The sequence below is a fragment of the Castanea sativa genome, chromosome 7, assembly GCF_040712315.1.
Source record: "Castanea sativa cultivar Marrone di Chiusa Pesio chromosome 7, ASM4071231v1".
NCBI classification, from domain to species: domain Eukaryota; kingdom Viridiplantae; phylum Streptophyta; class Magnoliopsida; order Fagales; family Fagaceae; genus Castanea; species Castanea sativa.
In genome coordinates this window covers 24,856,534-24,928,622 of record NC_134019.1, presented here as the reverse complement: position 1 = coordinate 24,928,622, position 72,089 = coordinate 24,856,534, and the positions used below count along the sequence as shown (strand labels likewise).

General features: G+C 35.1%; 2 protein-coding genes and 1 long non-coding RNA gene across 3 annotated transcripts; 1 reads left to right on the top strand and 2 right to left on the bottom strand.

Moving 5' to 3' along the window:
- Nucleotides 1–5,962: 5,962 nt before the first annotated feature.
- Nucleotides 5,963–8,557, top strand: LOC142642383 (uncharacterized). Its single transcript, XR_012845652.1, has 3 exons — nucleotides 5,963–6,529; nucleotides 6,644–6,675; nucleotides 8,122–8,557. It is a non-coding gene; the product is annotated as an uncharacterized LOC142642383 (long non-coding RNA).
- Nucleotides 8,558–11,549: 2,992 nt separating this feature from the next.
- LOC142643712 (phytosulfokines 3-like) lies at nucleotides 11,550–12,211 on the bottom strand. Its single transcript, XM_075818420.1, has 2 exons — nucleotides 12,034–12,211; nucleotides 11,550–11,929 (listed from the first exon to the last, which is right to left on the bottom strand). The coding sequence occupies exons 1-2, from the start codon at nucleotides 12,154–12,156 to the stop codon at nucleotides 11,804–11,806; spliced, it is 249 nt and encodes an 82-aa protein (XP_075674535.1). The 5' UTR covers nucleotides 12,157–12,211; the 3' UTR covers nucleotides 11,550–11,803.
- Nucleotides 12,212–28,467: 16,256 nt separating this feature from the next.
- On the bottom strand, nucleotides 28,468–66,571 carry LOC142642963 (pre-mRNA-processing protein 40A-like). The gene is made up of 29 exons (XM_075817438.1): nucleotides 66,485–66,571; nucleotides 63,278–63,346; nucleotides 62,791–62,859; nucleotides 62,350–62,688; nucleotides 62,066–62,263; nucleotides 61,850–61,926; nucleotides 55,989–56,058; nucleotides 51,741–51,793; nucleotides 51,580–51,637; nucleotides 51,127–51,482; nucleotides 50,965–51,037; nucleotides 50,770–50,892; nucleotides 50,610–50,678; nucleotides 50,462–50,539; nucleotides 50,153–50,239; nucleotides 50,020–50,054; nucleotides 49,774–49,879; nucleotides 43,514–43,594; nucleotides 43,273–43,365; nucleotides 43,150–43,203; nucleotides 42,926–43,042; nucleotides 42,681–42,779; nucleotides 40,357–40,404; nucleotides 40,189–40,281; nucleotides 33,289–33,396; nucleotides 33,124–33,188; nucleotides 30,759–30,861; nucleotides 29,017–29,313; nucleotides 28,468–28,898 (listed from the first exon to the last, which is right to left on the bottom strand). The coding sequence occupies exons 2-29, from the start codon at nucleotides 63,308–63,310 to the stop codon at nucleotides 28,752–28,754; spliced, it is 3,129 nt and encodes a 1,042-aa protein (XP_075673553.1). The 5' UTR covers nucleotides 63,311–63,346; nucleotides 66,485–66,571; the 3' UTR covers nucleotides 28,468–28,751.
- Nucleotides 66,572–72,089: the final 5,518 nt, after the last annotated feature.

The following is a 72,089-nucleotide window of genomic DNA, read 5'->3' as shown; positions in this document are numbered from 1 at the left end:
TTGGCCACATATCCAGCCCTCCCTTTGGCAAAGTCCCTTACGGAGGCATCCGAGGGAAGGGAGGCACTATTTAGCACCAACTCTAGATTCTAGTTAGGAACCCTTAGCTGGAATTCGGTGGTAACCTTGGAGCTTGTACCTTCGGGGGCACTCTTCTTTTGGTGGAGCCGAGCAATTTTGGCCCCTTTAGCATGCATAGGGGGAGGCTGATTTGGGATTCTCCCTCCTCCATAGGATCCTTGCATTGCTTCTTGTCCCTTTTTCTCCTTTTCTCGGGGGGTTCAGAGGGGAGGGGGGGGAGACCGTAGAGGGAAGAGAGGCTCGGAAGGGGCCACCCCCACATGAGACTCTATAAGTGCAAGGAGGTTGGAAGATCTTTTCTAGACCACCATACCTTCTAGCACGTCCACAACCTCCTGGTTGATGCTAACTTGTATAGTTGGCCAAGCCTTCGAGCTGGTTCCTGGGCTTACGATTGGGTCTAGCCAGTCAAAGACTCCAAAATCTTCCTTAAAGTCTACAACAAAAGTTTCATTTGCAACCTCTTCTGGCTCCTCCTCGGAAGGTATAGGCTCCTCCTCGACCTCGATGAGTTGGGCAACTTGTTGAGCGGTGAGGTCAACAAGAAGTGTTTCTGCAAGGGGAAGACATTTGATGAATCCCTCAACTACAATGTCTATCCTGGCAAGACAAGGATCCTTGGCCTTAATCACATTCTTTGGGGACTGGAAGCAAGTGGATGTGGGGGTATATCCAAGGATGATGTGTGTAGCATGAAGTTGCCGATTGATGTGCAGGAATATCTCAAACTTGAGGATCCTATTGAGGTCGGGGCGTTCACTAAGTTAAAGTTCTTCACAGTGAACTCCTTGTTTGTTTAAAAAAAGAAGAAGAAAGAGAGGGAAAAGTACGTCAAAAAAAAAAGGCATACAAGAAGAAGCAACTGAGCAATAAACCGTAAAAAAAAATGATGTTGTAATCCTAGGCCCCAAATTACCCCCCTTGGTGTTCCATCTCTGACAGGGCAATGATATCCATCACGCCTGTCCCTTGAGATGATCAAAAAGTCCTCGTCCAAGCCCTTGTTTATCTTAGGAAGACAAGAGATCAACCTAACCTCGGGAACCCTAGTCCTAAGGTAAAACCCCATATTCTTGCAATCTTGACAGCTATACACCCAGTTGATATCATGATGGTTTAAGGTGACCCTTATCTTCTCATTCAGCCGAGCTACACTGCTTACTACTCGGAAAAGGTTTAGGGAATTCTAGGTGGGGCAAATCCTTAAAAAATTAAGGAAGTCCTTCATAACCCCATCCATAGGGATCCTTACCCCCTTTCTATAAAGGCTATCATGGGGATAACAGCATCCCCATTCTACCTTTTTGTGTACCACTCCCCTAGTTCATAATTTTCTTTAGTTACTCCTGCGAGGATGTTATACCTAGCCTTGAAAGCCTCTCTCCCCTCAAGCATGTCTACTAAGCTAGCAAATCTACCCATCTTGAAGAATTAAAAAGAAAAAAAGAAAAAAAAAAAAAAAAAAGAGCTCTACGTTAAGCAAAGACTTGAAGCACTTACAAGTTTAGGAAGTTGGGCTCCTCGAGTAGCCTCTCTGAAAGTAAGGTAAAGTTTTTGGAAAGTGGAGAAAAGAAAATGATATCCACCTTCCTTTATATAGGGGTGAAGAAGGAGCAATAATTTTCCCACTTATTAACTTTGGAAAACACCAGCTATTGGATCTATATCACACTGTAAAACGTGGGGGACATGTAGCCGCCCACAGCATTAACTGCAGCGTTGAGGATACCAAAGCGTCAGGAACATGTCTAGGATAGTTGAAAAGACACTCCTATGTGGGAATGTACCCGGAGTGTGTCAACCTTCTTGTCTCCTATCAAAACCCCACTCCCTCCAATGGCAAAGGGAGTGGAGTTTCAAGGGGGCTATTATGGGAGTGGGAAGCCTAAAAAAGGAAGATTATCAAATAGGCTCAACCCAAGGAGCAATTGGGCCTAACTATTCATCAACATATGCCCATTATAATAAGAATAATCCAGATAGTGAAACCAGGGAAGGTGGCATGCCCGAGGAGCCCAAGGAGCATACGCCCCTCGAGACACTTTAGACAAATCAACAAGGCAATAAGACTGAAGTCTGAGGAATGAAGTAGAGACGTGTAAACAGTGAGAGAAAGAAACTTCTAGATAAAGTACCCATCACCTCCACATTCAATGCACTATACCAACTCAGCTTGCCACATTAATGGCTGAATGACTCTTGAACAGTGCTCCCACAGCCTGCATCCTATACTACCACCACTAGCAAAGCAGCGATGGGACAAGTATCCAAGGAAGGATCAACGACAATATAAGTAGAAGACTAGGATGCAATCCCAGTAGCAATATATAGTATGGAAGATCCTCCTCGAATTGGGATCAGAAAAAGAAAGGGAGAAGAAAAGAGAAAGGAACTAAGAATTGTATAACCGAGTTGCATATAGTCCAAAGAACCATTGCTCTTCGGCCACCCTGAGGAAGAACTTGAATAAGAAACTTTTTTTTTTCTTTCTCTTATTTTTCACTTACATTGTTGTGTTAGCCTCTTTTTTTTTCTTCTTTCTTTAAGTCAACAAGTAAAGCTGTTGAGACTTAAAGGGTTGGCCTTGATAACCCACCTCTACAAATTAATTGCATTAGGCTTGCTTTTCAACCCATTCCTCTTTTATTTGGGCTTGATTGCTGGTTACGACCCCTAAAGGTGTACTAAGAATTGAGAAAGGAACTAAGAATTGTATAACCGAGTTGCATATAGTCCAAAGAACCATTGCTCTTTGGTCACCCTAAGAAAGAACTTGAATAAGAATTTTTTTTTTTTCTTTCTCTTTATTTTCACTTACATTGCTGTCTTACCCTTTTTTTTCTTTCTTTCTTTAAGTCACCAAGTAAAACTATTGAGACTTGAAGGGTTGGCCTTGATAACCCACCTCCACAAATTAATTGCATTAGGCTTGCTTTTCAACCCATTCCTCTTTTGATTGGGCTTGATCGCTGGTTACGACCTCTAAAGGTGCAATTCTATGCTTGACATGTAAAGTAAATTGGTGCAATGAGTTATTTTAATGGGTTTATCTCTCTCTCTCTCTCTCTCTGTGTATATATATATATATATATATATATATATATATATATATATCATTAGAATATCTTATGCTACTCTGTTTCTAGAACTCAAAGTTTCGCAATTGTGTGATAATATTTTTAATATGGAAGGTAGATGAATGGAATATATTGGAAGTAAAGCAACAAGGATAAGGCTCCAAGAGAAGGCAACTTATAATTTCTGTGGCAATGTTTGGCCGCATGATTATTTTAAAATTAGCCGTAGGTAAAATTCCAATAAAAAAATCAAGAATTCGACTTAATCCCCATATTTTCAAACTGAGTCAGCTGGTTATTATTATTTTTTCTTTTCTTTTCAAATGAGTAAACAATTGCAGACTATTGCGTACGGCATGGTAATCACTAAATGTCAAACACACCGTGCAGAAATTCTGCAGCTCTTATTCATAACCAAATGAACTGCTTTGTCAATATATATCACATAGTCAGCCAAAAATAACTAATATCCATAATGGTCCATTATCATGGTGTCATAATCATGGATATAGGCTAACTAATAACTTTCTGCCGATTGTAGTATATCCAAATGCCGCCCGCCTAAGTAAGAATATTCTAGCCTCTAGCTCCTAATTTTTTTTTTTTAGAGGAATCTTAAATGCACCAATGCAATGCCTCTCGTTTTTGGTCAAAAGCCAAGTGCCCCAAATATATGGTCCATATAGATAGGCCATTGATTGCTGTTTCTAGTCAGAATGATTTATGGATGCTATTATTGACCATGTCGACGTGGGGCACTATTAGGTCACACCCAAAATATATCTAGTCATAGAAAATTTATGAAATGGACGGGGATGGATACCTTATATAAGGCTAAATATTTGTAAACAAAAGGCTGGGGCGTAGGGCTTAGTGGCGAAGAACTGAATAGTGTAATTGTAAACCCTATAGCTAGATTTCTTAAAATCACTCTCGTCTTAATAGGATAAAATTTGACTCAAAATATGTTTAGAGCTGTGTTTTTCAATCTATTATGTACATAACAAATTATAAAATTATCCATGTGTATTATTCTAACAAGACACATGACTTATTGAAAAAATTGTGTGACTAAGACTGCATATAAATGGCCTAATCAATTGTCATATAGGCTAGAGCAAATTAGCCCCAAACATTTTACTGCCAAACTTTTTACGTACTAATAGTAGCCGCGCACTCAGATTGTCTTTCACCTAGAAAATTCAACCTTGATGGCTGGACAATTAATTGCTCAAGGAAAAAATCTTAACTGCACGATGATGGTTGATAGGTACTAATATACCAATGGTAAGGGTACTCAAGGGCTGGTTTGAGTTTGTGGTCAACCTACCGCTTGATCCAGTGAGAAACTAGGGGCGGCTCGATGTATAAGTTAGGGTGGTCATAGGTGATAGTACCACCCTGGTGTGAAAATAAATTGTATATCTATACACTTGCAAGAAAAATATTATACTAAACCAACCTATTTTAATCACCCTAATATAAATGTTGATTGCCCTAACTTTGTAATCACAAGAATTTAAGTTTAAAAAAATAAAAGTAATGCTACATTCACAACATTTTTATAATAATTTCACAATAAATCCTATGTGATAAGCTATTACTAATTCTAATTTGGGCCCTATATTTGATATCACTATAACCACCAATAACAAATTATCGCATAAGACATTTTATGAAAATATTGTAAACATAGCATAACTCCAAAAATTATTTTTGCCCCTCAAACATAATCCTTAACCCCTTAAAAAATGGTATAATTAACAAAAATAAAAATTAGCTCAAATAACAACAAAAACAATATTAGACCAAACAATAAGTGAACAAATTATTCAACAAAAATCCTAATTCAAAAACAATAAAATAAAAATAAAAATCTATGATCATTCAAATTTTTAACTCGTTCAATCCATTACATAAAAATAAACTCTAATTTCATTTTTCCTTAAAAATGTACTAAGAGAAATACTATAGTCATGAGTTCTCCTTGGTGATGCTAGCAATTATGCTCTATTTGGCTTTGCAATTGCAATAATTTTCCCTTTTTAGCGACTCGACTCACAGTTGTAGCAAATATCATATATTTCTTTTTCTCATTCTCTCCCTCTCTTCCCCCCCCCCCCCCTCAATTTTTTTCTTCTCTATTATTATCTCAAATCTCTCTCACTTCATTACTCCCGTCTCAAGATTCTCAATTCTCACTTTATCTCTGATTAGTTCCTTTTTTTTCTCTTTACTAATAAAATGAAATTATAATACTTTATGCATGTGCGTGTGTGTGTGTGCGTGTGCATGTGCGTGTGTGTTTTTGGTACTATTGATATATTCAAGTTATCTCTTTATTAAATTTTGTACAATTTAAACTTCTTAGTGATCAACCTATAAAAATTTGTAGACCCACGCCACTGTCAAAAACTCTCCCACCCAAGTTGAATTGATGGCTCAAGTGAAACCATGGTCAAGCCTTGGGAGGTCATTGATTATATTAGATATACATATGAATTTACTCTAAAAACCCAAAAAAAAAATTATAAATTCTAGATTTATACAAATCTAATTTCAATCTCACCAAAAGCAAATACAAGCAACTTTCCCCTAGATTTGCTTCACCAATTATTAGAATTGCTCATTAGGACCAATTGTTTGTTGTTCTGAAACCGTTCCGTGCTTCCAGCACACACTACAACAAACTTGAGTTTTTTCAACATTTTTTTATCTACCATTACTAAAAAATGTTAATAAAACTCCTAAGTTTCTACAGCTGTACTCAACTGTTGATCAAAATAAGGAAATTAACCTACTTATTTCCACATTGGCACAACTGTTGAAACAAGTGTAAAAAAAAATTAAATAAAAGTTTTATCCATTGGCTTGATGAATGTAGAAGATAAACTACATCTTTTATCTATGGTAAGAACAAATCAAAGTTTTATAGATAGCTCTCACAGTTCCACATTTTCTCTCTAGTAGCTCAAATCTCTCTCACACAAAACTTAGAAATTTCAAAGCCAATTTCATAGCTCTCAATCATGGAAATTTCGAAGCTCTAGGTCATGGCAATTGCATAGCTATTGGTCTCTCAACGCGGTGGCTCTGTCTCATCGTCACTCACAAAATCGAAGTCGAAGTATTCTGTCAACTCCTCTACTCTTCGCCTACCTCATCTGATCTCCCCCAATTTTCTAGGGTTCCAAGCTCAATTGCCACTGCGACACAAAGATCATTATGCCTGATTCATCTCGATTCTTCAATGGAGGCAAATTCAGTGCGTTTTCATGTTTTGATTATAAATTGAAATGTTTGGTTCCTGGGAAAATTTTAGGGTGAATATTTAAATTCTCCCTCACTTCCTCTCTCCCCAAACCACCAAGGTTCCCTCTCTCTCTCTCTCTCTCTCTCTCTCTCTCTCTCTCTCTCTCTTCCTGTGTATATGCCTATATATAGGTTTTTGTTTCTTTCTTAAATGGCGTTGTGTTTTGTTTTAGAGTCTACTACAAAGGATGGTCAAGCTAATAATGTAAGTTTCTTCTAATTTTTGTTCTTTGTTCCATAACTAATCCTAACTTTCAATTATTTTTATTATTATTAATTGGAATTCTATAGCGTTCACTTATTTTCTGCTGAATTAGTGATCATAGTAGTTTTTTTTGTTGTTAATTTATAGTGATTGGTTGATATTGGGGTGTGCTTTATTGCTTGTTTTTGTTCCCATCAAATGTGCTTTAATAATGAATTTTGTTAATTTTTATGAAATTTTTCTTGAGATTGAATATGTAGAAGGATATTCTTACCATTTAATTATCAGCATATGTGCAATATATGGTACTGAGCATTGAGAATGAAACTGACTTGCATTTTTTTTTTTTATTGACTTGCCTTTTATTTATTTATTAGATACTCTGTTTTTTGTTGGCTGAATCACGAATTCATGTTTCCAATGGCAATGATGGTTGTAGAATGTAAACTTGTATCTTGAGTTGGATGATGGTTCAAACTGTGAGAGATTTATGATAAGTTTTTGTTTAGAAAACACGGGTGTGATACTTCCCTTGAAAGCTAAATCCTTTTTAGGCACTTTATTGATCCTTGGAAGCTTCATTGCTTATGCAAGAATCCGAAAACCCATTATTAGTGTATCTTTTGAATTTGATAGGAAGGTTTTATTTGACTTGGACTTGCTAGAATGCTAAAGTGACATGGGCAGTTTACTACACCAGTAATTTGTAATTAACTAGAATGCTCAAAGTGTGTATGCTGTTAAGGAGCTGAAAAATAAAAATGAAAAATTTAAAATAATTCAGTCCCATGATATAAAGAAAATCTGAAATAATAGATTCCAAAATAATTTTGGTTATGCTCCCTGCATTAACTATGGAGACCTTCTAGTCTGTCACATATAGTTCCTATGTCAGAAGACTCAGATAGCGTAATTTGGTTAGAAGACTCATGTTAAGGAAGTGAGCATGCAAATATCTAGTGTTCTTTTACTTCCTTACTAGAGAGTTTATTTTTTAATTTTTTTATTTTTAAAGGGCTGAGAATTATTTACTAAGAGTGCCGAGGTTTTTCTTGTACTTTATTAGTGAATTATCAATGGGATTGCACAAATTAAGCTAGCTAAATTTGGATCTGTTGACATGGACTTTGTTTTGGGAGTGGGAGGATATGATCTTGAAAGGTTGTTGTCTAATTTGTTTTTGCCAGTAATCTTGCAATGTCAAAGTCTTCCTCTTGAATTTTATTTCTTCTTTGTAGTATTTATTTGCAATTGAACCTACCCCTGTTTTATTGGACTTATGGTTTAGTTGAGCTGAGAATATTTATGTGCTTAACCTTCCCTTTTGTGTTTGTGCACGTGCACAAGTTTTGCTTGGCACTACGAAATTCGTAATGCACATTAATATTTCAATCTGTATGATTTGAACTCATCTTTGATGATATGTCAAATGCCTTCATTTTGCAGATTTGTCTCTGAAGCTCTCCTAGATCCTTATATTTCCTTAGAGAGATGTATGTGTTCCTCACCTGATCCTTATATTTCCTTTTCCCTGGCGTTTGAAGCGAAAAGAAAATAATGCTTAAGTACAATATTCCATGAAATACAAAGAGGATGTTGTTGATGCAAGTAGAACCTTGAGAAGTTATGAAGTTGGTGATGATCTTGATGAATGTAGCAAATTATGCAGCAAACAAGAACTCTCCAAATACCTTTTAGTGTACAAGGATTACCTATTGTAAATTCTTTTTAAGTGTACTATTCAAAACAGGTTTTGTGTAGCAAGCAGTGATTCATGTTTCAAATTTAAAAATGTAAAGGGGAATAGACAGAGTAGTTGAGTTATGTAGATTTGTACAATTTGTTTCATTGTGTTAAAAGAGTAGTTGATTGGCTGTTGTAATTCAATTTGGAATTGAACAATTGCATTTACATTTATGTTTTGAATCAGGTTATTAAATTTTGATCAATATGAAAAAGCGCATTCAAAATTTTTTTTATTAAAGAAAAGAATTATTTCAATGTTTACAAACCGTTGAAATTTATCTCAAGGTACTTTTTACCAACGGTTGAGTGCATGCGGAAAAAAGTAACAAGAATACTTTTATAATAATATTTCGACATTTATTAATCGTTGATAAAAGTGTAACATTTTTTTCGACGGTTGCATAGGCTAAAAAAAAAAATTCGACATAGTTTTTAATGGCGGTTCTCGACAGTTACTTTAACCGTTGAAAATAGTATTTTCAACAGTTTTTAGTACTTTTTTCAATGGTTTCAACCATTGAAAATAACCAAATTTCTTGTAGTGACACCAACAAGGTTTTTTCTGCATGCAACTAGGTGGTAACTGCTTAGTAACCACCATATACTATGTTACTTCCACCTATATTTGCACATGCACTGCCTATGGTCAAGCCCATATAATGCAACCATGGCTCACCACTACACATGTTGCCCCAGAGCTAGTCCACATTTACAAAGTCAATGCTGTTGGGAATAATACGCAAAGTAATAAAGGGAAGAATAAGGATAACACAAAAGACAAACATAAATCAATAACTGGGAGACACAAAATTGTTATCCTTAGACAATATTTGCCCACACACTCTTGTTACTAAAGGGTTATAGCAAATTTGTCCCCAAGATACAACCAAATTATTAGGTTCTACAGATAGCAATTTTATAGAATAACCACAAGATTTCTTGTGTTTCTCTCTAACTTACTAATTTGTAGAGTTATTTTTCAAGTAAACATAAGCCTCTATTTATACCCATAAGGTTATATTTCATCAAAAAGCACATATGGAGGGTTAAAATGTTTCATAAAACCATTCACAAGGCTTGAAACCTCTTCAAACTTTCTGAATAGTCACTAGAGAATTCTGCAGAAAATTCAGTTTTTCACAATTTCGATCGGTTGAGAGTTCCTTTCAATCGATCAAATGCTCTTTTCGATCAATCGAACAGTAATCGAATAGCGATCAAATCATCCAGAGACTTCAAGATTATTTTCTCCATCATTTCAATCGATCAAGCAAAAGTTTCAATTGATTGAAACTACTGAATTTCGAATTTTCACTTAGTAAATTTTAGAACTTGAATTTTCACTTTATTGACTTTATGAAATAACACTCTCCAAACTCAAACATCATTATTACAACCTATCTATGTATATAACTATATATACAACAAATGTCATGCTGCTAACATAGCCTATTTGTGTAGTTATACACGACCAAAAGAGGCAGAACAACCTGCTGCAGCCCAAAACCTTACTAAGCCTATGGCTTTGCCTCCCTTGTGCCCATAATTTGAGTGTCTAGCATGAATACATGCACATCATATCGTCTGTGAGATTGAACCAATTCTAGTTTTTAAGCACGAGAATCATCAAATTTGACAAGATGTGGTCATAAAAATCTAGGACTAAAGATATTGCCAAAACAGTAGTTTTCTAAAGAATGTGTTTCTTATTCGTTTGGTAAGGTACTCCTGCAGGTTTAGCAACAATATAGTATTGTTTATAGCGCAGAGCTCAAGACACGTGGTTAATAGTTGTTGATGACACCATCAAACAGCAGGGTAATGGTGATTGCTGTGCCTGTAACAGTGCTTGCATTTATCATATAATGATGGGAGACAAATAATTAGACCGTTGTGCAGAGCTCAAGTAGATTGAATGACAATGCTGACAACAATGTCTAGGCCAGACCTCCTGTTTTTATGGCTAAGGCGGCATTTCTTTGTTTAAAGAAAAACTTCTTTTAAAAAATAAATCTGTCTTTGTTTGGAAGTGACCTCAACGAGGACAATGAAATTCCGGAGGGAAAACTTAATAAAAAGAACAGGTTAGAGAAAGAAAACAAGAATAGTTAGGATAAGTCAATCTTGATTCGATCTTGACTATTATATGACATAGAGAAAGTATTATATGAAGATGCCTATACTTGCTAGTGTCATGGATTAATCTTTCATTGTACGTGTCTTTATTGCTGACAACAAGGTAATTACCATTTCAACTAATATTATCAAGGAATGGTAAACAACTTCATAATTGATCAAAGGAGTTTGGTTTCACAATCTTTCACGAAACAATGTCAAATGGGTTATTGCAATATATAAAATTCTTGACCTTTTGATCATTGTTTTCTAGGACAATGACGTGCCAGGTTTTCTTGTCTAATTAAGATTACATTTATTATTTTCTAATTATATCGAAAGCTTGGTGATGTACTCCTTGACCTTGTAAACGGTAGATAAGTTGGTCAGACTATATGGTTCCAAGAAAAAGTCGACCTTTGTTACGTACAAATGAAGGTGAAAGTCTAGTTATAATAACAATATTGCAGCAGGAACCTTGTGAACAAGGGCGTTTGAAACCCTTTCAGATTTAGATGAAGGTACACCATGGCTTTTTTGTTTACACATGAAAGAGTCCTGTAGAACTAAGAATTTTGTAGGAGGGAATCGTACCAAATTATAGTTCCACGACAAAAGAGAATCAACGCGTCCAATTTCATAATATTCTTTTATATTAAAGTAAGAAATAATTTTACGACATAATCATATTAGGCAATGATTTTGATGGTAAAATATATAGCTCCCCCTCTCACACTACTTATGCTTATTGTTTCAATGGTCACCTAAATCTATATTTTTGGCTTAAATATTGAATTTTTTTTTTGGGGGGGTAAAATTAACAATTTAATAGATGTTGCTTAAATGTCAAAGAAACCACTGATTAATGATTAATCAAGTAAAAATTTTAATCTGATTTGAAAAATAAATTTCAACATTCAAATTATATAATATATATAAAAAAAATTGGTATGCTATTTTCACCTTTTTTTTTCTTCATCAAATAAGATGGAGGGCTAAAAAAGAAGAAGAAAGAAACTGAAAGAGAAATCTTCATAAGAAAGTATCTCTACCAAATTTACACAGGAATATAAATATCTCTATACCAATACAGACAAACTCTTTCCCTACAAGAAGGAGAAACAAAACAATGGGTGATCGATATAGAAAAATACTTAACTAGGCTCTTGAAACAAAACCTATGGCAGCTATTACTACATAGTATATAAAATTACAGGCACATACACATAACCCAGAAATTATCAGAATTAATACAGTAAGACAAATTTCATGGCTTGTGCTTCTGAGTGTAGATGTAATCAAGGTGAGCCGCAAGTGTTCTTCTCTCTAAGCACTCTTCTTTCCCAACTCCTTCACAAAGGTCTTCCACCATAACCTTCTCTAATTCAGCATCCTTCAAAACAAAACAAAAAATTAAGCAAAACCCATAAAAGATTTATCAAAAAACTACTATTTAAAGTTGGTTTTGATATTAATAATATTAGGAAATTTATGTACCACATGTTGAGTATTGATTGGAGTGGCATCGGAAAATGTGGGCTCAGGGCGGGCAGTGGCGTAGGTTAGCGTGAAGAAGAGGAGGAGAGCAACCATGCAAATGGTGCTGAGCTTTGACCACATTTTGATACTCTGTAGAAGACTAGAACTGTCAAAGGAGCATCAGACACGGAGAGAAGGGACTGTGTGGCATGAATTTATAGAGATTTTAGTTGTTGGGAATGAGGGGCAAAGAAGGAATAACGCAATAATAATAATAATAATAATAATAATAATAAACAAAAGGAAAGTGAGATGAGAACTTGTTGAAAATTATGAGAAATTCTAGAAGTATGATAAGAGCAGTAAGCCAAAACTACCCTTTTATTTTCTTCATGGTCTTTTAAAATTAACTTCATTTTCTCCTCTCTTTTTTTTTTTTTTTATAAAAAAAACTCTATTTATCGTAGAGAGAGGAAGGAATTTATCCAAATTGCACCTACCATCCAAAACGCACCTACTAAGCACAAAAAAAAAAAAAAAAAAAAGAAGGTGGGGGGGGGGGGGGGTAGTTTTAGGCTTTAGGAATTCAACTTTTTGGAGCAATAACTTGGTGCAAAAATATTGTTACATACTTGTTATTGCAAATTTTGTCTACACTTACTTTTGAATTTGTGTTTTTATTTCATATTGTGAAATCATATTTTAAAAACATGATTTCACAATTTACAGTTTTTAACATGTGACAATATATATACAATGAATATGTAATAAGGAGTATGTGACTATCATTACTTAAAGTGTGGTGCTAATTTTGGATGACCTTTCCATCACACACTGCATATAGACATAACGCAAACACAATCATTACAGTAGAAACATGCTTGGAATGTATTTTACACATTTAATTTCAAAATTTTCTCTATTTGTATTTCATTAATTTAAAGATAAATATGGTGCCATATAATTTAAACTTAGAATAATTTTTTATTTGATATAATAAAATTTTAGTTGATGTGGCGCCACTTGCACTATATAAATCATAAGCAAGTAATTACATAAATTTTTACTTTGAAATTGACAATTTCCATTCAAAACAAATGAAGAGAATCTTTTTCCATTTTTTTTATAGGGAATCTGTAAGATTAAATTTATTCAATCATTTTGTTGGCTTTATTCTGTGCCAATTTGCTTGTAATTCAGCATTTAGAAACTCTGTAATTAGGTGGGAATCATGTAAGGGTAGTGTGCAAAAGAGTGTGAAGAAAAGCTCAAGAATGTGAAGAAAAGCTCAAGAATGTGCATTCAAGCAGGGGCTCGCGATTGGATCTTGCGACTGGCGAGTCGTCAAAAAAGGCACACGTGTGAAGCATGCAGGGGGAGCTGAAGGGTCACGCCAGCTGTCGCACTACAGGACAAAACCTCTAGCTAGCCAGGCAATTAGCTCGCAACTCAAACTCGCGACTCGTTCTAGTCAAGAGCTCGAGTCGCCATAATGCCCTGTTTGGCTGAAATCGACTTTTCACATTTCATACACACCCTACTATAAATACCCTTATTCTCACGTATTGTAGATGGCTTCTAGAGAGAATTTTGAGAGAGAAACCCTAGAGAAAAACAAGATTGACTCATCCACAATCTTCATCCTTTGATTCTCCAAAATTCCTCTACTCTCACCCTCTCCATTATTACATCCTTGAGAGGTACATTAGCCGAATCCCTATCTCACCATACTCATATCTGTGAGGAGGCATTTTGATACTTGGGAAGTAGTTAAAAAGGGACCAATTCATTTTGGTTGATGCAATGGGCCTATTGCGGGATCTAGTAAGCTAGAGAAGACAAAGGTTTAGCGTAACCTCGTTAGAGCAAGAAGCTTGCAGGGTTTAGGTACACTGAGTAAATTAGGCTTGGAGGGTCCCAACTTCATTCTCTAGTGGATTATTGACCGCTTGGAGAGCGGCGAAGAGGTTTTACGCCGAGGACTTCGGTTTTCTCTTCGATAACACATCGTTGTGTTGTCTTTGTATTTGCATCTCTCTTCCCTTAATCTTTACCTTTTAACTGCTGTTGTGGTTGTGATTAATTCCGATTTAGATTGTTTTACCAATTCTGATTTAGCTTATTTTCATATTCCGCACATACATTGTTTGATAATAAGCTTGTTTTGGTAATTTGTATATTGGAGGTCTAAACGTTCATAAGTTTTTTACACACTTTTTGAACATTCAGAATCTTTTTCCATTTATTACTACATCGTTTAAGAGTTGGCATTGTCAATATTATAATAGTTCCTCTCTCTCTCTCTCTCTCTCTCTCTCTCTCTCTCTCTCTCTCTCTCTCTCTCTCTCTCTCTCTCTCTCTCTCTCTCTCTCTCTCTCTCTCTCTCTCTCTCTCTCTCTCTCTCTCTCTCTCTCTCTCTCTCTCGAGCTGATCTTAAGGAGAGAGTAAGAAGAGATTCAAATTAGTAACCTCCACTTTATGAGACGTGATTTCCAACCAATTGATAGCCTCAATTCTTACTAGTGTAATTGAGTTAGCAAGATGATACATATATATTCAAACATATCATATTGGAAGTTTTTCTTTTATTTTTTTATAATACATTTGATGATGAATATAAATATGATGTTGATGGCCAAGAAATTTAACAAGATGGAAAGGAGACAAATTTCTGTGACTCGAAAATATTTAAAGAGGTGTGAAAGAATATATCAATGGGAAACCAAATAACTCTTTAAGCCTAAAAAGAGAATTTATGATACTTAAAAGATTTTTAAAAACTCAAATTAGACCACCGGAGGTTTTCACATTGTTAGTCAGCAAGAATAAATGAGCTTTTACGTTGTAATCTCTAATCTAATTGGAGCCATCCTCTGCCCTTGTGTTTTTTGACTTTTTTCTTTGATTTCTAGAACAAAAGTGACCCTCTAAAATTGATTACTTTAATCGCATCTTTACATCGACCTCAACGATTAAATACTACATATTCCATGCATTCGGATCAAAATTCAAAATGGTTTTTGCTAACCAATTGTCTACGGAGGTTAAGTTGCATTTAATATTTAATTAAATAATTTTGTTAATAAGTGCCTTTAAGGCATTTATTAATTAATCGTTTTAGAAACATTTTGATATTACTTTTATTGAAAATATAAAAAAATTTCAAAAGAAATCAATTACTTTTTATATTTTTCTTATAAAATTTATAAATTTTTTCCTAAATTGATGTCTTTAGAACACCTATTAAATTTCCCTTTTATTAAATAGTATTTTATGTATTTTTCAAAAAATAAATTCAAACTATACATATACCTCCAACAACCATAATGAATTTATACGTGTAAAAAAAAATGTATTTTTTTTATTTGAAAATGTGCATTATTTAATTAAAAATAAAATGTACATTACAATTAATAATTAGGTATTTATTAATACTTAATTTGAGCGCTTAACCCAATCAAAATTACTTATGGCAGTGAGTCTGTGACACTAAAGTAATTTGACAAAAACAACCACGAGTTGCATCAAATTCAGGGAACAGAGTTGTAAAGCACAATTATGATGATTTTGGTTGTAGTCCATATAGAGTTTTAGTGGAGCTTTTTGCCTAAAAATGTGATATTGAATCATTGGTTCCTTTAATCAATGGAGACTTGCTCATAAATCATAATTCATCGTCATTCTCTTTGAACTTCGAAAGAGTGTCACCTCAAAAAACAGAGAGAAAAGTTTGAACTTTGAAGAAGTGGAGGACCAACAACAATAACATCAGCAGCTTGATGCAATGAAAGGGTATAAAGATTAAAGAGTGGACCGTTCTTTATAAAATTAAATTAATTAACGATTGCTGGTGGGGTTGGTGGCTTAAAAGTTTAAAAGAGAAAAGTAAAAGAATCTAAAGCATGAGATTGAGAATATTAATTTAATTGGTAGTGAAATTAAGAAGCTTCCACTGTTCTACCTCACGGGGTTTTTTTTTTTTAGGACAACTGTGCCCATTTTTTATTTTTTACCATTAAATACTGCAGTTGAGAGTTGAGACTATTTTCATGTCAAATAAGATTTGGTGGCTAGCCTCATATTTTAAAAGCCAAAATATGCATTTGAGTTAATCCCACCTTTTTTTAATGAATTTTTGGCTTTTCTACTAAAATTATTCATTACAAGACACAAATACTAATATTTGTGTTTCACACCTACCATAGAGGATTAGTTTTAAGGAAAAAATTATTTATGAACAAGAATAGTCAAAGCTTAATATTAATACTAACAATATTCTTAGATTAGCTTAAAATTATTTACTTATTTGTTAAAAGTTGATAAAATATCACTGTATTTGTGCCTTTAAAAAATGAGTATTTAAAAAATTGTACATCAAAATAATAAAATTAATCCAAATGTATTTAAATCATTTGTTTTGCTGGTATTGCACAAGTCTTTGTTTTTTTATTTTTTTGGTAACATGTACAGATGTACTGCACAAGAGTCGAGAAATACCGGTTTATGCTTCTTCTTCTTTTTTTCTTTTTTTTCTTTTTTTTAAAGGACGTAAGGTGGGCTCTCTCTCTCTCTCTCTCTCTCATGAATAACGCAATCTAGTAAAATACTTCAGTTTTTTTTTTTTTTTTTTTTGGGGGGTGGGGGGGGGGGCCCAAGATCAGTAAATAAAAACTAACGCTGCTTTTTTTTTTTATCATCTCATTAAGTGCGTTTGCATAATGTTGATTAGACCCCATGTCAAGTTACAAACTTAAAATTTGATTATTCTATATTCGAAATCATGCAATTATAATAATAATAATCATTATATATATATATAGAGGGTTAAAGTCAAAATTTCAAGAAAGTCCAATTATATTCTAAATTGGAGTTCAATTTTGTACCATGTGTCTTATTTAATTTTTAAATTTTTGTGTCAAATGAATTATTTAGTGTAAAAATCGAAAAGTCAAAATTCAATTAGATTTTAAATTGGAGTTCAAATTTGCGTTATATGTCCTATTTAATTTTTTAATTTCTGTGGTAGGTAAATTATTGGATGCAAAAACCAAAGAGACCAAACTCAATTAGATTCTAAACCATATCATATATAAAATGAGAGACCATTACATATTTTAAAAATTCATGGATTAAAAAAATGTGTAAGTTGTAACTCTAGTACTAGGTAAAATTTGAACTCATATATATGTGTAATTGTGATTGTTTCTAAATGTTCTCATACATATTCACGAGGTTATACACTAACTATTATTATTATCATACCTTAGTCACAACTCACAACAATGGAAAGGAGGATTAGAAACTTTGTTCTTTTAAAGAGTAGCAGACAATGTCCCTTAAGTCTTAACTACAATTATCTTGACAAAACATGCAATTATGAAAACGCTTACTTGTGAAACAATATTTTTATCACCTTTTATTGGTCTTGTAGAGCAAATAGAAATAGGAGTATATATGATCTTTTTGGGACAAAAGCCAAGAAGAATCCATTCATCAGGAGTGTTATTTGGGTTTAATCCATAATTATGTTCTTAAGTTCAGCCAGAAACTCTTTTAATTCATTGTTATGCCATCTCTCAATCATCTTAGTCAGACATCAGAACAATAAAAAACGATATGATGGTGCGACACCGCATGTTTCTTGTGCATACCTAAAAGCAAATTTGCCTGCCCTAAATAAGACAGATGCTTATGTTATGCTGGTTTATCAAAGTGAATCATGCCACATATATTGGCCAACATTTCCCATCTACTAAAGTGGAGAAACTGCACCTTTCCTCATCTCAATTCTCAACAATGGTGTGCAAAGAGGGATGGGATGGGATGGGATTGGATTGGACCACAAAGTTATGTTGGGTTTCTCTCCATTTTGGTGGAGGGTACATCAGCACTTGCGTCTCTTCATTAAAAGCTAAAGTTTTAGTGGATATCTTGTGGCTATTGGCCAAAGATTGGAAAAAATATATATATATATATATATATATATATATATATATATATATATATATATATTTCAATTATACCCATAAGAAGTTATCAATATCTTTGACTAATTGAAATTTTTCGTAAATGCTTGGAGGGAGGAGAGAAGAATATGAGAAAAGGATGGATGTACTTGAACATAAATTTGAGCATATCTTCTAGCATGTAAAATTTTAACCCTTTGGAGAGTGGAGATCTTGCCATGCTTAGTTCAAAATAAAACAGGAAAAAAAATTAATATTTTAAACAATCTGTTTGTCAAATTTTAGTAGAAGAAACATACGTGGGCGGGCAAAAATGGGTTTAACAAAGTTAATGGATTTCAAAGGCAATTGGGATCACAATCAGTGTGGTCCTGAGAGATATATGCAGCTTGGACACTCTACCATGGAAATTAAATTAGATGCAAAAATTTTAGTGGATATGATAAGAAGACTTAGGCTACTAACAATGGCGGAGCGAATGAGGTTAATTGCCCCCTTGAAAGCTGGAAAAAGTATTGACCATTTCGGAGCTTGAAATATGTAGTAAGGTAACTGTCTGTCCCCATCTATTATCCTTGATGTATAAAAAAATTAAAAAAAATAAAAATTCTTTTTTTTTTTTTATACAAAATAGAATTTCTATTCTAGCCTAATCTAAGTGTATATATGTGTGAAGCTCCCTCCTGGAGACTTGAGCCTCGGCCCTTGCCCCCTCCCCCCACATCCCACAAGCATTTATACTTATAGAGTGATTACCACACCAAGGGGGAGCGATGGTAAAAATTCATTTTTTAAAGCCGAAAAGAATATCACAAAGATTACTTTATTTCAATAACACATTTGAAGTTCTTCCAAGTTTATCAGAAGTTATAAATTCTTCCAAGAATAACAATGTAATTTGGTACAATAAAAAATCTAAGAAAAGTACAAATTAGTATGACTTACTTATCATATTACAATTCCAAATGCCATAGCTTTCCTTTCTTATTTACTAAAACCATTTTTCCCTCTCTTCCCACTTGCATTTTTCTTTTTATTTTGTTAGTGACCCTACTTGTGAGAACTGTGAGCATGTGAAAAAAAAAAAAAAAAATTGTTCAATAGTTTGAAAAGACCAAAAGAGTTTAAAGCATTGTGATACAATAATAATAATAATAATACCGAAAAAGCTATTGGAATAGAAACAAGAGGGTGATTGAATATGTACATGAAACAATAATGTTGGAGAATCAATTTAATTTTATGTCATGATGATCTATCATGGAAGTTATTTTCTTACTTAGATGTCTAATGGAAATATAAAGTAGCCTATAAAGATCTTCATGTGGTTTTTATTACCTAACGAAAGCATATATGATATGATCCCTAGAGAGGTTATGTTGTGGGTTTTAGAAAAGAAATGAGCTCCTCTAAAGTATATTGTTGATGCTCGTTTTCTGCAAATTTGTACCCAAAACCCCATGAGGAAGAAAGCCCAATAAAAAGTAAGGCCCAAAGGCCCACTAAGAAGATCGAAGAGTAAGAAAGGCCCAAATAAAGAAATGCAAGGGGAAGTGATCTGCATTAGAATACAGATTTGTTGTAGAATACATATCTGCAGTAGAATGCAAATCTGCTGCAGTATGTAGCTCTTCAATAGAATGACTTTGGCAGATTAAGGAAAATTAGGTCCAAGACCCTTTTGACTCAGTAAATATTATTTAACTCATAAAGGCCCAAATCCTTTTGTATAAAAGGATAGGAGTGAAAACTAATATGAAGAAGCACGATGAAAAGAAACAAAGAACGGCAGAAAGTGTCAGCAGCAAACACTACATGAAGAAAAGAAAGGTCAAATCAAAGGGAATGACAAATATAGCAAGAAACACATGAAGATATAAGACAAACCTAGCAACAGAAAACACGTGAAGGAGAAATAAAACAAAATCAAAGAAAAGACAAAAGAAAACAAGGCAAGCCCCAAGAGCCCATACCCTTTTCCACAGAGGACAAACATGGGCAGGGAAGACACGCAGCAGGACGAAACAAAACCAATCTGCTACAGCAAAAACGGCGTGGGGATGAAAGAAGACAAACAGAGGATAGTGGAGCAAGCACACAAGGGCCGAAGCACCACCAACCTGTACCTAGCTAATACAAGGGAGGTGGGCCCACGGTCAAGGGATTCAGAGGGTGTGATTTGGTGGTAGGGGGAAAAGGGATCTATATTTAGTTTCCAGCCATGACTTTTTTTAGGAATATTTCTTTATAGGATGATATCTTACCCAAAAAAGATAGTAGATGGCTGGGACCATTTGATGCATGCCATAGAGGTAAGTGGTGAGGTAGACTAATCACTATCACTTTGAACATAGAGGTAGAGGTATACAACAAGAACAAATAAAAGAGAATTTTTTTCATGACATGAGTAATAGTGTAGCAAACATGTACTAAGCAGTGGTAGTGGTTGGACAACCAATGGGTTGGTGGATAGTCCTGAAGGAATACCCACAACAAATCAAAAACAATTGGTGAAGCCTTATGAGTAAAAGGAAAAATCTCATTGGATCAACTCACTATAAAAAGGGGATGTAAACATAGATGAAGGAGGCACCCACAAAGAGAGAGGACCCAAGGGAGGAAGGACCCAAGGGAAGAAAATAGTGAAAACGGAGAGAAGAGTAACAAAGAAAAAGAGAAAGAAAGAAAGTAGTAAAAAGAAAAGAGACCCAAGGCAAGATAGCAGTAAGAAACTAAGAGTAAAAAGTACGGAGAGAAGGAAAGAAAGAGAATGGTAAAAAAAAAAAAAAGAGAAAACACGGCAGAAATAGGGGTATGCATCAATAGACCATCTTTTTTCTCCCTTTTAGCAAACCCACTCTTTGAAGTCCCCCAAAAATAATAGCTAGTAGCCATTTAGGCCTATTCTCCAAAATGCACAACTTTGATAGCAAAAGACTATAGGAAGGTTGTTCAAGTTAAAGTTTGAGTTCCTTCTTGGTTTGCTTATTCCATGGGGAGATTCAATACTTAATTTCGATCATAAACACATTTGATTTCACTTGTTAGAACTTATATCTGTTGTATTTAGTCGTTCTACTATAACATTTTTTTATCACGTTTGTTGTATCTGTTATCCTGCTGTGTTATCTTTATTTGTTATACTAGTTATTTTGCCGTAGCACATTTTTATTATATTTACCGAGTTAACTGTTATATTTGATTTCACTTGTTAGAACTTATATTTGTTGTGTTTAGTTGTACTACTATAGCACTTTTTTATCACGTTTGTTGTATATGTTATTCTACTGTGTTATCTTTATTTGTTGTACTAGTTATTTTGCTGTAGCACATTTTTATTATATTTACCGTGTTAACTGTTACACTAGCTAAACATTTTCTGCTGAAACTTTCTTATTTCTTTGTTATTATGCTTTTTACTTTTGACACAAACTAATCATTATCCTGCCATGAGTACACATTTATACATTGTAGCTCACGTTCTGCAAAATATATTTTATATATGTATATGTGAATACGTACAAGTACATATATGAATATATGTATGTATATATTTGAAAATACACTAACCCACATAAACTAACATTTGGTTGATGGGTATTTTCTTTGGGTTTTAGAGTTGTTCATGTTTTGGGAAGTGGAGAAATATTTTCTGCAGTAGAAAATGAAGAGTAGCCATTCACATTGTAGAAAAGTGTAGAAAACTTTATTGCACAGTAGCTTTACTGCATAGAAGAAAGTTAAGAAAAGCCAATTTTGCAGCAGGAAATGCAGAAACTTCACGTTGCAAAAAAATGCAAAAGACGTTATTGCACAGTAGAAAGTTAAGAAGAGTCAATCATGTGACAGAAACTGGAGAAAAGTTCCTTCTGTGGTGAAAACAGAGAATATGCCCATTTTGCAGCATTTTCCCTTAGACTTTGGACTCAACATTTACGCATAAACTGGCAGCGGCAGAGTGGTAACTTGGAGCCTATTCCGCAGAGCGTCAGACCCAACTTTCTTCTCAAAAAAAGCCTAAACTAAACATTATCTAATAATATCAAGACGCGTATCTAAGGTACAAGAAACATAAAAAGAACCCTCCACATATATTAAGTTGATTAAGAATACATATGATGAAATTGTAACTAGTGTGAGAACAAGTGGATTCACAAATGAGTTTTCTATCACTACAAGTTTGCATCAAGGATTAACATTAAGTATGTATCTCTTCACACTAGTGATTGATGTGCTCACTAAATCGATTCAAGAGGAAACCTTTTTGTGTATGTCTTTTGTAATTGATATAGTTTTGGTTGATTAAACTAGAAGGAGAGCTAATACTAAGTTAGAAATTTGGCAAAATGCTCTAGAATCTAAAGGCTTTCAATTAAGTAGAACTATAATAGAATATATGAAATGTAAGTTTAGTAAAAGTAGATATAGAGATGAAGGGGCAATAAGATTTGATGGTCAAGAGATACTAAAGAGTAAAGAGTAAGAGATTTAGATATTTGTTTTTATCAATGAAAAAGATGTAAATCATAGTCTAAAAGCAAAGTGGTTAAAGTGGAGAAGCACATCAAGAGTCTTGTGTGATCAAAGAATACGTATTAAGTTGTAAGGAAAATTTTATAAGACTGCCATAAAACCAATAAGTCCTGAACGTTTAGTTGTTAAGAAACAACATATTCATACAAAGAAAGGAGCTTTGTTTTGTAATTTGGCTTGGGAAATTTTAGAAAATGATGAGAAACCTAATCGATTGAAATCCTACAGAGTTCTTAAGATAACTCTATTGTGAAACTCTTAAAATCCTATTTATGTATTATGAAATTGAGTTTTACCACATTAGCTAGCACTATTTTAATTTTTATTTAAATTACTAATAGGGTGACAACCACTCGTTTGGCAATGAAGGGAAAGGAGTACAAGAATTACAACATAATTTTTTTTTAATTATTATTCAATAGTTACAACAGTGAGAAGGGATTTGAGCTCTGGTTTTCTTTTTTTCCACTAAACTACAAGACTCTTGGCTAAATACAACATTGAGTTACTTTAAAAACTTTAAAGGATGTTAATCCAACCAGAATAATCTTAGTGTTCCAATTAGGTGTTGAAAAAATAGCATGGAGTGAATAAGAAATTGATTTTTTCTATGTTCACTTGAAGATGTTTTTAAAAGTGGTAAAAATCTCGAGTCCCACATAGGAAAGGAAATAAATAATATATGAGTTTATATGCTTATGAGTTGGACATTAGGTTGGGCCTTTGGCATATATGAATTGGGCCTACTTGTCCAAATAATAATATTTTATTATTTATTTTTTTGAGTCAGTTAGTCTGTGCACAGCAGTTATTACTGAAACAGAGTGCCTGTTCAGTAACATATAATTTTTCATAAGTCCCTCATTCATAAAAACTACTTTTTTTCATAAAACTCCCTTTAGTGAGAATATTTTGTGCATTTTATTTTGTGTCAAAAAGAGAGAAAGAGACATTGAGTAGTTCACAGAGCACGACCTTGTATGCTTCGTTTTCGTGTTGTAGGTCATTTTATCCTAAGAGATAGACGTCCGTGAGTTTCAAAGCACCATAGTAATTGTGTGAGGGACGAAATCTACTTTAAGAAAATTGTGTCAAACACAAGACTTGATCTGAATCATTCATCCTTCACGCATTTAGTCTGTAAGTTTTTAATTATTTGCAAATTTCTTCATATATATATATATATATACAATATCCATTTATTGTTTTTTTCTATCACATTTATTTGTGTTATTGCTTATATTTAAATCTGTATTGTTTTATTACAAAAGTAAATTGTTGAAATATATCCAACATTAGTTACTATAAATAAACTCAATTAGGCAACGTGGTGCATTTAGATATAACTACATATCTCAACAGATGAGTGAGTCATTCAATGTCTATATGTAAACCACATGAAATGAAGCGGAAAGAGATTGAAAACTGAAAGTGCAGCGAACTATCACTGCTAAAATAAATAAATAAATAATTGGAGAGATGGACGACGAAGATTTTTTATTTTGTATCACAGGGAACCTCAATACGAGTGGGGTGTTATATATCCTTATGATACAAAATACCGCCTTGGCGGAGGGAGGTCGAAGGGTCTCAAAGACGTTAGCGGACAAGGCTATAAGCCAGCCAAAGCCCCAAGTCAGCCCAATGTTTGAAATAGAAAATTATGCTCATGAAACTGGTAGTATATACAGATTCATACTGCAATGAGCACAAGACAAAGGCATTGCTTGAGGCCGATTATTACACAAAACGAAAAAGCACCTATAACTTGCAAACAAGCTATCAAGCTCACAAATTTCATATAGGATAAGCCTGACCCAAATTCGCTTGCGTAATACTTTATGCTTTGGCCAACCTACATTCTTAATTTATACAACTATAATCAACACAATCATAGAATTTTTACTTTCCCTCGCATAAGGCTAATATATTAGATTTCCAGGGAATAACGATCATTGGGGTGCAAATGCAATGCACCTAAAATATGACACTTAGCTTGGCTTCAAGGTTAGTGCTTCCTCTACAAGTCATGATACAACTTCATTCGAAAAACATGAGGCCTCTCTCTTCCTCAGTGTTTCACCTAACTGTGCCAGGGTGGGACCTTCCCACATGACAAAATTTTATAAGAATATATATCAATCCAACTATTTTAACACCCAGTATAATATACATAGTGTTCAAGAAAGAGGAACATGGAAGAGTGATTTAAGGTCTAGGACAAAAGCATGTATACTCTAAGAGTATAAATCATACCTTGTTCAGAATTTAATAGATAAATAAGTAAAAGAGACCTCTGCTCCTGTAAGTAATGTTATGTGTGAATCAAATACAGGACAGAACTTTAGGGGGGCAATATATTTTTTAAGGAAATAATCTTGCAAAGATATCATCATTTCTTATATAAGAGAGAGAGAGAGAGAGAGAAAAAAAGGTTCCACAGCAATCATTAGATTCTATAGTTCTAACAAGTTGGTGTCAGCAATCAATGAGAAGGTTTCCTAGTTTTAACTTTTGGTCGTCCCCAATCAATTACGGGATTGCTGACCATATTGGGGGTCCCCCCCCCCCCCCCCCCCTCTTCTTAACTCCCATCACATTTATATATATCTCAACTATGCAATCAGGTTCTACTGTTCAGTCTCCACAACAAGCATGCTCAAAGTTCCACTTGTTACCCTACACCCTCATTTTCTCTTAACATCTTAAACTAGCACCTTTATCCTCTTTCACTCCTCATCAAGTTTCAAGGTTTAATGGCTTTCCCTGCATCTAAGCCAGCACCTGCAAAACAGCTTAGAGAACATCTCCAGGACCAACCAGAGCCTTTCAACATGGCTAGTTACCTTTCAGAAAGAAGATACATGAAGAGCTTGAATTCCAATAACCAGTCAGTTGATTCAACCAAGAACCAAATGAGATCACACCATTTTGATATAAACAAGGGAAGAAAAAGGATTTTATTCACAACAAAGTCCTTAGCATCGATAATGTACAAGCTCATTCCCACTAAAAACAGCGAGGAGCTTTCAAATTGCACAAGGAGCAATAAAGATGATGACATTTCTGAGACCAGAAAGACCTGGCGAATTGAAAGAACAAATTGGATTTTCTCCATTAAATGTTTGAATGCATATCGTTCGACTAACAGCAATGACAAAGAACATTCTTTGCATTCTAAAAGACATCCTGTCTTCACTCATGCTAGCACTTCAGTGACCTTCAATATTGAGAATCTGAAAGTAAAGGTACAACAGCTTCTAATTATAAAGCATGGTAGCAAGGACGCATTTCAGATTTCACTTCAATTTTCTTGCAGCATTACTTTGCTACAGTTTCATTGATTATGCTCACTTACTAAGCTAACAGACTGCTGCAGATGCAAAATTTCATTGGATGAGCATGGAAGGTGACATGCAACTCAGCACTGCATCACTACTAACGGAAGCAATATCCAACAAAGGTTCATCAGTTTCATGACAAGTTTTTATCTGACAAATAAAATGTAAAACATAATCATACATCTTCGCTCCAATAATTAACATGCATCTTACTTTGCAACAAACAGGGTCTGATTTCATCACAAACAAAGTAGCCCCATCAAGTAACACCTCCATTCCAAACAAAGGAGATGCTGGAGACTTCATGTTGTCCACTTCACCATGGGAAGTACTAATAAACTCACCAATAGAGGAAAAAAGCCATGTCGGTTTTGCCAAAAAAAAGGGGATCAATTGGACTTGTTCTCAGTACCTGAGAAACAAAAGGCTGTTGCAGCAAAGGAAACAACTCCTGCTCCATCCTATGAAGGAAGCTGAAGAAACCCAGGGAAGGAAGGATGAAAGACACAAGTATACTGATGACATCTCAGAGCCGGAAGACATGGAGGAAATCATCTATAAGCAGATTTGCTCAGTGGGGAAACCAAGTGGAGACTTTGTGAACATAACCCACCTAATGAATTTTGATTTGTCTAGCACATTATTTATCAAAAAAAGATTTGTCTAGCACATTAGAAGACTGGAGTAATTTTCAGCAACTAAAGAGGAAAATAGGCACGGAGATAGGAGATGCCATCATGGATGAGATTGTTGAAGAAATAATTGAATTATTTTTTCGGTAAAAACTGAGGCTCCATCCACAGATACAGATACTTGTTCAACCACCAAGTTGTATCAGAATTCCAAATGTGACTAGTTCCACACAAGGACTTGAAGTGATGCACACAAGCATGCTTTCAACAAATTTAGAGGAAACGAAAATCAATCAAGCTTTCCTCAATTGAGTGAATTAACAGCACCTCATTTTTAATTTCTTTATTTACCTCAACTTTGTGAGCAAGATACAGAAATGAAAAGTAATTGATTCATGCTCCTTCATGCTTAACTATAGAGTCTATAGACATAAAGTGGATAGTAGTACCCATTGGGAAATATGAAAAGACGATGACATTATTATACAGAGGCATATACACCAAAAGAAGATTTTATCTCATGCTTCAAAATAACGATATAGAGGATACATATATGATAAGGACTAGCAAACAGGCATACAATGCATCATAGTCTATCAATTATGACAAGTAATTGTTTTGATGATTGTCACCAAAATGTAAGGTAATAATACACAGGATGTAGAACTAGAAGTAAAAGCTACAGAATGAGTAGACAAAAAAAAAGGGAGAATTGAGAAGTCAATAGTTAAAATATCCCCCCTCCCCCCCTTTTCTCTTCTCCCAAACATAGGGAAATGATGTACCATGGAAGCTAAATGCCTCTCTCTCAAACACACACAAAACAAAAATAATCAAAATTTAATCAAACAGAAGATTATTATTTCTTAGATACTCAATACAAATTCTCCACTCTAATCATTTTTATTGTGTCAGATATGCAACAATCACCAAGAGAAAAAAAGCTGAATATGACATCCTCCTGATCCTTCCCACATGAGATCACAGCAGCCAAAGATTCATAATTCTAGCTTCACCCCCCCCCCCTCCCCCCCTTTTCTCTTTTTCTTTTTAAGATAGGCAAAACACTTCAAGGTTCCAGCTTAAGCCTTATAATTTTGCATGCTCTGCAGACTCCAAAACAAGGCAGAGGTCCAGACCATTAAACCAGAAGCCAGGCCATGTCACAAACACATCAATCTGCTAACCGGTTTAGACAAACTGAATGGACACAGTCCAACTACTTTTTAACTACTTTACAAGCATATACATTTTGCACATAAAAGATTTTTAAAGTTTCATTTTATGTGCTTCCTTTTTTAATAGAAGCTTTGTTAAAAAGTTGAGGGTGAGTGCCCTAGTACACCGAATGCGTACAGGATGGTTTTAAATATAATATGGGTTATCTCTAAGTATTCATTTCTTATAAAAATAAATAATTAAAATAATACAGCAGGATTATTACTTTCAGCCTTTAAGGAATTGCATACCAGAGTGGAATGAGTTTAATTTTGAGCTTTACAATTCCCAGAGAGATTATCAAGTATTTGGCACATTTCCATGTACTTCATCCATGCCAAAAAATAAAAATAAAAATGTCCTTTCTTTGATAAGTAAAAATATATCCTCATTCTGAATGGGAAAAACATCCACCAATTGCCAAGAAGACAAAAAGAGTGCACAAAATTCAAAGTTCTGTTTACTATATTCTGTTTCTCCTCAAATTCTTCTTACTATATTCTGTTTCTCCTCAAATAGATGTTTACTATATTCTGTTTCTCCTCAAATTCTGTTTACTATATTCTGTTTCTCCTCAAATAGATGTAACGGTACCTTACATCCTCAAGAATCAGCAAGTCCACAACCAAGAAATTAGAATTTTATTTAGCATTAATGATGTGCAATGACACTTGCACAGTTGCTTTTCATATTTGACTTCTTCTTTTTCGCTGTATGCTTAAATTAGTAGAGATTCCAGCATTTATGAGTCATTTTATAAAAGGTTAGAAATTGAACTCTTCAATTGATATTAAAAATGTTACAAACGTTATAGGACTTACCTCTAATTAATTTCTCGGAAAAACCCAAAGTCACTATAAGACAAAGATGTGGCTGATTAAGCTGAAAAGCAGTATTTACACTGATAACAAGGTACTGCAAATATAAGTAAGGTTGCTTTGAAATTAAATATCTTGCTAATGATGACTATATATCAAACTTGATATCCCCCGTTTACCCTCTATCTCAGAAGAGGGTGGTGGTGGAAGAATTAGAACTTTGTAGGATTAAGTATCTACCAAATTTTGCTTATCGTCACCAAACTCCCCATCTTCAAGCTCCTCATGACCCCCATATCTACGAGAACCATTCCGGTGGTCTCTCTTATGTCTTTTATGCCTGCTTTCATTATCTGATTCAGGAGCAGATGCATGCTGCACCATTTATCAGCAAAAGTGTTGCACGTTATGCAAGTGTTCAAAGTACTAAACCAAATGAACCAAGAGAAATCAAAACCAGCTCAAACATGCAGTAAAGGAATAATTAACTTACCCGTCTTGATTTCTTGTGGTCACTGGTAGATCCATGGGATTTCCTTGACCGGACTTTCTCATTTTCATCGACATTATCCTCAGAACTATGATGCCGCTTTCTCTGTTTCTTATTACTTTCTTCTCCCGATCTTTTGCTCTCTTTATAGACATGAACATCTCCTACATCAACATTTTTACTGTCCGCTCTCTCCTTCTTAAAGTGTTCGTCTTTTTCTTTTTCACGTCCTTCCTCTTTTTCCCTTCTCTGCTTGGCTTTTCTCCTCTCTCTTTCCTCTCTCTCTTTTTCCTTCTTTGCCTACAGAATAAAAATCAGAAACTGGAATTGTGAAAATGGGAAGTCAAGTTCAAATTATCTTTAGCTTTTTCATGCATGAATTGTGCAATATACTGAAGTTCTTATATATGTATTATGCTTTCAACATTAATTCATACATACACCTCATTATACCCATGATTAATTGATAGCCAAAAATACAGACACTGTCCTACTTCTTTCCTATTATTTATTTCCCAGGGTACATATAGGCTAAGTTATCATACAGGCTAATAACTAAACTCTGCAAACCAATATTTATGCATAATCCTTCCTCATCATGCCATTAAACCTAGGGGACTAGGTCCACAATTAAATTGTAGGCCAAGTCTTTACTCAATACTTATACTACTTCAATTCCTTTATAAAGTGGAGCACTTTTTGTTTGTTGGTTTTTTTGCTGAATATTAAGTGTAGCCCAATTGCACCGTCTTTACAAATGCATTGCCATTTGTGTTCCAGATGACCAAATTACCTCAGCAAGTTTTCTAATCCTAAAACCACTACAAGAAGAAAAAAATTCATAGTAAGGTCAAAAGTGAAAACCTGGTTTGCACAATGAAATGAGCCTCTAGAAAAGCTAGGGTAGCATGATGCATTCAGCAAAAGATTCCGAAAATGCAAGTGCTCTTAGCAAGTGTTAATTGTCACATTCTAAAACATAACACAGAGAGAGAAGACGGTTGCGTGCACACGCACACACACAGAGGGGGAGAGAGAGAGAGAGAGAAAGAGATACATATATTGTCATATTCCAGACAAAGACTAGATAAAGATCTAGGAATCACACACTTCATTTGGGGTTCCGTACCCTTGTCGGACACTTGACACGCCTAGAACACTTCTGCATGCGTATCCCAGCTATGTTCTTTATATATATTTTCAGAACATGGCTGGGACACAAGAACAAGAGGAATCAAATTCCCTTTCCCAAAATAAAGAGAGCATTCACGCTCTGAATAGTAATAGTGTATTTGAAAATTAATAATATATTTATTCTTGGTTTGTATTATAATTTCTAAACATCCTTTGATAGTCATGGAATTGCTTTATTATCTATTATTACTCATAACTTGATATATATTTAACAATATATGGAAAATAAATGCTTAATAATATATAAAAAATGTAAATAATAATATATTTAATCATTATTTAATAGATGTATCCTGCCTACCCGTGCCCTATTTTTTTCAAAAATTGCCATATCGCCATGTTGTACCTATACATGTGTCTGTGCTTCTTAGATAAAAATTAATATGTAAAACAATTTTTTTCCCCCAGATCTCATGTGAACATATTAATAATCTGCACTTCACTTGGTGAACACTTTGGCAAAGGTTCTACTTTCAGATATTGTCAATAATCGAATATTAATGATCAGAAGATGAATGCTCATGGTGTAGAAATTGGTACTAGTTGAATACCTTTTCCTCCTTCCGTTTTCGCTCTTGTTCTTTTGCCTGTTCCTTTAGTTGAGCTATATGTTGCTCAAATATCTCCCTGCAAAAGCTCTCTTCTCCTATGGAACTACACACAAGGGTACTCAAAACTGTTATACTTCATGTCAAGCAAAGGTCATCTAATAATGAATTTGACAGTTTACATAAGTCCAAAAAAGCTAAACCAACATGTACAGCTTTTTTTTTATATATGATAAGCCCACATAAGTTATAGGTACAATATAATTAGAAATTTGATGACCATTAAAACACGGGTAGAATTCTAGTTTTTTTTTTCATTTGTCATTATTTTTTCCAATTACAATAAAATAACTAGTCAGTAAACAAATCTTTCATTAATGTTCCAATTTGTCTTTAACTTTCCAATTGAAATTGGCATTCTTCCAATTTTCATCCATCCTGCAAAAATCTTTTTTTTTTTTTGACAAGTTAGAATTTTATATTTTTTGTTAAAAGAAGACTACCTTCATGCAGAGAGGGCAGGAAGTAGTCAAAGAATACAAAAAAAAATAAAAATACAACAAATTATGTACAGAAGGACAAACTTTAAGAACAACGGAATGGAATCTCTGGATATGAACCCCTGAGCACAAGACCATTCAAACAAAGTGCCAACAAAAAAGGTGGTGATAAGCCTCTCACCCGTACTTTCCATAGTGTCGAACGTATGTCTATATCATTTCCTCCATATGATGCACATCAAACATCATGAAACCATATTCCAAATATTTGGTTTACCCATCCAATTCCTCCAACCAATCACAAGATTAATCACTCTCATCCATCCGTCCAAATTCAAGCCAACAAAGTTAGTGACTTGGCTACATTGCTGATACCTCAACCATGTCAGATGCCACCTAAACTGAAAACTCATAAATTTATATTTTAGAATCGAGGAGAAATGTTGATTTACATTGTTTTCTCTCTTCCTCCACCTCATTCCCTGCCACATAAACCCTACACCAACTCCGCAGCCACATCCATAGCCTGAAATTCTGAAACCTAACACCAGCAATCCCAAAAACCACAGCCATGCTCATGGCCCAAAACATCCCATAATAATAACCACACTGCTGCCAAAACAACACAAGAGCCACAAAATCCCCCAAAACACTGAACTCTCTCTCACACACACACATTCATCTACAAAAATGGCATAATAATGCAGCCAAAGCAACAGCTAATCCCCACTAGTCAACTAATTGCGCCAAATCACCTCTCCAAAACCACCCCTTCGCCCACTCTCTCCAAACAAAACCCTAAAATTTCATGTGTTTAGCCCTAAATCAAATCCAAAGCCCAAGATATAGCCCCACCACCCCTTCCCACATCCAATCCAAGCCCAAGAACACCACCGCCGGCCATCCACCTTTCAATGTCCCTCTCGCCTCCTATCTCGACTCCCTCCACAACCACCATTCCCTCACCTTTTTCCCTTTCTTCCTCTGCTTCTTCACCACTGCCCTCAGTGATATCTCCATACACCCCCTCAGGGAAATTGGCTTTAAAAATGCAGCAGAACAAGCATTTGGAAATGTTAATGTGGGAGAGGGAAAACTTTTATTACAATTTGCTGAGAAAGGTGCAAGAGAGAGAGAGAAAGGACTTTCATTGTTAATTAAATTTAATTAACATATCTTTATCAACAACAAATTTGAAAAAGAAAATTGCCAGAAGGATGCTGCAAATGTGTTGCAAGATAGAATAAAAGGGTACAATGTCAATCTAGACAGTGTCATGTGTCAAGTCACATCTAAAAGTTACAAGGGAAATGGATCGGACAGAAGGACAGAAGTCAAATATTGGTGAAAGTTTGAGAGTAGCATGGTTGCAATTAAGAAGATAGGTGAAAAATAGAATTAGTAACATTAATACTAACAAAATGACTTTCTAGTATGTATCCCTCCCACCCCAAGAAGAAAAAAAGAGTATTTGCCCTTCTTAGCAATCAAAGTATCCAAAGAGGACAAGGTTGTCAACTGCTGCTCATGGTGTCCACCAATGGACAAGAAGTCGTTAATAGAACAAAATATCTCAAACAATATAGAATTTGGCACTAAATAAGTGGAAGTGTGAAATCATCCATCTGGTAAACAATCAATTCCAAAAAATGATTTATACAAAAGGAGTTTTAAGTGTGTATTTGTATAAGTTCAAATTTTAGCTTATCTTCACTGCCAAATTATGTTAGCTTTTTAAAGCCTCACTTTTTCTAGGTACAACGATACTTTCACCCAACTTTTTTTAAGCAAAATAAGCCAAGAAAATGAACTATTCCAAATGGACCCTAAGACAAAGTACCATTGTTTCAATTACTAATAAAAATTACCTGAACTCCCGGCTATTGTCAAACTGTGGTTTGCAATCCTCCCACTTTGAAGATGCAAATATTTCCTGCAATGAAGTAAATAATTAGATAGATGGACAAAATCCTTTTGATACTCAACCATTACATAATGAGCGCATCTCATAGTTGCTTCAAAGCATGTTACACCTTTGTTGAACAAAGTAGATGAGCAAAGTCATCTGCAAGGCGTTTACGCTTTTTAGCTTCTTTCTCTTCCTTCTCCCTAACTCGTTCCAGTAACTCATCAAATACCAGCTGCAGTGGAGTAGAACATCATGTCAGATCATTAAGTGGGCATAAGGTACAAGAAAAATGCACACACTGCAGGAACAAGGAATTTTCTAAATGAACAGATTCAGAAAAACTTTGATTTTCTCAATAGATGTATAAAAGCCTTTAGCAACTCGATTACTTCATAAAACATGACTGCTTATCAGTAAGAGAGAACTCATCATGGTTAACAAAACATTTCTTATAATTCCAGGCCATGATATAAAACACATACAACAAAATACAGATTTGGTTAGACACTGTGTGGTTGGTAAACAAATTTTTGTTATGCGAGTTCGCTTAGCTCAGAGGTTAGAGCATCACATTTGTAATGCGATTGTCATATACCATAATTCTTATTACTGGCAGCCAACTATTAGCAATGTAGATAGGTACTCTGGGCATATCTTACATGTGATGGCACCTTATATAAGTTTCAGATGAAAATAGATATATGAAATCATAAACAATGCCTTGCATGCAAGCATTGGTCTTTTAGAGTCTTACTAAAGAATTTTTGTAAACCGTAGACAACCTCTAGGTAAAAAAAGCTTTTCATCCAAAATTTTATTGATAGCATTTAAAAGAAGCATCCCTGCCCAGGTTACAGGATATGTACTTGAGTTAATAAAAGACATCATCTAAGGAGATAATGGTGGAGACATTAAGAGATAATAACAAAACAGATAGTGCCACTTTAAGCATTGCAACTTTTTTTTTTATAAGTAGCATTGCCACTTTAATTTGAAACTAGAAGGCATGGTTGTAGAAAATAAAAGGTGGAATTAAGGATGGCAATGGGGTGGGGCGGTGCTGATGGATGGGGTCTTTGCCCCCACTCCACATGGTTGTCTTGCCCCATCCCCACCCCTTGGGGCCCTGCAAATCCCCGCCTCACCTTGTAAAACTCTACTTCTTATTAATTTTCCCCACAACTACTACAATTTTCTTTAATAAAATCTGTTTCATTAATAAAAATATACTTGAAATTACAACTAAATTTATCCCATCAAATCAAACTAATTTTTTGCAAAAACTTAATAATATTATCCAATTGTTTAATAAAACAATATCATAATAAAAACAAAATTCTCATAGTATAACACATAACAAAATAGAAGCAAAGAGCCATGTTGAGTAAAATATAATAAGCTAATATTAATATGTTTGTTTAAATAGTAGGGGGTATGAAAAATTTACAATTATAACCCTTATCAACGGGGGAGGGGTGGGGCAGAGTGGGTCTAAAAAGTCTAAACTCATCCCCACCCTGCCCATGATACGGGGCTAAAATCTTGGCCTATCCCCGCCCCCACGACCTTAGTGGGGCAGGGAAAACCCACACAAAGCAATGCAAGGAGGGGCGGGGCAAAATTGTCATCCCTAGGTGGAATGTTTTTAATTCTTCATTTTGACTACCATTATTTTATTTGTAGAGTTTGTTAAAAGAAAATTCTTCTCAGTAGGCCTTTGCCACTAAAAGTTCTTCAAGTTTTCGCAGCCTTGTGTTTAAAAGTTTAAACCAATAAAGACATTTGTTGCAGTAAATATTTTCTGAAATGTCCCAAATTCCAAATTGTGACTTTTTCATCATTTGTAGAGATAGTTTTAGGAAATTTACATATAACCTATAATTGGGTTAGAGGGAAATCCCGTGCCTTGTCTACAAATGGATTGGTTTAAAAACTCTAAATATATATATATATATATATATATATTTTTTTTTTTTTTTTTTTTTTCTTTGATAAGTAATAAAGATTCATTGATATTAAAAAGAGAGAGTCACCCAAGTACACAGGGAGTATACAAGGGGGAGCAAATCAAAGATGAACATTACAAAAGTCAACAAACTCCAAAAAAGAAGGAAAAGGATGGCTTCTCCACACAGAGAACCAATCAAGTAAGGTTCGGAAAAAAAGAAGCTTAAGATCAAGCATGGAACTCTCGATGTCTTCAAAACATCTACTATTTCTCTCCTTCCAAATACACCACAACAAACAATGAGGAACGGCCTTCCAAATATCTCCATTACGATGGCGACCAAAACGACCTTGCCAGCAAGCCAAAAGCCCAACAACAGACCTTGGCATAACCCAACAAACTCCAAATAAACTGAAGACCATATCCCACAACTCCATGGCAACCGGGCAATGAAGGAAAAGATGGTCAACACTTTCACAATTGCACTTGCACATATAACACCAATCCAGAATGTAAACTTTTCTTTTCCTTAAATTGTCAATAGTCAGACATTTCCCCAAAGCTGCGGTCCAAACAAGGAAAGCCACTCTAGAGGGGATCTTTTGCTTCCAAATGCTTTTCCAAGGGAAAAACTGCTCACTATGGCCAACTAGAAGATGGTAATAAGCACTAACCGTGAACCCCTTACTCTTACAGGGCAGCCAACAACTCTTGTCCTCCCCAATCCCCCTTACAGGAGTGCTATAAATGGAATTGATGAAGCTCCTGAAAGCTTCCAATTCACGATTATGCACCTCTCTACAAAACTTAAACTCCCAATGGAGGACGCCATTGGTGTACCTCATAAGATCCGCCACAGTTGCCTCTTTTCTACGACAAATCCTATATAATTCAGGATAGCAGTCTGCAAGAGAAGAAGATCCACACCAATGATCTAGCCAAAACAGCACCTTTGATCCATCTCCAATATCATACATAATAAAACGAGATAAAGAGTGCCACCCCCGTCTAATATTTTTCCACAAACTGACTCCATAAGGACCAGAGAAAGAGCTAGAACCCCAGCCACCCCAATCACAACCATACTTCACCTCAATCACTTGACGCCATAGAGCATCCCTTTCTTGCCCAAATCTCCATAACCACTTCCCTAATAAGGCAACATTGGTTATCAGGTTCCTAATCCCCAACCCACCTGAAGAGAGAGGAGTACACACCGAAGACCAATCAACCAGATGAAATTTGGGCTCATCTCCTAGACCACCCCAGAGAAAGTCTCGTTGAAGTCTAGCAATTCGATTGGCCACCGAAGCAGGAATAGGGAATAGGGAAAGGAAATAAGTAGGAAGATTAGAGAGAGTGTTTTTAATTAAAGTGACTCTACCTCCTTTGGATAAATATAATTTTTTCCAACCTGCTAATTTTCTTTCCATCCTTTCAAGAATTGGAATCCATATTGACTTGTCCTTAAATTTTGCCCCCAAAGGAAGACCCAAGTATTTCATTGGGAGGGACCCTTGTTTGCAACCTAAGACAGCCACCAAAAGATCCATATCATGAACTGACCCCATTGCCACCAGCTCCGACTTACCCAAATTTACCTTCAGACCCGACACAGCTTCAAACCAAACGAGCACCATACGGAGAGTCAGTAGATGATCAATATTAGCATCACAAAAAATAAGAGTATCATCAGCGTAAAGGAAATGGGAAATCATCAAAGGTCTTCCAGCAGAAACACCAACACTAAAGCCTGATAAACGACCTTCATGGGCAGCCTTATCCAACATTCTACCAATGGCTTCCATAACCAACACAAATAACAAGGGGGACAAAGGATCACCTTGCCGCAACCCCCTTGAACTTCCAAAAAACCCATGAGGAGTACCATTAATAAGGACAGAGAAACGAACCGTTGATACACAAAATGAAATCCATCGCCTCCACTTATCAGAAAAACCGCAACGCTCAAGCAAGTAATTAAGAAATCTCCAATTCACATGATCGAAGGCTTTCTCTATGTCTAGTTTAAATAACAACCCTGGCTGACCAGACTTCAATCTACTATCAAGACATTCATTAGCAATAAAAACGGAATCAAGGATCTGCCTATTTAGAACAAAGGCATTCTGAGGAGCTGAGATGATCTCTTCTAAAACCATGCAAAGACGACTAGCCAAAACTTTTGCAAGAATTTTATAAACCCCTCCAACAAGGCTAATAGGCCGGAAGTCCTTTACTTCCACTGCTGCAGCTTTTTTAGGAATGAAAGCAATGAAAGTTGCATTCAAGCTTTTTCAAACTGGCCTGTATCATGGAAATGGTGGAACACAGCCATGATGTTTGATTTGAGAATCCCCCAGCAAGTTTGAAAGAAAGCCATCGAAAAACCGTCAGGCCCAGGAGATTTATCCCCATTAAACTCCATGATGACATCAAAAATCTCAGAATCCTCAAAAGGTCTCTCTAACCAATCCACATTATCCCTAGAAATCCTAGGAAAATCCAAAACATCAGGAAAAGGATGCTGCTCTTGCCGCTCCGAGTAAAGGTTCATATAGAATTGTTCAATATGGTCAGCAATCCTATCCTGGCTGGAAGACAAAGCCCCATCAATCATGAGGTTTTCAATACAATTACTCCTATCAAAATTAGCCATCCTATGAAAAAACCTCGTATTGGAGTCGCCCTCCTTTAAAAACAACATTTTGGACTTTTGTCTCCAGATAATCTCCTCTAACAAGGCTGCCTTCTCAAGATCAGCGCGAAGGGATGCTTTTTCCAATATTTCCTCCTCTGTAAGAGGTTGATTGTCCGCTTTAACATCAAGAGCATTCAACTTACTTCATAATTGCTGTTTCTTGACCGTGATATTTATATTTCCTTGATTAGAATTATGAAATTAATGAATCTATAAAGGTCTCAAAGGATTTGCAGAGGTTACTTGAGGGAAAAACTTGGAGAAGCATGGAAACTAGATACTTTATGAGTTTGGGGGAACAGTAAGCAATGAAAAAAAGATAATTTTTTATAATTAAGAACTTTTATTGATTATGCAAATAAGGGCACAGCCCAGATACATGGGATGTATACATGAGATGCAACATAAAAGTCGTCTAAAATTACAAAGATCAAGATTAGAGAAAGAAGATCAAGATTAGAGAAAGAATGGACACATACGGCAGCCATCCAATCATACATATAACGTTAAAAAAAATTTAAATAAAATTCAACATCAATTGACACGTGACAACCTAAAAGGATTCATTAATAAAATTAAAAGAAAAAAAAGGATAGGAACCTAGGAGTCAGTGCCAAGTAAAAAAACCACTAGGAGTTGGCACCTAGGGTTGGCAGGAGTCGACACTAGACCAAAGAAATTTAAAGATATTTTTATTCATCCAAATCATCTCCTCAAGAGAGAACAATAGTTTGCTTGTATAGGTAGCGAAACCCCAATTCTAAATTCCTAATTGGCGTAGGAAACTGTACTTATTGAATGAAAAATACCCTAGACTTTGAAATAAAAATATGAGGGCCTAAAATAAATATGAGGGTATCCAAAAATAGATAAAACTAAATTATAATAAAATCCTCCTTGTGCATCCTGCAACATTCTATCCATAGTTGGAGAAAACTTGACCTTGAGTTTTGAAGTGCTAAAGGATCAGAATTCTAATAAGGAACCAACATCACGACACCAAAGACCCAGCCAGCCACCATCCAATCAAACCAAAGACCTATCTAACTGGCACGGCACCGCAACACCAGAGACAGAAAAACAAAAAACAAAAACAAAAACAAAAAAAAACCCTCCATCCTGAACCACCAGTAAAGGAAATAAAACACCCAAACACAACCACATCAATCACCTAAATCCAACATCAAACCCAGATAACCCATCAAAAACCCATATCTGATTCACATGGGCAGAAGAAGACCCATTTGTTGAGCAAATCCAATTCACACTCCAAGACCGAGCTAAGCAACAGTGCCGAGATCGAGCTAAGTGACAGTGCTGAGATCGATCTAAGTGAAGATTCCAACAATGGTGGTGCTATGGTGGTGATTCAGGAGAGAGTTTTTTGGGTTATGGGTGTGCAGCACTGCTTGCATTGTGGGTGTTTGCTGGGTTGTGAGTTTGTTGGGAGTTGTGAAATTTAGGATTAAAAATGTGAAGGAGAGGAAATAATATTTAATTATAAATTTATAATAGTGATGTAGTATCGAGTCTGATGTATGCGAATGAAAATTAAAGATAGCTAAACTACAAAAAGTTTTTTTTTTTTTAGTTTAACTAAAAATCTAAGGAGGCCTATGTGAATGCTCTAAGCTTTGATTGGAGTCAGCACCAAGTGAAAAACCCACTAGGAGTTGGCACCTAGGGTTGGCTGGAGTTGGCACCAGACCAAAGAAACTGAAAAAAATTTTCAATCATCCAAATCAGCTCCACATAAGAGTACAATAGTTTGCTTATATAGGAAACAAAACCCTAATTCTAATTGGCGTAGAACACCCTCCTTATTGAATGCCAAAAATACCCTAAACCTTGAAATAAAAATACGAGGGCCTAAAATAAGAACACAATTGATATCCAAAAATAAATAAAACTAAATTATAATAAAAATTTTCCCACACCACCAATGTACCCCATTCAATTCCAAATGTACCACATTATACGCAAAGGAAACGCATTCCAAATATCTTCATTTTGATATCTTCCAAAACACCTTCCAACACGCCAACAAATCAACTACTCTCTTAGGCATAACCCAATATATCGCAAATAAACACGATGAAAGACCATAATTATCATGCAATATCATAACAGAAAAGCAGGTGAATTATTGATTCACCACTCTTTTTACACTTACAACACCAATCCACAACTAAGCAACATGCTCACCCAATGTCTCCAAATCAATTGATTAATGTTGTCCAGCTAAGTAAATTAAGGAATATGTGTATCCAGATGTGTGTGTTGAGCAACAAAGCATTCTAATCAAAGAAAAAGAACATGCCCTGCACTGATACAGGAAATAAAGAATAATCAACTACTGAGAGTAAAATAGAGACCTTTAAGTTGACATTTGATACTGGCGGAGAATGAACATCCTTTGAAATAGCAGTCTGGAAGTCTTCAAGTGTCCAGGTAGATGACAGCATAATCTGAAGATCACCAGAACATTAGACACCTAACAAAATTGTTGCAAGTAGAAACAAGACAACATTGATACATTATACCTTTCCAAGCTTCACTGCATCTCTTATACGAGTTTTATCCTCATCATACTGCAAATCAAAGGTTTCCAAGTTATTGTTAAAGCGCCACTGTTTTCAACACAGGATGTATATGATACTATAAGCCCAAAAGTTACCAAATACAAGAATTAGCCTTACAACCCTAACATATTTGCAAACGACAGTTGCTGTTTTGATTTGGATTCTCCTTTTCAAATAAAATCTAATCAAAATTATAAACCAGTTGGCTCAGAAAGAAAAATCCCTGAGTCCCAAAAATGTTGTCCTCAGGGAAAATTAGAATATTTTAAGGAAACTGTAATTAATTTTTCTCATATACTCAATCAGCTTCAATTTTAATTTTCCAACATTAATCCATTATCTAAAATGTAATAAATAGGGATGAAGGAATTATGGACTTGTAGTACATATCTAAATTGGTAATTAAAAAATTTATTAGCATTAGCTATTGATGTGGAAAAGTTTTTGGTGCAGGTGAATAAGAAACAACTTATGGATGGGAAGAGTATATAATGTGGCAAGTGCTTGTTCTATTTTTTTTTTTTTCTGATAAGTAAGAATGATATATATACGAAGGGTTACTCTATGCCTGAAAAAACACAGAGCAACCTAGGAGATACAAGAAAAAGAAAACAAAGAGAAGAAAATTAGAAAAGGGAAAGGGAGCAAAGAAAAGAAGGGAGGGAATCACTAGACGTGAGTCCCCATGCGCGCGACCAATCAAAGAGAGTCCCACTAAAAAAAACAAGCAACTGATCACTAGAGCTATCCAAATCCTCAAAAGTCCTCCGGTTACGCGCCTTCCAAATACACCAAAGGATGCAAAGCGGGACTAAATTCTAGATCTGAGATAAATACTTCCCCAACCAATTCCACCAACCAAAAAGCATTTCAGGAATCGATCTAGGCATAACCCAGGCCAAACCAAAAGTTAGGAAAACAAAGCTCCATAACCGGTAGGCCATTTCACAATGAAGGAGAAGGTGATCTACCGTCTCTCCACTATGACGGCACATAATGCACCAATCCACAAAATCCAATCTCCTCAATCTCAGATTGTCTCCCGTTAGAATCTTATTCCAAGCTACACACCAAACAAAAAAAGAAACTCGCCTTGGGGCCTTTGCTCTCCAAATAGCTTTCCAAGGAAAGATAGTAGAAGGAGAATTTCTCAATTTGTTGTAGTACGATCGGATGTCAAAAGCTCCATTAGACTTCAATTTCCATCTCATCCGATCTCCAACATCCATAGGAGGGGTTATAGCACCCAACATACGAAGCAAAACATTGTTTTTATCATCAGTGTACTTAATTATGTTTTCTTGTGTAGACCTTGTGTACTTGATTTGAGTTTTTTTTTTTTTTAAGTTATTTACTTATAAATAAATAAAAAGATAAAACGGTTTGCATATGGCACTGAAACTCCTGAAATTATGAACAGAAAATTTACAAGCAAAACATTGCATTTATCATCAGTGAACTTGATTATGTTTTTTCTCGTATACACCTATGCACTGAAAATCCTAAAATTATGAATAAAAAATTTAATGATATGTGACCATAAAATGAGTTTAACTAAAATGAGAATGTTAAGATGGATAAGTGGAAATACATAGAAAAAAGACGATTTAATTTTTTTTTTTTTTTTTTTTTAAATCACTTGGAGAAAAGAAATAAAAAAATGTTTTGCATATGGCACTGAAAATCCTGAAATTATGTATAAAAAATTTAATGATATGTGACTATAAAATGAGTTTAACTAAAATGAAAATGTTTAAGATGGATAAGTCAAAATACATAGAAAAAGAGGATTTGAAATAAGAAAATTCTCTTAGAAATAAGGGTGCTCCTATTGATGTTTATGTAAAGATGAGGGGACTACTTGAAAGTTTGGTCATGTTTACCTACCAAAAAATAAAAAAGTTTGGTCATGTTCATAGGAGAGCAATTAACACACCAATGAGAGAGTTAATTCAAGTTAAGGGAATGAAAAACATTGAGGTTAGTAGGAAAAATAAGGACATGTCAATTAAGGAAGTTATAAAAAGTATGACTTCAGATAGAATAGAATGACAGAAGAGAATGCATATGGCCAACTGGCAAAATCTTGTGACAAAGGCTTGTTGTGAAAATAAAAATCAAAGTTACATATTTACAAGACAAAAAAACATGCAAACTAATGCCCATTAACTAAGTAGCATAAACGAATTCAAAGGACAAATGGCTTTAAGATCTTGGAATAATCTTCTTGAACATTGATTGAAAAGCTGAAATCTACAAGAACTACAAAGACAAAGTTTAGTTACTTGTTTCTCTAGCTCCTCAAGAACATCTTGAAACAGCTCTTTCGGAGTTGAACCAGAGGTGTTTGATGAAACCGCCACATACGTAGGTATATCTTTAACCTAGAGGGGGAGAAAAGACATTAGACAACACATGGTGCAGCAAGATACAATCCACATAACAACTAAGCTATAACTTACCAGGACCCACATATGTTGTGCTGACATAAAATAAAAAAAATAAAAGTAACAAATTCTTGGCTGCTAACCTTCGTGCTATAATCACGCCAGTGGGTTTTGGCTGTAAGAGTGCCTGCAGCTATATGCTCTTCCATCAATTTGCGGAACTCATCACGGTTTTTACGCTCCACCTTTCTCAATTCTTCCTATTTTGAACAAATTAAGATCAGCATATTACACAAAATAAATACAAGAACAAGGAGGAGGAATGTGGGCTCAAACACTAGCACAAAGAGGCTAAACATTAGAGAACCTTCTCTATCTTCCTCCTCTCCTCCTCTTCCCTCTCTAAATCACGTATATATTCCTGGGAGAACAGAACAAAATTAAATTGAAAATCCAATAGAAAACTCCAAAGCTACAGATACAAAATTACCAGAAAAATTTCCAATCGATCAATTTTTTCAAGACGTGCACATCTTTCATCTGCCTCTAAGCGGTCTTGAAGTTTTCTCCATTGGCTGTCTGCCTGAAGGAAAAAGATAACGCACAAGTATAATTTTAATAGCAAAAGATAAACAGCAAGAAAGATATACATACATACATACATACATACATATATATATATATATATAGAGAGAGAGAGAGAGAGAGAGAGAACATTGACTAAAGAGTACCTTAATAAAGTCGCAAGATTGCAAGAATTCCCTGTATTCCATTCTATTACGCTTGCGTTCCTCCTCTACCCTTGCTCGTTCCTAAAATGCAAATTATAAAAACTAAAAGCATAGATGTTTGAAATCCAAAACCTTCAATATCTTTAAATATTGGTATCAGACTAAGGCCTCCAACCAAAAATACAATATGTAATGGACATAGATAAATTGTTATCTCGTGCTAATCATTACAATCATGTAAAACCAAGTAAAAATAACTACTATTATTATTAGCATAAGTTTTCAACATATTGATTAGATCTAAATATCAGAAAACTCCCAATTGACAAAGCATGATGCAAAAACTTACAGTGAGTATATCACCATTGGAACTTATCCGCATGCAACAATTCACTTAAGGAGTCAACTTTTTTTATAAACAAAAAATTGAAAATATTACAAGGGATAGGTGGTGCAACCCTGGACAACCAAATGTATAGGAAGCATAAATGAGATGAGGTACTCATGGGTGTGGGATGTGGAAGAGCATTAGAGAAGGAGTAGAGAAGTTCTTTGGACAGGTAGTGTATAATGTGGGGGAGGGTCACCGCATTAGTTTCTGGTATGATCCTTGGTGTGGAAGTAATCCTTTAAGGACCTTTTTCCTGATCTGTTTACCCGTTCTCGATCTAAAGAGGCTTGGATTTCTGACCTCATTGTATCTGCCTCAGAAGGGGGAAGTAGGAGTTGGAATTTTCATTTCCATCGAGCTCCAAAGGATTGGGAGCAGGAAAATGTTTGTTCTTTCATTGAGTTTTTGTATTCCCATATGCTGAGGGGTGAGGGGGATGATACTTTAACTTGGAAGTTGACTAAGAAGGGGGTGTTTGATGTGCGTTCTTTCTATAAGTTGTTGTCTGGTCCCCACAATGAGGTTTTTCCTTGGGAGTATTTGGCGCGTAAAGGTGCCTAAATGGGTGTCTTCTTACGGATAGAAGCTAGGGATGGGATACTCACTATCAATAATATAGTTAAGAGAGGTCAGTCTTGGTTAACAAGTGTTGTTTGTGTTATTGTGATGGGGAAATTGTTGATCTTCTTCTTCTCCACTGTAAGTTTTCTCATGCATTATGGAGTGCAATTTTTGAGGTTTTTGGCATCCATTGGGTAATGCCGAAGACAGTTAGCTCTCTCCTCTTTGCTTGGAGAAACTGGTTTGGAAAGCAGGGGATATTTGCCATCTGGCATAATTTTCAAAGACTATTTTGTTAGTAAGCACAGATTTGAAACCATTCAGGAAACTAGCACTTTAATTCGTGAAGCTCGAATTCGGTGACAAACTCAAGCCCCAAAGACTTGAGTTCGGACTGCTAAGGTGGAACAATTCATCCACGTGAAACTCAAGTTTCTTAGACTCGAGTTCTATAAAACCAGAAGCAGAAGAACCAAGGAAGAAGACGATCTGCAGATCCGAAGAACAGAGGAAGACGAAGAAAATCTGGAGCTTCAAAGAAGAATAGAGGAAGACGATCAAGTTGGAGAAGAACAGACGCTAGGTGGACGATCTGGCTGGAGAAGAACATACGCTGGGTGGAGAAGAGGAAGAAGAAGAAGAAGAATAAGTGGTGGGAAATCAAATGGTGGAACTCGAGTTCCATGTGGATTTTTTTACACATCAGCTACCACCACTTACAAATCGAGACTTAGAAACTCGATTCTATCTTGGAACTCGAGTTTTAGATACTCGAGATGCTAGTTTGCTAAATAGTTTTGTAAGCTAAACAACTAACTAAAATATTATAAAATTAATGCTAAATGCAAAAAAAAATTCTTGGAAAGCATCTGTCAACATATGGAATATGGTCCCGGCATGTTTAATGTGGCTGGTTTGGATGGAACGTAATACACATTTCTTTGAAGACAAGAAAAGAACCTTAGATCTTTTAAAAGCTCTTCTCTTCGGTACTTTGTTTCAGTGGGCACATGCTTGGGATTTTACGAATCGTATTTCCATTTCTAATTTCTTACACTATCAGATTAAGTTTTTTAACCTGCTGTATTTTTTCCTGATCAAAATTGTTCACCATCATGAACATGATGCTCAATACTTTTGAATAAAAGTTTTATTACCTATCAAAAAATATATATGAGAAGAAAAGACTAGCAATCCAAAATATTCCAAGGTCAAACTTGCAACAAATAGTGAATTTTGTGTTCAATCGCTTTTTGGTTCTGATTACTAGATTTGCTGAACTTGGAGAGCTTAATCAATAATTCAATGCCACCAAGGTACAAATGCCATTTTAATATTTGGAGATTTTTATTTTGTGTTTGGCTGGGAATAGGATTCAATTTGAACGTCAACTTTTCTTACTCAAAATTCTTGAATTTGTATTGTAATGAATTAGGGGTCTGTTAATTTCAAATTCAATTTCTCTATGTATTGGTTAAATAAGAAATCGATGTTGAATTTAGGCCCCCAATTTGCAATTTTGTGCTTAAAGTTTCTTTAAATTTTTGTGTAATATTGGTTATTAATTATGACCAACTACACGGATAATTTCTTTTTTAGAAAAGAACTCTGACAATTTCTCAGAATTTTTTTCACATTAGTTGGAGGGTGAGAGGCGGAGGGGCAAATTGTCCACAAATGGCAACTAAGTTAAGAGATATGCTTTAATGATAATAATAATCATCATCATCATCATCTGGTTTGTGGCCTTATTTTGGAATCCATATGAACTCTGATTGTGTAGCAGTATTTTGGATGAATCTCAATAACTTGTGAATTCAAAATGAACCAAGACAAATGCACCAAGATGAGGATGACATATTAAACAGGCTGATTTAGACCAATGACCATATATGGAAAAATGTTGAACACATAAGGCACTCAATTCAATTAAAAAGTTGAAACTTGCCAATGAGCTCTACCTCAATTGGCAGCTCCTACCCTTATAAATGCTAGGTGGAGAGTGCGGTCATGCATTCAAAACCCATTGGGTGTGTCTATGACTTACCAATAAGGTTGGAAACTTCAACTTCTTTTTCCCCTTCAGCCTTTTCCATTTTCTTTCTTAATTTTATTTGACAAGTGAGATTAATTTATTAAAACAATATGTAGTGGCTGAATCATTATATTAAAAACCATACAAGACAAAGAACTAAATAAGGGAGTGGCTCCCGGTTTTCTAGCCCACCTGATGGTCAAACCAATTACAACATAAATAATTATTTAATACTATAAATAAATTTTAAAAATAGATTTAGATAACTTTCTATTTTATTTAGGGAATCCCAAACTTATTACAAAGATACTTCCTGATTTTGAGCCTAGAAGAGAGATTTACAAAGACTTAACTTTTTTAATAATCTTTTAATTTGCTGCTCAAAAATGAAAGGTAAAGGGAAAGAGTGACTCAAAAAAAAGAAAAAAAAAAAACACGACAAAAAGTATTTATACTTTCCATAAATACTACAATCCAAGAATTTCAAACATAAATGTATGGGCTAACTTTTGTGTAGACCTAACAATTCTTTAGTTCAATGTGGGCTAGTTTTGGTGTGGGCTTAACATTCTTTAGTTTAATATTGGGCTAGCTTTTATGTGTGCCTAAAATATTACCTCACTTTTTTTTCTTTTTTGGACAAATTGAAAATTTAAAAAAATAAGAAAAGAATAGTCAGGAAAACTGGTCAAACCGGAACCAGTTTTCTCCTTTAAGGAAAGCAAACCCATGTGGAAACAACCCCCCCACCCCCTCCCTTTCTTATAAGTCAAAAAGCCATGTAGAACCCCTCACTACATAATAGTTAGAACAGACCTCATATTTTTTTAATCCAAGGGTCACAAATAGGTCTGACTTGCATCCGCACCTTGACCCAATGGAATTTTAGAATACAATAGCTCAAAGAAATCCACAAACTCTAACTCCCAATCTTGCAGCAATCTACTAGATGAAGGTTCCGACTTTGCCCTCCATTCAAATGAGACTCAACTGAGGCATTCTCATCTACTGCAATACAACTCAAGAAACACATCCTTAAGACTATAGTTGCCACACCAAGTATCATGCCAAGATCTCACTGGTGGGAGGTTAGCCCAACTGGTTATGATATCTTTCCAAAGAGCCCCATGCGAAGAGGAAAGTTGAAACATCTTGCCAGTTGGAAGAAGCTATCTCTTTCAAATGGTGGGAGGATCACATTCATCAAGAGGAAGATGCTCCAAAGAGATTTTCTATTGGTGGAATGAAAGATGCCAAGAAATTTCATAGGGTTTGTTTGTGATGGTTTATTTTATTGGCTTATTTCGCTTTATAAAAAAAAATTAAGGAAAAGTTCAACTGTACTTAGTAAAGAAAGAGGCTTTAAAAAGTTCCATATAAGCTGGATTATAAGTTTATCCTAGCACACACTTAGTGGATTGGGGGATGGTATGCTCTTTGAAGAATAGAGGATTGGAGGTTCACAACCCAAGCATTTTTAATCAAGCACTACTAGGGAAATGATTGGTTGGAGATTTGGGATTGAGCAAGAACATTTATGGCGATGGGTTATTTTTCAACTTCAGCTATAAAAGGAACTGATTGTGAGTGCATGGATTTTTATTTATAGATAAAGTAGATGATTTGTTTTTTTCTTGAATAAGTAGATTCATTTCCCAGTGGTTTTTTTAGTAGCTCCAGGGGTATTAGGCACGGGTTTTTTTTTTAGAGTGCATGGTTTTTTTTTCTTGAACATTTATCGCCACTATTGTTTGTTATAGTGATGGAGGCCTTGAGCAAGCTGCTGAACAGGGCAGTGGAGTGGCAGAATACTGAGGGCTTTTTGGTGGCAAGTAGCTAATCACAAGTACAGTAGCGATTGGGGTGGATAATGCTCAAAGGAGGTTAGAGGAGGCATGGAGTTTGTTTAGGGAAGTATATTAGATCTGGTTGGGATCTTTTACTAGGTTTAATTCATTTTCTGTCGGGAAAAGGACTGATGTTTGTTTTTGGCTACATTCATAGTGTGGACACAAGGTTCTAGAGGGAACAAAGTGAAAATTTTCAAACGTCTCATATATCTCTTTTTTTTTGTGAATTTTGAAAATCTAGCCGTTGAATTTCATGTTTCTTATGTTCTTAACATGCATATCAAATTTCATTCAAATTGGATATTATTTACTATTCGATCAATAAACTTATTTTTTATACACAATTTTAGATTATAAAAATTTGAAATTTTAGCATTTGTTTGATGAGATAGCAATTGATCTTTGATCTTCTTGAAATTTTACATGTATAAAGAATATAATAAGAACGTACAATCTAACGGTTAGATTTTCAAAATTCACACTCAATATATAGATATATGAGAAGTTTGTAGAGTTTCTCTCCAAACTACTTTGGAGAGAAACTTTGTTCTTCTAAAGGATGTATTTCCGGTTTTGTATAGTATAGCATAGGATTAAGGGGCTACTGGATTATTTGAGTTGGAGAGATGGTTCTATGGGTTGGGATGTTACTTTTACACGTCTTTTAAATGATAGGAAGTTGGAAGCAATGATCACGTTCATGGACCTTCTCTACTCAACCAGAATCAACAAGGATGTTGAAGATCAGGTGTGTTAGCAACCTACTATGGAGTGCTTGCTGTTGGAGGAGTCACTTCTTTTCCCTAGAAGAATATTTGGAGGGTCAACGCTCTGCTTAAGGTTGCCTTTATTACATGGACTGCTGCATTGGGTAACATTCTTATAATTGATAACCTATGTCACCACAAGGTTTGTATGATTGAGTGGTGTTACATGCTTAAGGCTAGGGAGACAGTTGACCATCTGTTCATCCATTGTAAGTATGCATGCGAGTTGAATTCCTAGTTTTCTGTTTGTTTGGAGTTCAGTGGGTTATGCCTCATACATTTCTTTTAAATGTTGGCTTGTTGAAAGTGGAGATTTCCTAGATGGTGCATTGGTGTTGAGCTTTCGAAGGTATTGAGAAGCCTCCAATAGATCTTAACTATTGTTTGTGTGTTTTGCATGAGTGGATGGTTGTTTCAAATCATTCACAATCTTCTTTGCTTGATTTCAATTATAGTTTTTCTTTTTCTTGACAATGTGGCTTTCGTAACATATTTCTTGTGTACTAACAGGCCCTTTTTTCTTAATTAAAATCTTATCATTCATCAAATAAATATTTTAAAAAATAGGGACGAAATAGGGATGGGAACATAAAAATCAATTACACAAATGCAAATCCTAAAATCAAATGAGAGCAGTAGAGGAAACAGAACTTTACCTTGATTTTGAGCTCCTCCAAGTAGCTTTCAAACAAATCCTTGCGATCCCTATCTCGTTCAACAGCTTTAAAACGTTCATCATTCTCGAACATACTCACTACTTTGCTGAATGATTGTTCGAAAATCCCCATAACAAAGAAAAACTATAATGAAACTTACAATGATATATGAAAATTTTAAATTTTAACATAGGTCTTATTTAAGAAGAAAATTTTTAATTTGACACCATTTAGAGAAACACAGACCTCCATCTTGTGGATGATGTTAGCTCTGTAGACCCCTGTCAAAAAGTTAGTGGAAGATCAGAAAAGAAAAAGAATAAAAATTACATTATTTGAATATAATGGAAGAAATTTCCAGAAGCAGCAAACAACATACTTCTAACATTTGTTTAAACTCTTCCCGTGCTTTTTTCAGTTTAATGCGCCTTTCCTCAGCTTCCTGTTTTTTCCTTTGACTTAAGAACTGAAACAAAACAATCGATTCCAAGATAAGAAATAAAAAGAAAACAGGACTTGTACTTTTTTTATAAGTGAAAACAGGAGTTGTACTTAATGAATAAGCTAGATAATACTTAATTCCAGAAGTATCATATTTAAGAATGTATGCCAACACACAGCCAGAACCAGACAAAACTACTAACATATTAAATACTTAATTCAAAAATGCGTCCTCATAATGGTTTACCTCGCTGAAAACTTGCTTCCGCTCTCCAAGTGTCTTCAAAGCTCCATACCTTCTGTCGTTAATTATTACTCTCATGGCCTGATATTTAAGTAAGATGTCAGGTATTAAAGTATATAAGAAAAACAGAAGACGATATTGACATAAGTACCCGATCCCAGGTCCACTCAGACCCAACATTGGCTGACTCCAAAAGTGCTTTAAATGCATTTTTTGCCTCCTAAAAAGAAAAGGCCAGTGACAGTTACTAGTCAATGTTCAGAAAGGCAACAATAAAAAAAGACTTGAATGCAGTGAGTTCTAGATCATACCAGTTTATTGGCATAAATTAAGGGTTCTGGATCAACTGGTTTTGCTTCCAATGCAACTTCATGCATTTTTTCCCCTGTTTCATCTTTCTTAACTTCCTCCAAGGAGTTAACCGCATCAGCTCCCTACAAAAACTTACTGTCTTTGAGAATATACATAACCACGACTAATATTTTTATTAATTAAAAAGGGAATACCTCTGCAGCTTTTACAGGTACTCCATCTACAGAACTAAGAATATCTTGAGATGAAAGTTCACTGACCTCGTTCCTATAAAACTCAAGCATAGAAGTAAATACAAGTACATGCCATTTGCAAACTACTATCAGAACACTCAAAATTAGTTAGATTGACCATACATTGGGTCCTGAGTGGTACAGGCCATGGTGACAGTGGCTTCAGCACTTTCTGGAACAGCAGCTGATGGAGTAACAACATTTGGAAGTGTCTGCACTCCATCTGCATTTTCATCCATAGAAGAGGGTATAACAGTTGAAGCAGAGGACCCTGAAACCAACATAGGTTCACCAGCAGGGGCATCAGGTCTCACTGAAACTGGGCTTGAAGCAATTCCTTGAGCAGCAGAAGATGCAGTATCTCCACCAGATGGTGCTTCAACCACAGCGGGCGGAATACAAGCTGAGGCAGGAGGATTTACAGATGTTTCCAGCTGTGTTCCCACAACAGACGACTTCTCAACTTGCTCACGAGCCAACTTGAAGCAAAAGTATATGCTCAGTATGATGGAGAAAATAATGAAGGACAAAATCAAAAACAGGTATGAAGATAAATTTGTTGATAAGGGAGAAAACCTTCAGCTCCTCAGGGATAGACCATTTGGATTCCTTGGTAACCTTGTTGTAGTAGTACCTGCAACAAAATCATGAAAACGGGAAATAAATCACCAATGACTTCAGAGGTTGCAAAGCTAATAAAGGAATGGCTTCAAGGAATCAAATATTAGATCACACACTTCCTTCCATCAGGACTTGTATATTCCTTCCAGTTAGTTGATGCATCTGCCCTCTGTCACAGCAGTAAAAAATAAATAAATACTGTAGCCCATAAAAATTTCCAGATTAAGAAATCTTGGAAATGAATAGCTTATTCCAGATAATGATAGTAACTTAACCAGACTTTAGTAAGGAAAAAAGACTGAAACAATAACATAAACAGAAGGGGAAAAGGGGGGAGGGTGGTTTTAATTTAACTATAACTAAAGGTGCTTTTTAATTTGTGATCAATTTTTTTCCACCTTTAAAAAGACAAGGAGAGAAAACTTTCAAGCAAGTAGAAGCCCACCGGTAACAGGTTTTGGAACCCTTTCAAGAGATGACATTCTCTCATGCCTAAGATCTGGGCAAGGTTATAGTTGCTCTCTGGCATTTGAACACGTTATTTTTAAGTTCATATAATAAAAATTGTAAAGGATAGCCATACCCCTTCAGAAAAGACAAGTACTGGAAGGCACCTCATTTGACAATAAAGAAATGTTAAAAGTTTTTTTATTAGTAAGTTACACATGCACCCAATGGGTCTTGAACTCATGAACTCACCCTCCACCTAGTACTTGCAAGAAGGAGGAGGTGCCTGTTAAGCTAGAGATTATTGGCAAAAGTTACACTAAATTTTACTTTTCTTGGGTTCCTTTTTGACTTCTTGATGAAATTATTCCAACAACTTGGATTCAATTGGATTAAGAATATGACACTTCCATATATTCATTAAGGAAAAATAATAAAATAAACTCCCCTATTAAAAATTTGGGAATGGTGTGATTTGAAGGTTCAAAAATTGAAGGTGTTGCAGATAGCAAATACTACCATTTCACTATGAATCTTATTTAACTATTATGCTCTATTAAGGAAAAAACTTTTACTAGATCACTAGGAATGATGCAGTTTCAACTCATCTCATACTAGCTAACACCCTCAGCCCCCTAGCATTAGCACTCAATCCTTACCTACATTGGATATGCCCAATCCATCTCAGCTAATGTTCTGTCATCGCATCCTGATCTCACCATCCTATCTGGCATACTATTTCAACACAACAGAAACTGGGCTATGTGACGCTTTGGAAGCAGACAACAGGAAGACCAGTACATGCACCCACACTCAACACTCATATCCAAGTCCATGCCACAGACATTACTATCAACTTTCATTTCTTATCCTGCACACATTCATCCCGACAATACTGGCATTATAAGAATAATGCACATCCTATTATGTAAACATAGGAAACCACAACTTTAATGAGTCAAGAAGTGCAAAACTATAGGTCTCAAATAATAAACACCAAGAAATATAATATAACCATTGTTTTCTTGTTTAATCAAATCAACACAACAACAACAAAGCCTTAGTCCCAAATTTTTTTGGGGTCGACTATGGATTCTCAACAAATTATTTATGGTCAGTCACATGTATTCTTTTCCTCCATTCTATTCTATCTGAAGTCATATTCTTTGTCACTTCTTTAATTGACATGTAATTTATCAAAAAAAATTTTATATAAGTAATAAGTTTTATTGATATAAAAAAAGGGACACCCTAGTACACAAAGAGTATACAAGGGGTCAACAAAAATTACAAGAATCAAAAAAATCAAGAAAGGTAGAGAATGATTGGTTTCATAAAGTAGCCAACCAACCTGATAAAGTTCTAAAGAAAAATAGCTTGAGGTCTGGTATGGATCTCTCATTATCTTCAAAACACCTACTATTTCGTTCCCTCCAAAGACACCACATTAAGCAATGGGGAACAATTAACCATATATGACCATTTCTATGACGACCAAGTCTGCCTTGCCAACAAGCTAGGAGCCCCATAACAGACTACGGCATAACCCAGCTTACTCCAAATAAACCCAAAACCATAGACCACAAATCCAGAGCAACCAGGCAGTGAAGAAATAAATGGTCAACAGATTCACTGTTACACTTGCACATATAACACTAATCCAATATCCAAACCTTCCTTTTATGTAAATAGTCAATCATCAAGCATTTCCCTAAATCAACATTCCAAACAAAGATCGCCACTCAAGAAGGGATCTTCTGCTTCCAAATACTTTTCAATGAAAAACAAAAATCACCAGAAGACTATAATAATTATTAACCATAAATCTTTTACTTCTATCCGGTTTCCAACATATCCTATCCTCACCAAACCCCCTTACTGTAGCGCCATATATAGTATCCATGAAGCTCGACATAGCCTCTAGTTCCCGAGCATAAACACCCCTAAAGAAACTTACATCCCAAAAAAGAACTCAATTAGTGAAATTCATAAGCTCCGCCACACTTGCCTCCGTATCTTGGCAAAAGCTAAACAATTCAAGATGGGTGACTACAAGAGACGTCTCCCCACACCAACGGTCTTGCCAAAACCTCACCCTTGACCCATCACCAATATCATACAGAACATAAAATGATAAAGAAGGCCATCCCCTACTAATATTTTTCCACAAACCAACACCATATGGACCATAAACAGATCTGGTACACCAACCACCCCATACACATCCATATTTCACCTCTATCATTCACCTCCAAAAACATCCCTTTCAATCCCAAATCTCCATAGCCACTTCCCAAGCAAAGCTTCATTAAAAAGTGTTACCTTCCTTATCCCCAAGCTACCCGAAGGAGTACAAATAGTAGCCCATCTAACCAGGTGAAATTTGGGCTCATCACCTAGCCCACCCCATAAGAAATTCCATTGAAGTTTCTCAATATGGTTGGCCACAGCAGTAGGTATAGGAAATAAGGATCAAAAGCACTATAATTTATCAAATTAAATAAGTAATAAAATTATATAATGGGAGCACTACACGCTGTACATTGACATTCAAACACATGGTCAAAAAAAAAATCTAAGACTAAAACAAATAAAAAAAAATGATATGTACGCTCAAGAATAATGCACATCCTCCTATCAAAATAAATAAATAAATAATGCACATCCTATCATGGAAACAGGGCAAGAGACAATCTATTACCATTTATTTATGAATCAACAAAACCTCAACCAAATAAAATTATAACAATCAAGGAAGTAATACAAATGATGGAATTTACTAACATTCAAGCTATATAGTAGGTAGAGAAAGCAGCAAAGACCCACAGCATATCCTACCTCTCAAAAGAGTAGCACAGCATGTACCTGTAACCATCTTTAAAACTACGGAAGTCACACAGCATATATATGGATAATAAACGAGTGAATAAGAAACAACTTTCCAAAGAAATTGAAAACACCATAACTTTATAGGTCTACAGGAAAAATTATACCAAAACCAGAAAACTGTCATGATATCTCAGCAATTCTTACCAAGAGAGAATACCTTGGAGTACATCAAATGGTAGACGAATAAGATCAAAGATTTAGTACATGGCAACACAGTAGTAGAGAAACAATATCAAGCATGGAATGAACAATGAAGGTTGTATTCAAACATATTGTGACTAGACTATGCAATACATCAGCATAGAAATTATGTGAACAGTTTCATTTAATTCCAAAAAATACCCTATAGAGTAATTATTTCCCATGCAATAACAAAATTGGGAGTGGGTGCAAAAGAGAGATGAGAACCCGTGTTTTCCAATAAAAATACAAAAGTGAACTAAATAAGCATTTAATTTACAACCTCAAACAAAAAATGGAACGACAAAAAAATCTAAAATACAAAAGGCAAGAGATATACATTCCTTCTGTTCTCAACAGAGAGGTAGTGGGAGTAAATCACAATAACAAGCTTCTGACCAATTTATAAGACAGAGCTTCCAGCCATAATTAAGAGCCAGAGGAACAAATTTTTATGGACTGAGAATTCTTCCACAAGTTCATCCAAAAGAGAGCTAAAAAGCTATTATCTAACAGTAGCAAGCACCTATTGGATGCAATCGCCCTTGCTCTAAGTCCAAAAAGTTCAAGATTGATGCATGTCTGCTTGACAGGAAAATCATTCCATATGAACAATTGGAAGTATCTTTTCACCAGACCACAGAAAAAATGTTTATGGAATAACAAGCAATGCAAAATAATAATAATAATTGTAAAACAAGAAATTTGCTAACGCGGAACCAAGTTAGGCATGTAAATCACGGGAGAGATATGTATACCAGCACACATATCCACCATACATTTTAATACTATTCAATAGCATAACTAACATGTCATACATTTGAAGAAGTGGAGAAGGCAAGACTCACCTCAATTGGTGTCATCAATTCTAAAGGCTTCTCCCAACTAGATTGCCTTGTCCTCTTGTTAAAATAGTATCTGAATGATTAATGTGGAGAAGAATAGTCAGAATTTGTAACAAATAACAAATCAAACCAATTATGGAATATAAATAACAACTGAAAAACGATTGCAATAAGCATAATTTTGTGGTACTCTATAGACAAAGGGAGAATATTGTAGCACCTCTATGCAAGGATATAGTTCCAATATCCCCCCAACCCCCCCCCCCAAAAAAAAAAGCAGAGGGTGCCAAGATGGACTAACAATGATCGTGCAACCATAGCTTGGTTAGAGAAACAATATCCTCTTAGGAAGCCTAAGGTTAAGGTAAAGCCCAAGAATAAGTTTCCATGGTAGTTAAACAGGCTTTTGTATTTTTAGTTGGTTATTCTCAAGTCGAGTATTTTAGTAATTTTGTAATTGTTAGGTATGGACCATAATTGTGGGCTTTGGGTTTCATTGTATAAATAAGCAAGTCTTATTTACTTTATGGGTCTGTATACGTGGCCTTTGGATCAATTCAATAAGGGTTTGGTTTACTAGTCAAACTTATTTGGTTCACTAATAAAGTATGAGTTTTATTTGTATTAAGAGTAGTGAAGATTTAGGGTTTATATAAGTGTGTTATTTCACTAAAACGAAGGGGAATTGATCAATAGAATTTTCAATGTTTTGAGTATTGAGGCACATCATCCTTATTGCTCTCTCTCTCTCTCTCTCCTCTCTCTTTGTGTGTGTGTGTGTGTTCATTCTATTTGATATTTTATCCTTGGTACTTTTCGTGAGCACTATTATTTTTTTTGACAATCAAGAGACTAAACTAAGAAAAGAAAAAAATTGAACAATAGAAGAACATTCTGTAAAACCCCAGCACCGAGACCAATCAAAAAGACTTCTTTGGCACAAGCCTATTAACTCAACCAAAGACTTCTCAGAATCTTCAAAGGACCGATGATTACGCTCTATCCATACAGTCCACATCAAACATCCTAGAATTAAATTCCAAATATCTGAATCATGTTTCCCAAGCCAATGATTCCAACAAAATAATAATTCCGCCACAGAGCTAGGCAAGACCCATTGAATACTACCTGAAGCATAAAGACCCATAAAGGATTCACCACATGACAGTGAATAAGGAGATGATCCACAAATTCCCCACTGCACCGGCACATACAACACCGATTTGTCAAAGGGCAACCTCTAAGAATGAGATTATCCAATGTAAGAATACGATCATGAGCTGCCGTCTATAGAAAAAAAGCCACCATTTTGGGAAACCTTTGCTTTCCAAATGCCCTTCCAAGGGAAGATAGGGTTGGGAGTCGTCCTTAACTCATTGCAAAAGGAACAGGTATCAAACTTACCATTTCCATTAAGACCCCAACACAAAGAATTGCTGCCTACTCCACGTGGAAGATGAACTTGAATAAAATCAAGAAGAGAAAAAGAAGCAGCAAGCTCCCAGTCTTTGAAATCCCTATAAAGTCTCAAGTTCCAAAATCTAACATCATCCCCTTCTTGATGACTCATAACATCAGAAATATAACCTTCCTTATCTGCTAAAATCACATATAACTTAGGGTAGAGGATTTTAAGGGGATCAACCCCAACCCATCTATCATGCCAGAAATGAATCTGAGTACCATCACCCACAACAAAGGAAAAATGCTTAGAGAAGTTTTCCCACCCTTCGTTAATACTTCGCCACAAACCACACCCATGAGTTTTCCTACAAATTTTAATACTCCAACCCCCTTGACCCTCCCCATATTTAGTGGATATAACCCTCCGCCAAAGATGAGTAACTTCATGCTCGTATCTCCACAACCACTTCCCTAATAAAGCCTGATTAAAGGATACCACATTTCTTATCCCCAAACCTCCCATTTCAATAGGTGAGCAAACTTTATCCCATGCCACCAAAGGATATTTGAAACTCCCTTCAGACGATCCCCATAAAAAGTTTCTTTGGATTCTTTCCAGCCTAGTAGCCACAGCTATAGGAATAGTAAAAAAATGATAAAAAATACGTAGGAAGGCTAGAAAGAGTGCTCTTCAATAAAGTGAGCCTACCACCCTTGGACAAATAAAGGCGTTTCCATCCTAATAATTTCTTCTCCATCTTCTCCAAAATGGGATTCCAAATAGAAGTTGTCTTGAACAATGTACCAAGTGGCATCCCCAAATATTTCATAGAAAAGCTACCCACCCTGCAACTAAGAATATTAGCCAAAGCATCCAGATTATTCACCTCCCCAAAAGGGGCAATCTCACTTTTCCCTATATTAACCTTCAAACCTGTAAAAGCTTGAAAACACGATAATGTCAACCTTATAGACAGCAACTGATCCCTAGAAGCATCACAAAATAAAATAGTGACGTCCGCAAACAACAAATGAGAAATATGCACACCAACAGAGTTCACTGGTCCCACATGAAAACCATGAATCAGGCCACATTCCTCAGTTTTTCTCAGAATCCTGCTTAAGATCTTCATAATCAAAAGGAAGAGGAGAGGGGATAAAGGATCACCTTGTCTCAAACCTCAAGAGCTTCCAAAGAAACCTTCAAGGAAACCATTCACTAGAACTAAAAACCAAACTGAAGTCACACAAGCCTTTATCCACCCACTCCATTTTAGCCCAAAACCCATCCTATCCAAAAGATAGAACAAAGCATCCCAATTAACATGATTGTAGGCTTTTTCAATGTCGAGCTTGCAAACCACACCCGGTACACGACTATTCAACCTACTATCTAGGCATTCATTAGCAATGAGCACTGAATCCAAAATTTGCCTCCCACCAACAAAGGAATTTTGAGACTCAGAGACAAGATTGTCCAATACCGTCCTCAACCTATTAGCCAAAACCTTAGATAAAATTCTATACATACTACTCACCAAACTAATGAGCCTAAAATCTTTAATATTAAAAGCATTACTCTTCTTAGGAATTCAAGAAAGAAAAGAGGCATTCATAGACCTTTCAAACACTGAATAACAATGAAAATGTTCAAAAAAGCCATGACATCCTTTTCCACAACACTCCAACATTTATGGAAAAAAGCCATAGTGAAACCATTCGGACCGGGTGCTTTATCCCCCTCCATTTCCTTCAAACCTGGATAACTTCCTCCTTAGAGAATGCCCTCTCTAAAGACAGCCTCTCTTCTTCCTCTATACAAGAAAAATCCAGCCCATCCATAGATGGGTGCTGCATCTCAATCTCCTGATACAAAACCTCACATGTACTGTTCATATATTGTGGACATTCTTTTTCTATTTCTTCTTACCTCTTAACTCTCTGCAACCCGAAATCAAATTGTTTCTCTTCCCTAAAGAACCATAGTTATTGTTTTATATATATATATATATATATATATATATATATATATATATATATATATATATATATATATATATATATAAACCATAGTCATTGTTGAACCCCAACCCTTCTTTTTTCAAAAGTTGAAAATCCTAGATCCACAAATCAAACTAGACCTTTAATCCACAAGCACATGCAAACCTTTAACCCTAGATTCTACACTTGATCTTTTTTTGATAAGTAGATTCTACACTTGATCTTATCAGATATATATACATTTAAAGTGTTTGAATTACTCAAAGACAAAATTCACCCTATGTCCTAGTATAATAAAATTCAGATATTGCAATCTCAACAACCCTTGGGATTGGTTGTCAGCTGGGTCATAATACTCCACAGAATAATAGTCTTTAGCCAAAAAAAGCATTCCTCAACTTTTTTCTTTTTTTGGATAAGCAAGTAATAATATTTAAGTAGAAGATACTTCATTTTATTTTTTTAGGTAAGATTAATTTTATTGAAATGAGACTACCTCATGAAAAAAGACACGAAGTAGCCTAAAGAATTACAATCTGAAAAACTAACTACAAATGAATGACTATGAAAAATTAGACAGATTACTGTCTGGGAGACCTAAAGAAAAAGACAACTCATAAAAAGAACTAATGAAGGATGCTAGCAATTGAGTTGGCATGCACTCCACATCTTTAAAGTGCGTCAATGGAACAAAATTTCAGACATCTGAAAAATGATTAGGTACCCCATTCCACCACCCACATAATTAATCAAGAACCTTCTCTGGTATTACCCTCTAATTCCCAAATGTCCGAAATACAAAACTCCCCAACTCAAAAGCCACACTACAATGTATTAAGAGGTGGTCCACAGTCACACCGCTACAAAGGCACATACAAGATGAACTCACCATGGAACAACCCCTATTAAGTAGGTTCTCAGAAGTAAGAATTTTCCCCCAAGACATTGTGCACACAAAAAAGGAAATTCTATGAGGAGCCTTAACCCTCCATGTGGCTTTCCAAGGGAAAGGCATAGGGGATGGTGAGGTCTCATAAAAAGATCACACAGTGAACCGCACTATTCTTTAGCTTCCATCTCATTTGATCTTCTCCCTCCCTAATGGGGAACATGAGAATCTAACAAATGGAGGAATGCAGCCACCCCATCAATCTCCCAATCATTAAAACTTCTCATGAAGCCCACAGCCCAACTCCTCCTTTCCCCCTCCTCCTGTCTCTCCAACAATGATTCCACAAAAGCATCCTTATCCATGGCAATTTCAAACAGGACAAGAAACATCTTCAAAGGCTAATCCCTACACCACAATCATGCCAGAATTGAATTTGACTGTCGAGGCCCGCATCAAACCGAATGCATTGTAAAAACAGAACTCCCCTCATTCTAACACTCTTCCACAACCCTTAACCATGAGCATCTCGAACAGGTTTCGAATACCACCAACCCCACTCCTCCCCATACTTCACAGTAACTACCCACCTCCACAGTCAGTTTTCCTCCAACCCAAACTGCCATAACCACTTACCCAACAAAGATTGATTGAAAGAAGTAGTAAGTTTCCAAATCCCCAACCCTCCACTAGCCAAGGGAGCGCACATCTTATCCCATCCAACCAAATGATGCTTGAACTCTCCTAAACCACCCCACAAAAAATTCCTCTGTAACCTCTCTATTCTATTCGCTACACTAGTGTGAATGGTGAATAAAGATGAATAATATCTAGGCAAGCTCGAAAGTGTACTCTTCAATAGCGTCAACCTTCTCCCTTTTGATAAATACAAAAAAGTATCTTCCTTCATATTCACAATGATGAACACAAAACATCTCAATATTACAAAAAAGCAAAAAGAGTTTAGGAACTAAAAAACTGAATTACAATGTGTAAAAAACAAGCATGAGACCAATCAAACAAGGTACAAATCAACAAGGATTTCAATTGATCTAGAGTTCTCTCAATGTCCTTGAACATACGGCTATTCCATTCCTATCCACATCAAACGTAACGGAGTAAGATTTCGAACATTCAAATAGTGTTTCCCAAACCAATTCCTCCATCCAAATAATAGGTCAACTACTGTCTACAGCATTACCCACTAAGCCACAAACATCTTAAAAACTTCACTCCACAAACATCCAAAAACTTCCTCAACCTATGGTGAGCCTTTTCATTTTTTTTATAATTAAAAAGAAAGGGCTCAACTCAAGTACACGAGTACAATGTGTTTCAATGCAAAGATTTTTTTTATTATTTTATGATTTGATAGTTTGAGGAGGGGGATTTGAACCCTGGATGTCTCCTTCAAAAACACCAAAGGTGCCAACTAATTGAACCACAAGGCTCTTGGCAATGATTTTTTAGATGTTTATTGACTTTATTCATTAAGGTTAAAGTTTTTTTTCCCCTTTTTGTGGTGGGATTTGGCTGTCTCTACTGGTAATTAATTGATTAAATCATATACCTTCTTCCATCAGCAGAAGTATGCTCTATCCAATCTGTTGAGGCCTCTCTAGTGGAGCTTGGCTGGACACTTGTTGCCTGAAAATTTTGCTAAGCGTGTACATGTCAAGAATCCAGATAAATAGCACTTCAGACAGCAAAGAAGCAAAAACAATTTGACCATGATGCTGAAAAACTCAGCAACTGAGTTAAAAGGAGAAAAAGAAAGACACCTTACCGATGCAACAGAAGTGGGAACCGAAGGTTGTTCAACACTGTGCGGCACAGATGTAACAGGGGCAGTGCTCTGGCTTTCAGATGGTAAATTAAGTTGTCTCGAAGAAGAAATACTGGGTGGATGCATTTGAGATGTAGACTGATACTGGGTGGGTGCATTAAAATTTATATGTAGTTGACCATAAGAAGATGGTGCAAACTGCATAAATGTAATTATATAGATTCAAGCCCAAAGAATTGGAATAAATTATGAAATTCAGAAATGAGAATACTTTGAAATCTTACAGTATATGACGGAGTGAGAGGTCTTTCTGGGCCACCTAATCCAGGTGAATAGTTATTGGGATTTTGAGCATTAAGCTGAGGAATTGGTTTTTCAGATGCAATGTGCATGTTTGGCTGAGCAACTGGCAGTGGAATTGCCTGTGATGGCAGTGTAGCATGACCTGGCTGACCAGCTCTTGGGGGTAACTGCGGCATTGGCTGAGAGAATTGGGGTTGCAAAGTTTGATGAGGAGGCAATCCAACATTCATTAGCGGAACACCTCTGCCAACAGGATAAAAATGTTGAGAAGGCACAGGATTGAACTGCTGGGGTTGCTGTGCTGGAACCACCTGTCGGAACTGCAGCAAAAAAAAAAAAAAAATCATTTAAAAAGATTTTATTTTGATTCATGTTAATGATATATACGGGTGATACAAACTCAGCTAGAAAGGATGCATTACTTGAGAAGACATGGGTGGAACAAAACTTCGGGGAGGTTCCATCGAACCAATTATTGGAGGCTGAAGAGGCTTTGCCAACAAAAAGAAAAATTAATTAGCAAAAGGAAGAAAAAACCAATAGATCAATTTTATCAATAAAAACCCCATCTTTTGGTCACTATGGTAACAGATCCTAACTAAGAAAAGCTTCCATGCATGGGCTTTTATCCCTTGAAACCAACCTTTTTTTTATGAAAAAAAAAAAAGTTGGCTTTCAAGTGATATAAGCTCATGAGCCTGGAAAACCAACCTTTTAAAACACATGAGCCTGGAAACATAAATTTAAAAGGGAAGCCCAGTTGATGTTTCCTTCAGAATTTAAGTTACTCTAAGGTATAAAAGCCTTATGGTATGAATGCTTTATATTGAAATAAAAGAAAATACTCTCTAGAACTAACTGTTTCATAAGACATAAACACTACAAGAAACAGTTCTCTGGGCACACTACCTGTACACCTGAAAATCGAGGATTATTGGCCATTAAGCAAAGTCACGAGCCTTTAGAATGCAAAAACAACTGCATCCAACAATCACCACAAACACCTTAGAATTGTCCAAGATATAGCATAGTAAGATTGAAGTTTCAAATTAGCATGTAGTGTAACATGAAAATGGAAAAATATGAATTTTGCCAAACATACAAAAAATGTGACTTAATGTAGTAAACTGATAAAGAGGAGTTATTTTTTACCACTTCATAATGCAAAATGCTGGGCAATAGGCCCATAAGAGAAAGGTAGTCAGCATATTAATGTCAAGAAGAATGAGCAGCAATGAGAGAACATGGAATGAGAAACAAAGGCATGCATTGGAAGGTGGAGGTGGCAATAATCAAGGATAGGATGACAAAAGGACATCTCAAATGGTTTGGCAATGTGTAATAAACACATCCAACATTACCAGTGTGAGAGTTTGATTTGACTTAATGTACAGGAGTAAAAACAAATCATAGACCAAAATAGCTAGGACAATAGGAACAAAGGAGATAATGATAAAATATTTAACAGTGATATGGCTTAGGCAGGGCTGAGTCAGTGTAGATGACCTCAGCTATTTGAAGCAAGTTGGTCCAAGATAATAAGTAGAATAATTACATAATTATTATTATTATTAAGTATAATAATAATAATTACACATTAAAATAAATATATCAGTTTTTGGTGTTTCTCTTGTATACAAGCTGTGTACAAGGGTTGCGCCCCTTTTGCACTTTTCTCGATGAGATTACCTAAACTTAAAAAAATTGCTATAAGTCCTGCTACCAAAAGCCTTTAACAAAAGGAGGAATAGAGCAAAAGTCAATCTTGCACTCATGAGATTTCCAAAAAACTAACAAAAATTATTAAAAGGAAAAGAGTTGCCCTTACTTATCAAAAAAGAAAAGAGCTGCCCTTATATAGAGTATAGACGTAATCCTGCCAATTCTTAGACACAATTAATTTCCCAGGTGATAGTGGTGGAATTCAAACAAATCTTAAGTATGAGTCCTAATCTTTAGCGTACATGGGCACAGAGAGAATATGGTTCTGTTGAACAGAGTCAAAAGACTCTCAGTCCATTGGAAGTTGAGGTACCATCTCTCCAAGCGTCTTTCACCTCACTAAAACCCATAATTGTTTCCATAATTCATACTTTCTCATTCACAAATAACAATTTTTAAACAGACTAAAAAGAGTGTGGATGTATATTCATCATGTTCAGTCTTTATTACAAGAAAGTTCCAAATAGATTCCTCAAATCAAAATGAAATGTGGACAGGAAAACAAATTCTCATCAACTTAACACAGTTGACAAAAAAAAACACTCATTAAACTAGAAAAACAAAAGTTGAGAAGCACGTCTGTTGATGATAAAGCTTGTGACTTATAACAAAGCTGCAACTCTTGGTATTCTGCGGCATCAAGAAGGGGATTACAGAGAAATTTTAAGGATTTGAATTTTCCATTACTAAAGCTTAAAACTTTAATGCCAAGGTCCTCAATTTGCAGGCTTCAAGGTTTTATGATGGCATGCATCTCAACTGTATGTATTTCATTTGCGGCCTAGCACAGTTTGGAGTGGACTAGATTGTTTAACACATACTTAAGATGTATTTTGTATTGACCCTAACTTCAAGCTCTCACTTCTCTATAAACATTTACCATTTTCTGAGAATTGCCACTTTTAAAAATATTCATAGTGGACAACATCACCAAATTTGTTGTCACTTGTTACAATAGCAGTTCAATAACATCTTTCCTCTACTCTCCAGTTGATTAACCATTTAAATTTCGTCATAAGCAAACAAATAAGCAAAAGTAGGCCACTTTAGTTGGAACAAAGGTGCAGCTAAACCCACAACTACTCAGGAACACTATCAAGACTCAAACCACAGTAGACTCAAACATCTAAAAGTGCAAATAATCAAGTGCACTGCAATACTGCATGCGATCACTTTATAACTAAAAAAATTGAATAAAATAATTTTAAAAACTTATTTTGAAATTTAATAAACATATTTTATTCAAAATTGATTTTTTTTTTTTTTTTTTAAAAACGTGTTTGGTTAACCATTAACTAGAAAACGAAAGAAAAATTTTCAGGGAAAAAAATGAATCCTACTACAATTAAATCTTGATTTCTTACTAAATAAATAAAATTGATTAAAGAAAACAAATGTGTACTATTTGTATTATTCTTCAAAATATTTCTTCTACTATTCATCTTAATTTCTCAGCAACCAATCAAAAAAATTTACCCTATCACATCAACAGCCAAGCTATGGTCCACCACCAATTTGAAATTCATCTTAATTTATTACAGTGCATTCTGTTTGACATAGCCTCAGATTTTAGTAGCTAAACTTTTTCAAATTTCTCATTAATCTAACAGAGCATCAATATATTACTTCTTTTATTTCAAATTTCTCATTAATCTAACAGAGCATCAATATATTACTTCTTTTATTTCAAATTTCTCATTAATCTAACAGAGCATCAATATATTACTTCTTTTATTTCAAATTTCTCATTAATCTAACAGAGCATCAATATATTACTGCTTTTATTTCAAATTTTCTCATCAACCTAACAAAGCATCAATATATGAACTGAACTACAAACAATATCAATTATGCCAACCCATTTCAAAAAAGATAAAATAAAAAGAATTGGGCTAACATTGACAAAGCTTTAGCACATGATGGCAGATTTGAACCACTACTGTCACATATACATTGAATTTTCAAATGGGTATCCCTCAAATTTTCTTAAAAGACTCTACAAGTACCAGAAACAATAATGTGGTAATTTGTGATATCACACAAATTAAATTCACTTTGCCTCAAAAACAACCAAATACCCTAATTCCCAGAATTCCAAATGAACAAAAACCTAGCCTGGTTGTAATTTTCTATGAAAGTTCAAAACTTTATAACTAAAGATTCGAATATCACTCACATTCTTGAAAAAAAGCTCAATCAAAAGCCAAAAGATTTGCCAACCCAGAAACCCGAGAAAACAAGAACCAATCCCAATTACACCCTTAGAGAAAATTTTAAAATATATATATATAAAATAAATCCATCAATGAGAGTAGAAACTGTTCTTGAAGAAGAGTGGAAAGCGAAACTCTTTAAGAAATATTTGAATTAAATAACGGAAGAGAGAGTTTGTACCAGTTCTTGTTCGTAGGGTACTTTGAAAGAGGCGCGCGTGTACTGGCAAGTGCACAAGGGTCACGTTCTTCAAACTGAAAGCAAAGGAAAAGTCCTTTATATATCAACCCTTTTAGTTTTAGACCGACCAATTTTTGTACTTGGGAACTTCTTTTCTTTTGTCTTTTTAAATTACACCTTTTTTTTAATTTTGGGTCAATTTTTTTTTTTCCCAATTTGATTACTAATATTAAATTTTTACAATTTACTCCATATAAAACTTTGAAAATGTTGCCAAGAGTTATGTATCTTAACTAACAGCATTAAGTGTTTTCAACATAAACAATTTGAATTCAAATCCCCTACCCACATTGTATATATCAAATTATAAATAATAAAAAAAGAGGTGAAAATAATGAAATTTCATCATTATATATGTATGCCCCTAACTAAATTACTAGTCTATTGAATAAGGCATGTTCAAAGATCAACCATCTTGTTTCTCAAAAAAAAAAAAACCATCTCAACAAATCTTCCACTAAAAGCAGGCTTTTCAAACAAATGCTTTAAATAATCCATTTTGGCAATAATTCATAGCTTAAAAAAGTAGGAGGATATCTGATAGACCAAGAATGTATTGACTCATTTGGTAAATTAATCAATTAATTAGCCAAGTTAATTAATTAGATTCGTTTCTCAAAAAAAAATTAGATTCAATTACATGCAATAGCAATAATTCATACCTAAAAAAGTTGGAGGATATCTGATAGACTAAGAATGTATTGAACCATTTGGTAAATTAATCAATTAATTAGTCAAGTTAATTAATTAGTCAAGTTAATTAATTAGTCAAGTTAATTAATTAGATTCAATTACATGCAATAAGCATGGTAGCACAAAGAAATCACCAAATAACTAAATGCAACTGCAAATAAATTTGACACGGGTGATTTGTTTACAAATGGAAAAAACCACCAAGAGAAAACCACTGAGGCAAAATCCCACCAGATGAATTTAAGGTCACCACTCCCGAAAATCCACTATTATCAAAACAAATGGTTACAAGTAAAGGAATCACAGTACCTTATACCAACCTACAATTGAACCTTTAGCCCAATACACAATTGGACTTGTAATGTAGTGACAATCTCTCCTTTCAATGCATGGATCCAAGTACGTGACTAACACACCAACTTAAAAAAGATGTTGGCTGCAAAGTTTTTCAGTTTCATCCAAACGATGAAAATTAAGAAACTCCTTGATTACAAAACCCTTGGCGCAAAGACGCAATTGCTTCTTCAAAGAATATGATGAACTAGGTCAACTTTTGTCTTCAGTCACACAATACACAAAGGGATGCTCTGATTCCTTGTGTAACGGCCTTTAAAATAATCTTTATATATGTCTAGGGTTGTAAGAAAAGAGACACAAATACACTTGGATATGCATGAAAATAGATTTGAAAATCTGAATTTCGTAATTTTTGATAGATACTATTTTTGTCAAGTAGCTGTTGAGATTCGTCATTAATGAACAACACTTCTTCACTTGTTTCTTAGATAGTTTTACATGGCTTTAATACTAAACTTGAACTCTTGTTCCTTGAAGTACTAAAGCCATCCTAAATCTCCTCAGTTACAAGTAAAGTGTGTTTTGTCAAAGGATTAGTCAATTTACATAACATGTCTCTAACAAAATCCCCATATGTCTTAACAATTTCTCCTTTTGGCAATCCGTGACAAAACCACAACAAACAAATGAAATATGAGAGAAGTCATAAATCACTAAACTCATAATCACTTGTTGAATATAATAACATATAATTCTAATACAAACTCTTGGAAAACTTTACAAGAAGAGAATGTTAGGATGTGTACCCTTAAATCCTATTGTATGATGCTATGTATAACATTATGTATAACTTAATGTTATGATTAATAAAGTTGTTTTATTTTTATCTAAAATAATGGTAACATGAATATTTGAACATTATCATATAATCCATGAGATGTATAGTATGTGATTTATGTGAAAAGTCATAGAAGATATAAATCACAAGTTCTTTGTAAACTCAGAATTATAGTTCATAGTCGGTGATGAAATTGGACATTTCATCTGGGAATACTATGACGTATCAACTAAGATGATTTGTCTTGATCATGGAAGTGAAGACTTCTAGTTGATATGTTTTAAGAATTAAGACATATTGAACTGGACCGCTGTGAGATTTATTATTCTCCTAACGACTGTCAAATGAATAATAAATCTCACAACTTCTATTTTCATGAACTCTTAATTCTGAGAGAATAATGGACCTAATCATGACATGTAGGTTGCTTTAATATATCAAAAGTGAGATCTAAAGTCATGATCAAAATCTCAATATGTTGGGCAACCACATTTAGTATTGATGGAACATATATTCTCAATATGGAATTCTTAATCTCTTAACGGAGATATAAAATATTCATTTGAGATAAGTTTAATGGGTTTGGTTATTCAGAGTGTTAGGCCTAACCACTTTATACTAAAGTATATATTTATGAAATTGGATTTCATAAATATATGATGAATAACTTAAAGGATTAGACCGGGTATTCAAGGATTAAAATGTAGTAATCTTCAAATTGGCAGTCTACATTCATGACTTTGTATTATTACGAATATTTTATGAAGGGGTTGCATATATAATAAAGTCTTGGAATATAATTTATTAATAAGGCCTAGAGTACAATTATATTTATATAGTTGTATTAAATATAATTAATAGTAACTTTGGACTTGTCAAGAGTTGATAGAAAAGCCCAAGGCCTATTAGAGCTAGTATCTTATTGGTCCATTTTGGTCTCATTCCAAGTCACACACTAAAGCTCAATTGGAAAGGCCCAATAGGTTAGCCCAATTAGATAATCAGTTAATTATTAAGAGAGAAACATATAAAAATTTTTATTAGAAAATTAGAGAAAAAGAGATATCATTGTGAAATGGTGTGTATATGTGAGTGAAGCCACTCGATAATTCTCCCTTGAAAATTGATTGAGAGACCACACTTCTTAGGCGTAAAGTGGAATTAGAGTGAAGATTAAAAGTGTTCCCAAGTACTTCTAATCTTTTGTTTTGAATTTCACCACACCAAGGTATGCTATCTTATTCTTAAATTTTAAAATTTACACAGTGTATGTTATCAATCATGAATGAAATAGATCCATATTGTTGCTTTCGCTGTGTGTTTTGTATGAGATGCAAAACCAGATTTTCCAACAGAGAGTTCATGGCATGATAAATTTTAACAAACTGCCTTTTTGAAACACTTTAAACAAAACTCATTAAGGCATCTTAGTGTGAAACATAAATAAAAGATTGCACACATAAAGAAATATGTGTATAAAGAAAGAAAAGAAACAATACATGGAGAGATAGGTGAAAAAGAAACATACATCATATATATATATATATATATCAAAAAAAGTACAACATATGTAACTGAAAGGTCACAAGAACAGTATATAAGAGGATAATGTAACTAAAGATAAAGAAAATAAAAGTACATAAAATTCACACTACATCCCTAAAAAAAAAAAAAAACACTCCCCTTAACAAAAAAAAAAGTCCTATGCTAACTTTCCCCCTAAATACATGACTATTCTCATCCCAAAACTACTCTCCCTTTTTGTTACGAGTGACAAAGGTTAAGTCATCACTGAGAGGTCGTCTCATCATCATCAGAAGAACTAGCATCCTCATCCTTATCACCATCACCAGTACCATCATCAACATCCTCATCCACTGAAGCCTCGGGTGAAGGAGAAGAAGAAGTGATGAAGCCAACCATCTGAGTCTACCATCGAGCAATACGACCAACACAGGTGTTCACCTGACACAACTCATCACTAAGAATGTTAAGAGCATCCATGCACTCGAGTTGCGCCATGATAACCTCAAAAGTCACACCACCAGAAAAGAAGAAGAAACGAAGGTGGATGGAGTGGTAGAAACTGAAGGATTCGTCGTCACGATCTGTGGTCGCTTCGGTTGAAGCTGGGCCTTGCTTCGTCGAATAGACGCTACGCTAATGGCACTGATGATAGGATAGAAGGGAGAATCAGGAAGAGGGATAGAAAGATGGCGAAGAAACCGCGTAATAGCTGTAGGAAAAATGAGCTTATCACGGGTCACCGTATCTCTATAGACATCGATGAGAGAAAGAATGAAGTGAGAACGAAAGTCTATAAAGAGGTCCTCAATGAGGGATAGCAAAAACTGAGCACGAGGCTCTGTAATGGAGTTATAGTGAAACAGTGGATAAAGAACAAAAGTCATCACCATGTTTAGGAATCTCGGACCTTTTGCAAAGTCCAAGCATGGGGTGTTTTAACAACCACCCCATATGGAAGGTCTCTCACAAAAGTGAGATAAGAGCTCGACTTTGGACATAGTCCTCAGGTGCTGATGAGTGGGGTAGTCAGGATGTGCTACCCGTGGAACATTTAGTATCTCGAATATAAGATCTGAAGTGACTACAATACGTGTACATCTGATATGTGTAGCAAATCGAGGCACATGAGTATCGATACCGTGCATATTGGAGTAAAACTCCGGTATGACCACGATAGGACAACTCATGGGTATCTCACAAAGAGATTCCCATTCCTGACTATAAATGATAGTGGGTAGAGCAGTATCGAAAAAATTTGATAGAACCACGTGGCGCTCAGGATGAATGCCACGTTTAGAAAAGTTCTCCAAGAAGTCCTTATGGGCCTTCTCATCATGGAGCCGAACGTGAGAGAGGGTAGGATCAAAAGAAGATGTCCCAAAATGAAAAGGGCTCTGAGACAGAGTGGATTTGCGCTTGGGTGCCATGCGTAGTTTATTCGAGAAAGAGAGAGAAGAAGAAACAGAAAAATACAATCACAACAGAGTTCCAACAAGAGAAAAGAGAAGGTACGTATGCATGAACATGTGACGTGCTAAAAGAAATTGCATCATGGGTTCAACCTAATCCAAACCTAACAACTCATAATTTTCAACATTCAAGTACATATCTAAATGCATGAAATATTGTGAAAATGCAAATGGAGTGCAATGCATGATCATATAGCATCAAATAAGCAACACCTAACCCAAAAGTTTCACAAGAATCTCAAAAGTTTTCAAAAACTCCAAAAATTTCACAAAACCCCAAAAACCTAGGTCTAAAACGTGAAATGCATGAGAAAAGAGAGATTAGAGAAACATACCAAGTGATTTGAGACTAGATTAGGCCGAAAAACACGTGGGTAGGAGGTTTTGAGTGAGAGAAGAATGTTTGGAAGGAAATAAAACCTTTTTCTATCGAGAGAGAATGAGAGAAATGAAAACAGATTTTGCGTTGAACCTATTTAAACAAAATGCATCTCGATGGATCGAGGATTTGTCGAGAACTAAATCTCGATAGATATGAATCTGTCGAGATGCTTTCGAAAATATGTCGTTGGGAAAATCACCTCGATGGATCGAAAAGCTGTTGAAAAGCTATCGGCCAAATAGAAACTTTCTCGATGGATCGAGAATTTGTCAAGAAGCTATCGAGACAAATTTCAGATAGCTCGATGGATCGAATATGCAATAAGATCTGTCGAGGAAA

What these genes read in the sequence shown, in the direction of transcription:
- LOC142643712 (XM_075818420.1), bottom strand. Translation starts at nt 12,156, where the DNA reads ATGTGGTCAAAGCTCAGCACCATTTGCATGGTTGCTCTCCTCCTCTTC. An exon ending in CAATCAATACTCAACATGTG is followed by an intron (nt 11,930 to 12,033) that starts GTACATAAATTT and finishes TTTGTTTTGAAG; the next exon opens with GATGCTGAATTAGAGAAGGT.
- LOC142642963 (XM_075817438.1), bottom strand. Translation starts at nt 63,310, where the DNA reads ATGGCCAATAATCCTCGATTTTCAGGTGTACAG. An exon ending in ATCGATTGGAAATTTTTCTG is followed by an intron (nt 43,204 to 43,272) that starts GTAATTTTGTAT and finishes CTGTTCTCCCAG; the next exon opens with GAATATATACGTGATTTAGA. An exon ending in GACAATAGCCGGGAGTTCAG is followed by an intron (nt 30,862 to 33,123) that starts GTAATTTTTATT and finishes CCTTGTGTGTAG; the next exon opens with TTCCATAGGAGAAGAGAGCT.